Raw genomic sequence first — 72089 nt, forward strand, 5'->3', positions numbered from 1 at the left:
AATCTGTAGGGTCTGATGATAACAGCATTTCTTTGGCAGGGGATAAGGAAGAAAGGAAGCCAATAACTTTCTTTGTCATGGTGGGAGTAATTACTTAGACAAGGGCCAAATGTGAGAAGCAACTGTTCTGGGAGGTTTGTGATCTGATCAAATGAATCTATCTGGAAGCCCCCTGGAGTATGCATGGAATTAGAAAATATCATCACTGATATGGAGGAGCAGGATGAGAAACAAATACTAAGGAAAAGAACAAAATTTAGGGAGAAGTTGACTACTTAAAAAGAAAAACCACAGAGACTCATGGAAAAAAAAGATTGTATAATATAAAACAGAAATAATACAGAGGAACCAAAAAAAAAAACAAACCCACTCTTTTGTCTTAGAGGTCTTGAATTTGGGTACTTAAAGAACCCACTGGTTATCAGTAGATGAATAAACACAGATAAATGCCTAGAAATGCAAGTAAAATTCTTTTATTATTACTACTACTAACTACATATATACGTGTATATTTCTAAACACACATGTCAGTACCTGACCTTGGTACCAGACCCAGGTCTTTAAACTAGGAAGTGTTCCAGGATTTTCTCTTTTGTCTTCTTAAGAAGCCACATTGTTTTCTTGGCTTTCATGGAAGGTGTTTCATATCAGTCCTCAGTGTCCTTTTAAAACTTGATTCCATCTGTAAGACATCTAGTAGAAATTCTTGGAATTTTCCATCTCTTGGGAGGCACTCTTCTCTAACTTACAAAACTGAGGCAAGTTTTATGTTGTTAATGATGATGATTTTACTTTTCCCTCATTGTAAAATTTCTTTGGGAATTGATTTATTTTGGAATTGGAAAGGAAAGGGTCAAATATTTCCTCTCACATCATACAGTTTGCAAACATCTATTTGATCATTGCACGATTTTTCCTTTAAACTCCTCTGATATTAGGGAAAAAATGACCCCAAGACATCTGAAAGCAGACTAGTCTGAAGTTTGCTCTTTTTGTGGTATCTTCCTCACAACTGATTGGGAAAGATCACTGCCCATTTATAAAGAATTATTCTGTGATGACAGGTGGCCATTGGTTATTTGGCTTAAGTTTTGCCAAGGCTGTGCTTCTGACCATAGGGGCTTACAAATAAGAAACCCCTGTTCTCTGGCCCATTTCAAATGGTAGATTTCAAATTTTCCCAAGGTGTCAGTGGCAATTTCAGTTTACACAATGTTTCTGGCCTTCTTTTAAAAGCTCTGCAAAATTTTGCTTTGCTTTGTTTTAGTGACACCACAGAGGTTAATGGAATATTCTTAGGAATTAAAAACAGAACTTGACTTCAAGGCCAAAAGCTGAAATTCTGATAGCTGAAGTCCACTAGAATACCAGACCTCTTTAAAATAGTGAAGGATTCTTGTAAACATCTAGATTCCAAAAAGGTCTGAAAATATCTGACGTTCAGAAGAGAGAATGCATTGTTAGAATATTATTTTTTATGTACAAAAGCTAAATTTAAATTTAGCTTTACATTTTAAATTGAAATATAAGAAAAAAATTCTAGAGTTTTCAGCTATTGATATAAGATTGACTAACTAAGGTTATATGTTTATAGAAATTTCAGTATACCAAAGGGTCAAAAGCCTAGTTTTGAGGAACATACTCATAAATTATTCCCTATGTGAAATTTTACAAAATAGGTAATATTGTTATGCCTCAGTTTACTCATTTGAACAATAAAATAATTTTATCTGCTTTGTCTTCTTCACGGGGTAGTTCTGGGAATCAGATATAATAATGCAAATTAAGATCTTCTGTAAATACTAAGAAGCACTATACAAATGAGTAGTCTTATTTTGCTTCTATTAATGTACTGTCCTAGCATCTTCCCAAGATTTACCCTGTGCCCTGAGCAAATTTTAGCTTGTGAACTTAAACTCAATTCTGCAATTTCCTGAAATGGTGGTTTACCTCCATCCAAATTTGCTTTGATCTCACAAATCATAAATTATATTTAAAAAATAGCCCTATGGTTGGTTAAGAAATGGTATTAGAGTCTGTAGTGCATCAAAAAGTCCTAGAAATAGTAATTAAATGAGATTTTGGAAGTAAAAAGGCCAATGGCTTAAACATTTTAGATGTAAAAAGTTTATACAAGTGAAATTCACTCAGAGGTCCCCACCATGTGAGACAGATAGTGGTAAGTGGCTCGACTGGAGCGAGCAGCCCATCTTGGTTTTCAGCTCCTGTGAAAGAGCTCAGCTTGGAAGCTACTGATCTTCAAAGTACATTATTTGGCCTTGGGATCCCTGTGCAAGATACGCCTTGCATAGAGTATAGTATCAATAATATCTGATGGGAGCCTTTGCTCTGTGGAAGCAGTGGGGGTGTGGGATCCATTTCTCCTGTGCTGCTCAGTTTTGGTAGCACCCTGAGAGCAGGGATTCTATGGAAGCTAGCCTGTGAACCTTTCTTTGATCTATTCACTTTTCCACCCCATCCAGGAATCCCTTCTACAGTACCTTCACCTGTCCATCTTGTATTATCTACTGCTTCCTTTCATTGCTTAAAAAGCGGTGTGCTCTGATAGCCAGTGGTTCTGGTTTTGGGAAAATGGATCCCTAGGTGGGGCTGAGAATTCAATCCATGCGGTGTAGACCTTCTGTTGCTAGTTGTGTAATTTGGAGCCCCTCAAACCCATGTTTCCCTCTCTTGTCCATGATTGTTTCCTTCTAGGTGTAGACAGCTATCATGCCTTTGATATCTCCTCTCCAAGGCAAGCATTTCTAGTTTCCTCAATTTTTTCCAACCTCCTCATTATGCCAGCTACCTCTCATAAGATTAATCATTATTTGTCAATCTCTTGCTTGAAACTGGGGACCCACACTTGAACCCAACACACCTGATTTGGTCTCCTCAGCATATGTTCTGTAGAAGCATTGCTTCCCCAAAACTGGACCTTATACATCACCTACTCAGGCAACTTCCTTTAGTTTCGAGTCAGTTGCTAGGATTAAAGTGGTTCAATAAGTAATACACTGAGCTAAGATTTGTTACTAAGTACAGTAAAACTGATATATTAGGGCATGTTACCAAGAAATGATGCTACAGAAGTTCTTACCTGTCCATTTTGATTTTTTCCCTGGGTTTTCTCAATAGTTTTTATTCTTTCCATTTTAGTTACTCCTGAACTACCTATTTGCATTCCTAAAGACTATAAAGGAAGCCTTTATACCTTACAAAATGTTGACAGTCTTCACTTTTGGTAATGAGGTAAGGTCTAGATTTTATCACTAAATTTTTCACTGACCACTGGGGCTTGCCTCAGCCCAAACACTGGGTAATCAAACTAGCATTGTGGAAAAGGCTTGAACCTGTTTAAAGACACTTTATCTCCTTCACAATTATGAGCTCTATCAAAAATAAGTAAATCAGTATATTTTAGAATTTTCAAAGTGGGCATTTTTGGCTTTCACACCATCACCATGCAGTGTCCTTCTGGCACCCCAGATGGGGATATTTTGAACTAATCAAATACTGTATTCGGTTAAACAGTTGAGAAGCATCTATGAGTGCAGTAGCAGTGGAACAGGGTATTATTGCTTTTTTTTTCTCCCAAGCTCCACATGTGTAAAAATATTTACTCTCATTTTAAGCATTTTTTCTTGAGTCTCTATGGAATTGGTGAGTTTCGAGACACAAAAGAAGGAAAAGAGGAGTAAATAGTTTCTACAGCATGTCGCAGCCAGCTGTCCTGGAACCTTATTTCCCCGAGGGTGACAACTGAAGTCTTGTCCTGAGAACCTGTGGTGGGTGGGACAGCAGTTAAACCATCTCATTCTTGCAATTTTCTCCTATTTCCGGGATCATGCACTGTGGAAATTTCCATGTGAATGGAAAAGCTGCCATGGTTGAGGTCATGCTGTCATCCCTCCAAGCAGCACCTTCAGATTCCCATCTTTTCATAATTCTGAATCAACAACCATGCGAGTGACAGAACTAGATAAGATGTCCCCAAATAATGAAATCTGAGAGAGGAATGCCTTTCTGCAAGTTGGCAAATGCCAGAGTCATCTTCTTGTTGATCCAGACAGCTGCCCTTCCATCCCTCCCCCTCCTGCCAGCACAGGAACTTGCCCATTGAAGCAGAAGTTACTTCGTGACAAAGGGACACAATGGTTTATCTATAATGAGTAACAGAATGTGAACATTTAAAATGCACATGTAGTTTTCAGTATGTCAAATCCAGAACTTCTCACCATAGCATTACAGTACGTCAGAAGGAACAAAATCAGTGAGAAACAAATTTGGGGGATAAAAATATTGAAAACGTTTCTGAAGTTATGTTGAAACATTTTTGACTTGGTTGGTTATCAACAGAAGGCTGCGTATGTTGAGTAATTTAACCCAAGCCAAACTGTACTTGTATAAAATATTACTATTTCCTGTGTTTGTGTCCAAATAGATGACCTTGAGTTCTGCTGTTTAGTTTTGCTTTGTACAGAATCAATTCTCTCCTCTCATCCTCAGACTTCCTTTTTTGGGAGCCAATGCAGTTGATCCTCCTTCTGGATGAACTGGTAGCAAAGAGAAAGAAAAAAAAGAAACCAAAAATGCTTTGGTAGAAAGGATTTTTAAGTGGTACGGCGTAAGGGACACTTGTGAAGGTACAGAAATGTAACTCTTGAAGTGGAAACACATTGTGGAGAAGGTACCACGTTTTCTTTACTCATTTCCCTGCCTTATTTAACCCTGATCTTTCCCGAACGATCCTGGTGCAAGGCTGCCAGACCATCCTAGGAGAAACTAAAGAACCACAGAGTTTTCAGGGCTGGGAATGAACTACTGGTTTGACGAAATAAATAACCAGTGACACTGGTTAAATGATGATTATGTTGCAGCCTCTGGTTTGAGTTCTGACATGAAACACATGATGTTATTACTGAAAGACAGCACAGTATCCTAGATAAGCCCGCAAGTCCTAGAGAGGGACTGCCTCTAATGAGGTGTTATTTCCCTCCTCAATGACACAGATTCTTTCTCTGTGAAAGTGTCCACCCTCATTCTTTATCCTCAATTTACAGACAAGGCAGCAGATGTTGAAGACCTTGCTCGCAGTCACAAGATGAGTTAGTGCGAAGATTTGAGCCCAGGCAGCCAAAATCTGCACATTTGAGCTCACTCCGCCCGCCCTCTGGCAGCTACTTTTATAAAATGCTGTTTTCTCCTTTTTAATTTTCTCCTGAAATGGTATCTATAACTATGTTTCCAACACTAGATTATAATCAGAAGTTTCAAGCAGAAAGCAGCAGCTGTCTTTACATTTGGGTTCGTGGTTCCTAAGGTTTTCCAGACGTCAGGCCCCTTCCCAGAATAGGTCCCTGACATAGATTCATGGGGTGTGAAAGGCATGTTGATCAGATTGGGGTGCTGTATTTGTTAGCCAATGTGCCCAAATAAATTACCCCCCAAATTAGTGATCTAAAACAGCAATAACTACTACTACCTTACACAACATCTGAGCACCAGAGATCTACAAAGAGCTCAGCTGGGTGGTTCTGGCTCAGGGTCTCACAAAGTTGCAGGCAGGATGCTGGCCAGGCCACTGTCCTCTGAAGGTCTGAGTGGGGCTTACTTCAAAGATGGCTCCCTCAGGCGGTCATTGCAGGAGCCTTCAAGTCCTTGCCGGGTGCAGCTCTCTTTAGGGCTACATGAGCATCTTCAAGACATGGCAGCTAACGTTTCCAGAGCAAGGGACAAAAGAGTGAGAGACAAAGAGGTAGAAACAAAGAGACAGAGCAACGCAGAAGCCTCAGGATCACATATTAATACTTCTGCTATTTATCAGATGAACCCTGCTATTGTGAGGTAGTGGTAGAGGGATCTATACCCGGCAACACACAGGAGGCAGGGATTATCAGGGGCCATCTTGAAAACCGGCTACCACAGCCATTGTTTCATCCATTGTTTCATCCTTGAGGAACTAGTCGTCTATTGCTGGTGACAGAAATTTAGCCTATACAACCACATATTTGCTTACATTTATTATGGTATTTAAGGGTACATATTCTGGGTCAGTTTTATTCCCATAAGGTGAGAGTATATAATTTAGACAGGTGTCTTCTCTTTATTCTTCCTCAGAGATCCTCTCCTCCTCAGACTAAAAAGATCAATAAAGAGGTAGGTTAAACTATCTTAGGTAACATGTAAAAGAATGACAAGCAAAGGAAATGGAGGAGAGCATCAGGGAGAGGGACAACATATACACTTTAAAGAGAAATAAAGAATGACATGCTTGAGGGGAGTCCTAGTGTTTCAGTTAGAGAATGGGGAGACACATTGGAAAAATGTAATCCAGAATCCAAATTAGGCAATGAGAGGGAAGATTTCAAGTAAGTTGGTGATACAACAGTTATATGCCAAGGATATCCCTCTGGTGGAGGGTGGCCCAAGAAGTTAAGGCCAGAGGCCCAGACCACTTGGAAGGTCATTGCAACGGTAGGCAGATATGAGGGTTCCAGAAAGGGTAGAGCTAGCAGTGATGGAGAGGTGGGGATGGGTTTACGCAGTGATTAGGAGAAAAAACCAACAAGATTTGGTGACTGGGTGGGTCAGGACCACAAAGACAATGGGAACATGAAGAAAATCTCAAAATTTTGGTTTCTTCAATGGGAAAATTATTTATAATATCTTTCAGTGTTCTCAGAAAAATCAGAGAATATATGTGAGATTTCTAGTACACTGCCCGGCATGACAGGGACACAGTGCATTGTAGCCATAAGTAAATATAAAGAAAGAAACCAAACAGTAAATAAAAATTATTAAAAAGAAGGACACTGTGTGTGTGCGCACACATGCGCGCGTGTGTGTGTATGTGTAGACCAATGAAAAATACCACAAATAAAGGATTCATCCTTAAAACTAAAAGATTTATTTTAACAATGCTAATGTCATCTCTGAACAATACAGAGGAGCTTCGTTCCAAAAAAGCACTGTGCTTGGCAAAATCACAAATGCCAAAGTTGAAGTCAAATACAAAATAGAAATTTAGAATAGAAATAATAAAAATCGTATTAGGTATACAAGGTTTCCCTAAAGTTTGGAATTATAGATGAGCATGTGTAATGTTGTCAAAGACATTTAATTTTTCAAAAAATAACTGTTACCAGTCTTTCTGGGCATCCTGCCTGTATGCGTGCATGCATGTGTGTGCGTGTGTGTGTCTACATGGATATAGTGTGTATATATACGCGCACACACACACACACACATATTATATACACTCACATTTTTAGAGGGAATTAAGTTTGAGAAGAAATTTACTCTTAAAGCAAACAAAATATGTTGGTGCTGAAATGTTACTCCAATAGCCAATCCTCAAAAATCAAGTCTTCATTTTTTAGAAAATCCCCCTGCATTGACACAGAAGTTGGTTAGGAAGATTCCCCTCCATAAGTTTTCATTATTTAGCCTTCATCTCATTGTAAGTTTTGGAATTAGCTTCGACTGCTTGAAATCTAATGTGTTTTAGACTTGAATTCCCCTTGTTTCATTCTTGCTTGTCTTGGAAAAGTGGGTTGCCTTTAGGCGAGTTTTGTCTCTGGCCTTTTCAAAAATGATCTCCATAGTTAAAGGCCCATTTTTCTGAGTTTAATCTTCTCTGCAGGAGCTGAGAGGGTGGAGCCAGCCCTGCTTTCTTCTCCCTATTCTACACCCTCCATCTGTCCAGATGTATGCTATAGTGGTTGTGGTGGGGGGGGGGCATACTGATGGCTCTTTTTGGTTGAGGGGACTGGACTACCCACATATAAAACTGCTAGACCACAGACTGCTAGGGAAAACCACTCTTGGTGGAGGATGGCCATAATGTAATACAAGAGAAATAGCTCGTTGCTGCCCAGGGTCTTAATGTTATATGGTAGGAATCTCTAGGACAAAAACCTGGCAAATCCAGCAGAGGCTATTATCTCCTGTAGAACGTGTAGAACTTCTTGAACTTTTCATTCTGGTTTTGTAAACCTTGATCTCTTAATATTTCTGTATCAGATGCGCCTTTTAAAAATGAGTCATTAAGAGTATAAAACATAACCAGCTGTTTGGAATGTAATAACATGGATTATTACATTATAATGAACTCCAAAATGCAGAGAGGCAAATTGTAGGTGTGTAGTTTCATTTCAAATCTGGGTTATTTGGGCCTTTCTTTCCTTCTTCCTGTTTCCTGTTTCTCTTCCTAACACTAACTCAATTATGTACCAGACCCAAACTAAATTTTTTTCTTTCTTAGCCCATATTACCTCTAAGGTAGAATGTCTGTTTCTCTTAATCTGTAGATTTAATTTCCCTTCCAACTCTCCTTTTAGAAGCTTCTGGACACATTGGGCAGCAAGGTCCTGTGGCATTTTTGAACCATAAATTTCTCTAACAGCCTGTGTGACTTGTTCTCCTAGGACAATTTCAACTTATGTGTGCTGTTATGATGTAATTATAAACAGTGGCCCCTTTCTGTTTCAAAAATATTCTGGTTTTGGTGATAAGTTAGTAATTACTTTATTCATAAGGTTTATTTTATTTTATTTTATTTTATTTTATTTTATTTATTTTAGAGAAAGAGAGCAAGCAAGCATGGAAGAGAGGCAGAGGAGGAGAGAGAAAGAGAATATTAAGTAGATTCCAAGCATGATGTGGGGCTTGATCCCACAACCCTGGGATAATGACATGAGCTGAAATCAAGTGTTGGACGCTCAACTCATTGAGCCACCCATGTGCCCAGATAGGACATCTTTCTTACAAGCTTTTAAAACTTTGCAGGAAAGGAGTGGTGGGACATACTGAGTTTCTACTTCCTGGCAGAGTAGGACATGATGTCATATGTAATACCTCATGTAAAATTCATATCAGTCCATGTTTTGAGGTTAATATTATTTCCATTTTTCTAACCAGGAAGCAAAAACTCAGAGAGGTAAAGTAACTTGCCTAAAGACACCCAGACAGCTAACAGGAGAGCTGGTTTACTGGACCCATGCCATCCTTACTTATAAGACTATTCCTTCCATAAGCCTTGTCATCCTAGTAACTATGGGCCTACATCCAGAACTATCCTGTCTCTGTGGCATCCTATTTTTTAGCTTTTTGTTACTCTTACTTTTGTTGTTCCTCCAACCCCTGGAGTCAACCTTTGAGTTACTCCACTTTCCCCCTTAATTTCTGTAACCTTTGGTATACAGGATGCTGTTATACTATAAAATTCCGTCTGTCTGCCAAGATCTGGAGACGGTGCTTGGAAACAAGGTTGCCGAATACCCCCTTTGCTCTGCTGAACTAGGAAGGTTTAGGAAGGGAATTTGAAATCAGAACCCTCAGCGATCTCAACCATAGTCATTTGCAACAAGAGTGGGCAAGGACCTGTAACAGGTGGGCACACCATTTTGAGTAGTGGGAAAGTAACTACAGCCATGTTTCCTTTACTTCCTCACCTGGGAACCAGGAGTAAGAACTGCATTAGCTAGTAGGACTATAGACTTCTACAATGTGCCCAACACTGTCTCGTACAAAGGAGGACTTCATGAAATGCTGATTGCATTTGCACCTTCTTGAAATGGTTATTATTGCATTTCCATTTGTCTTGAAATGTTTTGGTAAAATGAGAGAAATAAATTTGAATTGCAGAATTTGCAAACAAAATTAGAGTGTGCTAGCCTGCCAGTTAGGGACTGTGGGGAGCCATCTCCTTTTCTCAAGGCCTCACAGAGACTAGGAGAAAGTGCATGAGGTAAAATCTCTCCATATGTGGGCCAAAACTAGGCAGAGTGGGTGGCAAAGCATGGAAGAAGTATGAAGACAGCCATAGACAGAAAGGCCTTCTCCAGTCTTTTGGGCTTTCCATTCCCTATTTGGCTCCTGGAAGCCGGAAGGGTCAAACAACGCGAGACTTAAGAGACAATGAACTTCATTTGTCAGCGTTACTCTAAGGTGTTATTCTGTTAAGAGAAAACTCTTTGGTGTGAATTCATGGTAGAAGGTAGGATCCGGAGGCTGGTTTTGTATCTGTCGGAAGTAATGACACTTTTGCGAGGATTAATTGAGGTAATCTGTGTAAAGTGCTTGGAAGGGTGCGGGGACTGCCATGCAAGCCTTTGAGGTTTCTTGCTGTTGTTTACGTATTATTATTATCATCATTCTTAGCTACTGACTGATGCCCAGGTTTCTGAGTTTCTTCTTCTAACTTTTCTACTGCTAATATGAGAATGCCTTCCCCTTTCTTGTTTTCTTTTACTTTATTGACATAGAATTGACATATAACACTATATAAGTTTAAGGAGTTCAACATGATGATTTGATACATGTACACACTGTGAAATGATTACAGCAATAAAATTACTTAAGGCATTCATCACTTCACATAATTACATTTTCTGTGTGTATATGGTGAGAACATTCAAGACCCACTCTCTTAGTAACCTTCAGGTATGCAATACAGCCTGACCAACTGTAGTCACCATGCTGTACATTACATGCTCAGAACTCACATATTTTTTTTAGTTTTTTTAATGTTTATTTATCTTTGAGAGAGACAGTGTGAGAGCAAGGGAGGGCAGAAAGAGAGAGAGAGAGAGAGAGAGAGAGAGAGAGAGAGAGAGAGAGAGAGAATCTGAAGCAGGGTCCAGGTTCTGAACTATTAGCATAGAGCCTAATACAGGGCTCAAACCACGAACCATGAGATCATGACTTGAACTAAAGTTGGATGCTTAACCAGTTGAGCCACCTGGGTGACCCAGAACTCACATATCTTGTAACTGGATGTCTGGACCACTTGACCAGCATCTCCCCATCTCTCCCACACCCCAGCCGCTGGCAACCACCATACTATTCTCTGCTTCATGAATAGTTTGGCTTTTTAAAATTCCATGTGTAAATGGGGCACTGGGGTGGCTCAGTTGGTTAAGTGTCTGACTGTTGATTTCCACTCAGGTCATGATCTCACAGTTTGCAAGATGTAGCCTCATGTTGGCTCTGTGGTGACAGCAAGAAGCCTACTTGGGATTCTCTCTCTCTGTCTCTCTCTCTCTCTCTGTCTCTCTCTCTCTCTCTGTCTCTCCCCTGTTTGCTCTTTCTCTTTTTCTCAAGATAAATAAACTTCAAAAAGTTCCATGTATAAGTGATTCCATGTATGCAATATCTGTTTTTCTAATTTATTTCACTCCTTTCCTTTGTTTAAATTAATTTAAGCTATACAAAGTTTATGAACAATATCCTTGTAAAATTTTAAAATATCATAGATAAGACAGAAGTCCTTACTACCCCTATGTCTTGTATCACTTCTTTCCCCACAGAAGTAACCATGGTTTTTAATTTTTGTATATATTTCCAAAAACTATTCCCATAAAAGTATAATTGTATTCCTATAAAGAAAGAAAGAATGCTATATCTCCTACTCTGTTCTCAATCTCTCCCTCACATATGTACGTCTGTGTGTTTATATATGTGTGTGTGTATGTGTGTGTATCAAAAATACTAGTATTGTTACTTGTCTGTGTATATTTTTAATAAACAGTAAGTACTAAGCCCTCATTCTGTAACCTGCTTTCCACACCACAATACATTTGAAGGATATTTCTATATTAATAAAAGTAGATTCATTCATTCTTTTTAAGCGTTATGAAGCAGGCCACAGAACGAATGTATACAACTTAAGTAGGCTTCCATCACTGAAGGAAGTTCAAGTTACTTCAGCTTTTCCCCCTGATTACAGGTTTTACTACCATAAATTATATATCCTTGTTCACATGAGTGAATGTTTCTTTAGGAAACTTTTGTATAACACAGGACACTTTGAATTGGTTGAAATATAAATGAGCAGCAGAGAAGAAATATTTACAATGTATATAACAAGCTGCAACATGTTCTGAATTATTATCCAAAATTATTTATTAAAGACAACAACAGCAACAAGAACAAATGCCTCCTACATATCAATAGGGGAAAGGCAAAAAGGATAGGAGAGGAAAAAAAAGAATACATGGACAGAAGGTATAAGCAGACAGATCAGAGAAGAAATAAAAATGGTTGCTAAATATATAGAAAAATATTCTTCCTTTCCAGCAAACAAGGAATACAAAGTCAAACAGCAAGAGAACATCCTTCCGATGCTAATTTGACAGAGATGAAAACACCTGAAGATGTCAAGTGTGAGTAGGAGGAAGTGAGTTTTCTCAAATCCTGCTGGTGGGGCCACAGGTGGATAACGCACTACACTTCAAAACAGGACCCCCCTAAAGATAAATATCATATGATTTCACGCATATGTGGAATTTAAGAAACACAACAGATGAACATAGGGAAACATAAGATAAAAACAGAGAGGGAGGCAAACCATAAGAGACTCTTATATACAGAGAACAAACTGAGGATTGCTGGAGGGGAGTGGGTGGGGAGATAGGCTAAAAGGCTGATGGGCATTAAGGAGGGCACCTGTTGGGATGGGCACTGGAGGTTCTGTGTAAGTGATGAATCACTAAATTCTATTCCTGAAACTATTATTATGCTATATGTTAACTAACTTGGATTTAAATACAATTTTTTAAAAAATTTAAATAAATGAAACAGGACCCTCAGTGGCCCAACAATCCAGCTTCCTGGCCACACCCTCTGCCAATCTAGTCTGTACCATGGGGTTCAGGGAAGGTGAGCTGGATCAGCGTGGAGGCAAATACCAAATACCCAAAGACCAACTGGAATGTCCTCCCAACCTTAGACCCTGTGGCTGGCTAATCACCCCTCATTCCTTCCCCCCAGGATAGAATTGTCCTCCAGATTTCAGGGTCCATTAAAATTTGGCTTCTTTCAGCCCCTCTATGATTCCACTCCTTCTCTGACCTTTGAGACAGCAATACAGGAGCTTTAGATCATGACTGCTTGAGTTCAAGTACCACCACGTGACTTTGGGCACAGCTTCTAATTTGCCTCTGTTTCCTCTCTGACCTCCCTCCCTACCTAATGTGGTGTACTCACAGGGGGGTGGTGATTACATGATGGAATGCATCATTAAAGCTTTAGAAGTGGGCCCAGTGGGAGTAAGATGCAACAAATTAAAAATTATTTTATTATTAATTATCTAAAAAGTCTATCTGTGGACAGGATTTAAATTATTTTCCAGGGAACTCCTGAACCCCTGGGCCCTGCTGTTTCTCCACCCAAAAAAGCAAGTAAGGCAGGATGTTGTGGGATCTGGGGATGGGGTGAGAACAACAGGAGGGGATCCCAAATCTATTTCCACCCAACTGAAGCTTAGCATCTCTTGCTGCTTACTCCTATGAAATCACACCTTTCTTTGGGACATTATGACCAATTCTGTGTCTGTATTGGAGCAAAAATCACAAAATAAGACTTGTGAATCATATGTTCAGCACTTTATAAAGGTAAGGTATTTGTTGAATGTACCGCACAATGAGTAGATATTTGGAAGAGGAGAAATTGGCATGCAAAACCTTTATTAAGAGAAAACGTTGGTTTGGTAGAGGGCATGTGGACAGTGAGAGGAGGAGGAAAACTTGTAAGGAATGAGAGGTAACAAAGTCATGCTTCCAGGTGCAGTGATTGATAGTAAACGGGATAAAACTGGTATTTTCTGAGCATTTGCTGAGCTTATATACGTGACATCTGAGGTCATTATTGCCAAACTCATCATTTTTAAATGTTTATTTAGTTATTATTTTTGAAAGAGAGAGATAGAGAGGAAGGGAGGAAGGACAGGGAGAGAGGGAGACAGAATTCCAAGCAGACTTCGTGCTGTTACCGCAAAGCCTGATGTGGGGCTTGAACCCACTGATCATGAGATCATGACCTGAGCCAAGCTTAACTGACTGAGTCACTCAGGCACCCCCAAACCCACCACTGTTTACATTTGCCTTTTGTTTTTGTTTCTATAAAGGAACAGGCTTGAAGATCCATGCTGTTAAATTAAGTAACGAGGCCATTACTAAGACTTTAATGTCTTAGTAATCTATGTAAGCAAACTAAATCCTATGCCTGAAATGCTTCAAAGTTAAGACATCAAAACCTAAGGAAAACTGACCACAAATAGCCAATGGGGCTTTCCCCAGTAAGTCAACCACCTAAATTATGGCCCAATCAAGTAATTTCCTTCCTTTGCCCCTGCCTCTCCTCTTTAAAAGTCTTTCTCTTAGCTCTTGCTGGTGGAAGGCTCCTAACCACTTCCGTGTTGTTCAATTTAAGTCAGTTTTGCTCAAACAATTACAATTTTAACATGCCTCTGGTGATCTTTTAGCAGTTCTAGTGTCAAAAGAGGGATCTGAAGGAGACCCCAGCGGTCCCCTAGGAGCAAAAGCAGTGAGCAAGCACATGTACCCACTTAACCCTTGGTGCTCACTAATTTTCTCTGCATCTGGAAGTCCAGGTAAGTCCCGCTCAGGTAACCCAACTCCATAGCTTTTGCATCATGAGCTCTCAGACTTTTTTTGAGCATTTTTTTTTTACCAGACTGGGTCCAGAAGCAGACTGGGTGCAACTTAAAACCGACGGGGTCCAATGGGAGGCCTAGCCTCAGGTAAAGTTTTGTGTTTTCGTTTTCCTTAAAAAAAAGGAGAAAGGAAATCAGTTCCTTCAAATGCAAAGATTCTGGGACTCATCCATGTGGGCCTAACATCTCTAATTTTATGTCTAAAATTTATAGGCCCAGACCTGTGTTTGAATAAAAGGATAATCTTACCAAACATAAGCTTGAGTTACTGTTGCCACAGTGGAAAACTTTTAACCCGGATAAGCTTATCCATTTATCAAATGGCCTGAAGAAAAAGGGTTCTCAGCCAAGAACTCATAAATGTAGAGAGAAAATTATTTTTCTTCCCCTACAGTTTCTGGCAGTGCAGATGGGACCACAGAGATACACCACTCACTCTGGAAGGTGCAAATGGGAGTCTGGGAAAATTAGCAGAAACCAATGGAATGGTGAGAAGTTTTAATAAAGCCAGCCTCCTTGATCTCTATCCGTAAGGCCCAGTCAAGAGAAGGAGGTAAGACGGCACATTGTCTCTTCTGTTCCAAATTAAGACTGATGTGAATTTGGTTTGGGGGTGCCCATTGATTGCCAGTCCTTTCCTTCCCAAGGACAGCCATCGCTTTCTTGTTTGTCTCATTTTGTGTCCTGAGAACTGACTTGGCTTTCTGTCTGCCTGGGGCACGGAAGTTATTGGTTTTTGCACGTGAAGGCTGGTCACCCATCATATGGAGGATCCTGAGAATTTGATTTTCAGTTTAGCGTCCTACTGACTGCTGGCAGTTCTCATGGGAATTGCCTAAGTCTTTCTTTTGGTATCTTTACAAGAGGTTCTGGATCTTGATAGGGCTCTGTCTTTTGCACCCAAACTGGGGACACCTCTCTGTCTGTAGTTAAGCAGTAAAAGACTTATTGGTTTTGATTGCAATTCACTTCATAAGTATTTTTTTGGTTTAAAAGAAAAAGGAAAGAATTCAAGAATCCTAGGAATATTTACTGTTTGTCCAGGTTAATAAAATATCTGAAAGGATTTTTTTAGATGAGTACTATGTTTAGAGGTTGGTCAAACTGGAAGTCGATATTCACCTAAGATAAAATGAAATAGAAATTTTCTGATTTCCATCTTAGTTGGAAATTTTATCTCTGGTATGAAGAAGCAAATGGAAGATACTATAGTTAGATGGATGGATGAGCCCTTCTATATCATTTTCATTGCAACCCCATTTTTTTTTTAGGAATTAAAAACAACTACAGTGGTCTTACAAATCTAGTCTTGTTCAAAGCCCTCCCTTGTTATTTATATTAATCCCCAAGCCCTACCTTTTCACATCAAAGTACTTGGAGATATTGTAAAAGATCAAGACACTGGAAACAATATTTCTTGGGGAAAACATGTCTTTTCTCTGTGCCTTTGAGATGTAAATGTTCTACCTGGTTTTCTGTAGGACCAGAGTGATGTCATTGGGTGAAATGCAAACTTCCAGGAGATCAGTTTAATTTGGAAAAAAAGCTATTCAGAAACTAAGTGAATGAAAAATCTTTAAGGGCTTCTCCACAACTATTAGTAAAAAGTCTAAGCCATCTAAGCAAGAAAGCTTAACTCATCCCCTCTGCCCAACTCTTCTTTTGTAAACCAGTATGTTTTATATTTATCATATCGGTTTCATGGTTAAATTTTTAAAATAAAAGCTAAAAACCTCTCTTTTTTAATCTGTCTATATGGTTATGTATGCCATAGATATATTACTATCGAATTGCCAAATGCAATCACCAGACTTCAGTTGTGAAAGAGCTCTAATTAATTGGTAAAGAAAATTAAGTGCTCACATAAATTAAGTGTTCTCTCGGAATTATGGAAACTAACCCAAATGTTTTTCAAGTGGACAGCATCTAGGGAAGTCTTCAGTAAATAAAAGCTAGTGTAAGTTTGTTGGTTTACTTAAAACAGGAACATCTTCAGAATTGTCAACATTAAATATAATGCACACATACAAATTTTATTCTCTCTGGGTTTCCAAAAAGTCTCATATGCTTATATTATCTGTTATAAAATTTGTCAGTAAAGAAAAACATTAAGATGATGGTTAGCTGTTTAATGTATAGTGAAATTTTCACGAGTTAGCTAAGTTATAATAGTTACTAACAGGTAAATTAACACTAAGAAACAAAGCAAACAATCCAGTTAAAAAATAGGCAGAGAACTTGAATAGACATTTTCCCAAAGAAGACCTACAGAAGGCCAACAAGCACATGAAAAGACGTTCAGCATCACCACTTGTCAGGGAAATGCAAATTAAAACCATAATAAGATATAACTTACACATGTCAAAATGGCTAAAATAAAAAATACAAGAAATAAAAAGTATTAGCAAGAACTTGGAGAAAAAGGAACCCTCTTGCACTGTTGGTGGGAATGTAAAATGGTCCAGCCACTGTGGAAAATGGTATGGAGGTCCCTCAAAACATTAAAAATAAAATTACCCTATGATCCAATAATCCACTACTGGGTATTTACCTAAAGAAAATGAGAACACTACGTTGAAAAGATATGTGCATCCCTGTATATTTTGCCACATTATTTATATTAACCAAGATACGGAAGCAATCCAGGTTCCATTGGTAGATGAATAGGTAAGAAAGTTTTACACATATACACATATACACATACATATATATATATATATATATATATACACATATATGTGTGTATGCATGTGTGTGTGTGCATGTAGCCATGAAAAACGAAAAGATGAGATCATGCCATATGCAGCAACATGGATGTACATAGAGAGTATTATGCTAAGAGAAATAAGTCAGACTGAGAAAGCCAAATACCATATGATTTCATTCATATGTGGAATCTAAGAAAAAAGGCAAACAAATTAACAAACAAAAAGCAGAATCAGGCTTATAAATACAGAGAACAAACTGATAAACTTAACCCTACCCCTAACCGTACCCCTGACTGGTTACCAGAGGGGTCAGGGAAAAGGGATGTGCAAAATGGATTAAAGGGAGTGGGAGATACAAGCTACCAGTTATGGAATGAATATGTTACATGAATAAAAAGTGAAGCATAAAAAATAAATACATTCTATGGAAATTTTTTAATTTTTTAATTAAAAAAAATTTTTTTAAATGTTTTTTATTTATTTTTGAGAGACAGAGAGAGACAGCGTGAGCAGGGGAGGGTCAGAGGGAGAGAGAGATACAGAATCCGAAGCAGGCTGCAGGCTCTGAGCTAGCTGTCAGCACAGAACCTGACATGGGGCTCGAACCCACGAACCGTGAGATCATAACCTGAGCCAAAGCCGGATGCTCTACTGACTGAGCCACCCAGGCACCCCTATGGAAAATTTTTTAAAAAAGAACAGATAAATGTATGTAATCAAGATAAAAGCTTATAAATGAATTTTTCAACAATAATTGTGTTTATGTTATGCCACCTTCAAATCAGTTTCCAAATTTCTTTGGTAACTTGAACTCTTAAAGTTACACTGTTAGGTTGGATGATGGATATTGACTGAGTATCTGGATCATTTTTAAATATGATAAAGCACTAAAACATTAATCACTAAAAACATTAATCACTAAACATAGGTTTATCTACTTTTGGCTTTTTAATATGGAGAAACTGAAGATATTTGGGTCAGTTAGTAAACATATCTTGTACCACATTGAAACATTGAATAAGAGCATACTTTCAGAAATTATGCGATGTACTGATAAATTTGCCAACCCACAGAATGCTGGTGAAACACAATTGTTCATTTCTTGGTTTTCACTAGAAATTTAAGTTTCTAACGGTTAAGAATTCTAATCAATAGGGGCACCAGGGTGGCTCAGTCAGTTAAGCATCTGACTTCAGCTCAGGTCATGATCTCACGATTCGTGAATTCGAGACCCACATCAGGCTCTAAGCTGACAGCTTTGCGCCTGGAGCCTGCTTTGGATTCTGTGTCTTCCTCTCTCTTTGCCCTTTCCCCACTCATACTCTGTATCTCTCAAAAATAAATAAACATTGAAATTATTTTTAAAAAATTTGAATCAATATATGTAATTCAAACTACTAGAAATAATTAGAGTGAAAGGTAACAACTGTGTATGAAAAAGGGGTAAGGTAAGTAAGGTGTGTTTTTTTGAATAAGGAAATATATGGAAGTTATGTTTTTGTTGAGGGAAAAAGGAAGTAATTTTGACCTAAATTAGAATGGTTTTTCTGGAATGAGAAAGGGAAAATTTTAGCACAAAACCTGAATAGATACAAAAAGTTGTACAGGGTTTCTGGAAAAGAATCACTGGATAAGAAATTTGATGTGTGAGAAGAATGGATTTATTTAAGTTTGTAAGAGTGAGCTTAAATGTCCAAAGTACACTGGTACAAAATTAAAATTTGGTTTTTCTTTCTGTTAAAAATAGAGAGATTTCTCAGTCTATTGTTCTCTCTTGATAAGGTATCATGAAAAGTTTTTCTTTACATTTTGGGTAATCTGCCTGGAAAGCAAAGACTTTGTGTCTTACCAAAATGATTTCCTGTGCCTCATTTGTTTTTAACAGGTCTTTGAGTACTTGGGAAAACTAGTCTTCTCAGTATTAAAAAAAATTAAGTTTATTTATTCTGAGAGCAAGAGAGCACATGCATGCACACAAGAGGTGGAGGGGAGGGGCTGAGAAAGAGGGAGAGGCAGAATCCCAAGCAGTCTCTGTGCTGTCAGTGCAGAGCCCGACAGGAGACTTGAACTCACAAACCATGAGATCATGACTTGAGCTGAGACCAAGAGTGGGATGCTTAACCAACTGCGCCTCTCAGGCACCCTGTTGGTCTTCTCTGTGTTAAAAAAGCTCAGTTTTGTTCACAACCATGTAATCTTTATTTGCCTTTACAATCTTCTATTGTCACTTCAGTTAAATAGATAATTAAGCATTATCGCACAATGATCTGTGATCTTATTTAATCAAATGTTCAAACTTTTTGACATTTTGATAACTTTCTAAAACTAAAAGTCTAATTGGAGCTCTTTGACCTCAAACTAACTTTGAGGTTTGTCAAAGGTCCCTGGAAAATCTCAACAGATTTGTCTTTCACCTTGTAAAGGAGATGTTAAACTAATTAGGTGTGTTTGTCATGTTAAATTACATGAGAAACCTTGTCAAATAAGAAGTGGTGATAAACCTTCTGGAACAGTATGTGCTTGGACATTTGTTACCAATAAAGGTTTTCCAGAAATTGAAGATCATAGTAACTTGGCGGTACCCTCGATGTCTATTACCTTAAATTGTTGTATGCCACAGAATCACTAAATTTTTTTTACCAAATGAACTCTCATTAGATCTTCAACCATGGCCATTTACTTAAGTCTTTTTGTTCTCTATAGACAGTTATTGTTTTACTTTGCAAAAGTTCTTTGTCTTCAGAGAGATTCATGGAAAGATCCTGACAAGTACTCTAGAATACAGATTTTGGATGACTTTGAGATTATACCACTGAACAACTAGGTTAAGAATTTCCAGAACTCAAGGTGCCTGGGTGGCTCAGTTGGTTAAGCGTCTGACTTTGGCTCAGGTCATAATCTCATGTTCATGAGTTCGAGCCCTGCATTGGGCTCTGTCCTGACAGTTCAGAGCCTGAAGACTGCTTCCGATTCTGTGTCTCCCCCTCTCTCTCTGCTCCTCCCTGCTCATGCTCTGTCTCTCTCTGTCTCAAAAATAAATAAAACATTAAAAAAATTTCCATAACTCTAATGGAAATGCTGTATTCAAGCAGAACAAGAACTAATAACATGAGATTGAATGAACTGATGAAGATGATTATAATTTTTAATGACTCTTAGTTTGAAACATTGCTGGTTCTTTAATATTTTGACTTTGAAGGTTTAAGGAAACCCCTTTCTCTTTTCTCTTAAGCCATCTATGATTTACAGCAGTTTGGTACAATATACCTTTGAAACAAAATCTAAATACTTACTTTTTCTCCCTATCTGATCCCTCCAGAAACTTATTGAGTATTCTTATTTTCATAGCAATATGGTTATGTGCATATGTTCAGTGGATTCTGTTCTCCTTATAACAGGACATAGAGATATTGATTATATTACTAAGGCTTTGACTCGAATGCCATCTTTAAGAATGGTGCACATATAATCAGATATGCCCAGACAGTTTTAAGGAACTAAGGTTGACTTTAGGGAACCAATAAAGCCTCTTAAGAAAACCTCATGGTTTCTTGCTTACATTATTTCAAGCTTTATCAGGTGAGTAATAAAGGTCACTTCCTGGCAAGCTCAGGGGACCTGAGAGAGAGAATAATTCACCCAAAATTATAGATATTCTAGGAAAAATTTGATGGCTTGACTTCTTAGCCTTGAGATGGCCTTTAAAAGTCCAATCTTGAATTCCTTATGAAAAGTTCCAGCAAAATTACCTTTAAAAAAGCCTATGTGGTCAAGTCACACTATTCTTGCTTTTTTTATGTAAATAGGCCAAATTTAATGAAATGAGACTTAATTTGCAAGCATATTTAGACTTGCTTTGATTAATCTTGATAGAAATGTGTGTAACTGCAGAGAGAAAAATTGTATGTCAATGTGAAACTATACAGCACACCCTTGTGGGTATTAAATTCTAGTCCTGTTCCCTGTCATTGAGGTCTTGTTATATACTTGTGAAATGGACTGGATTTTGAATTCTTCTAGTTTTCTCAAATACCTGGGTGTGACTCCCCAAAATAGTATTTCCCATTTTTGCCTACCTTTCTGACTTGGAGCCACCAAGAACAAAGACTGCCCTTGAAACTTGTAGGAAAGGACCAAACCTGGGATGCTACCCAGCTGGCAAACTCCAAGGCCAAACTCCATGGCTTTGACACTTGGGTCCACATCTCCCAATTAAAACAGCTTCTCTCGACTCTTGGAACTACACACCAGCTGGAGATCTAAAATTAAAATTGACTACGGAGGTTTCTCCCCAGAAGCAGACAACATTTTGAAGCAGATAGCCCTCCCAAGATCACAGATCAAGTTATTCATCTCCAATATAAAACCTTTATTCCTTTTGCTCTTTCGTTATTTGCTTTTTCTCCCTGCTAATGCATGGAAAGACATTGTTCCTTAACCCGGCAACTACTGCTGACTAAAAGCAGTCCCTAGGCTTTCTTATGCAGGTGGTTTTAGATCATAGAATTGTTTTAGATTATTTATTATTATTATTATTATTATTATTATTATTATTATTATTATTATTAGATTGAACAAGGAGGAGACTGTGCCATAGAAAATACCTCCTGCTTTACCTGGACCAACATCTCTGGTATTATAGCAAGTATAAGACATTGGAAAACAGTTCACAAGTGGTCAAAATAGGTTGATGCTTCTTTGGGTACATTCTTTGATGTTATTTGACACCAACTGGTTTGACTTATGGGGGCCATGACTAAGGCACATACTTTAGTCTCTTGTCTTTATTTTCCTGAGAGTCATCACTATAATCTCCCTGGTGTGTTGTGTTCTCTCAGGGGTCTTAAGTACATGGCCATGGCCATCAGCAATAAATCAGATGGTCTCACTGTGCTTGAAGAAAGATGAACAGTAAGATGAACAGAAATAAATAATTCTTTCATGGACCTGACATCATAACCTACAACTTTCATGATGAGACAAGAACAACTTCATCCTGATGGTGACCAAGAACGTCACTAATACCAAATCTGTGGTCAATCTCTCACGTGTGAGAGGATGACCAAATTGGGGGCGGGGGATTGTTAAATTAATCAGAGAAGGAGGCCATTAGACTAAGGTGGCTCTGATGACCTAGGAATGTATGAAACAAACTAAAATTTAAGCCTGAAATGCCTGAAGGTTAAGAAATCAAAATCTAAGGACAGTCAGTCACAAATAGCCAACTAACCTTTCGCAAATAAGACAGATACTTGTGCTATAGTCAATCAAATAGTTTTCTTCCTTTGCCTCTTCTCTAGAAAAGTCTTTCCATCAGCTCCTGTTGGTGAAAGGCTCTTAATTTCTTCTAGTCTGGTGCTGTCCAATTTTAATCCATTTTTGCTAAAATAAACTCTTAAAAATTGTAATATGCTTCATTTTTATTTTTAACAAGACTCATCTCTGACTGATCCCAAGCCCCCTGCACCTGTTTTCTAAGTGCCTCATTTTGGAATCTTTTTTGTGAACTCTTGGTGGATGTCTAGATCATAAGATTGCAAAAGAATCAACCATAAGAATCAAACAAAGAATTAAGCTGAATAAATTGCTGGCATGAAGAAAGCAGTTTTTGCCCCAGTGATTAGTAGATGGCTTATTTGACTTCCTTGGAAGGCAGACACACTGGCGATTTTTGTTAGATGAGGAAAGTGGGCAGGTTAACAGAGAGAAGCAATGAGGGAAAGGTGGTTTACTCAGAAATTTGCAGGAGCGAGAGAAGAAATGCAAAATGCCCCCAAACAGTTTCAAGCAGGCTGAAAGCAGTTCCTAAAGAGAGCCAAGAAAATGAAGGGTATGTGGGAAAGAAAATGATCAAGTGCACAGGAGGAAAATGAGGATAGGCAGCCACGGGTTTGACTCAGGGACACCTCTAAGTATCTACTTGGTAGCTTTACTCTTAATGAGTATAGCTCAAAGTTTATGTTCATTAGAGCAGCTAGATGGTTTCACAGACACAATTGCATTGACAGAGGGTGTTATTTCAGTAGAGCCATTACATCATTTTCCAAAAACAACAGTCCAGTACAATGCTGAGAAATGAAGTTTTCCAGAAGACCCTGTTTTTCAGCAGGACTGCGTCCCTAGTACTGTAGTAAGCTGAGCAATGTAATCTTTGACTGGAATTACATGGACCACATATTGTGACTACCTTGAAAAGAAATGATGCTGACAGCACGAAAAGTGCCTCTGTTTCCCCCTCTTGAGCACTTACATCTCCTCCAGCTTTAATGCTGTAAAGAAGAAATCACTAATACCCACCGGCATTGTGAAATTTTCTTAGCCTCTAAATTGGTTCTCTTTACTTTTCCTGTTAAAACTCCACATAGTCACCTTCCAAAGTCCACATTGCTGGGAATTATTTGGAGGACAAAAGTTCCCAGGACAAAGTTTCACGCTTTATGTCAACAAAACCTCATTTCTATTATTTTCGATTTAGCCACGAGCAATTAAGCTGGAAACACAAATGTGACATATATTTGTGATGACTTTGCATGTCCTCTGACACAAACTTCATTCTCTCTGGGATCAGCAGAGCCCTTACGAGCAGTCACAGATATCTCTGTCACACCCCTCTATTCTTGCACGATCAATTCATTTATCAACTTAATAAAATGCAACTTTTGACAGCAGAAGGCTGGGGTCTTGATCCTAAATTAATTTTATTGTCTAAACACAGATTTCTAAAGGATAATTGTTGGTGTAAGGGATATTGCCTGCTCTTTGCCACGTCCTCTTGGGGGTTATTGCTATACATGTGGGTGAGAATGGGCTTAAGCAAGGGCAGAGTTTTCCTTCTTACTTCTGGCTTAAAGATGCCCGGTAGAGAACTGCGACCTTTGTGCCACTTGAGATTTGGAAGAAGAAGGATGTCAAGGTGTTGTGAAAAGAGAACGAAAGAGACAAAAATGTAAAAAGACTCCAGAGAGGTTCATTTTCATTGGCAGTACTGGAGGATATCTACAAATCTTCTTGCAGGAACTTAGATATAACTGGAAATCAGCTACCTTCAGACAAAAAGAAACAGAATGGTTCAGAGATTATAGGAATATCTTAAAGAAAAAGAGATAGCCTTGGCCTCGTGCTCATTAACTGTTTACCCGACCCCTGACATTAATATGACTAAACAGAAAACAAGTCTATTCAGAGCAGACAATGAGGGAATTGACCAGCAAAGACAGAATGAGTAACCAAAAAACAGCTCATTGGAGGAATGAGTGGAGAGACAGAATAGCAGTCAAGGGACTGCAAAGATTCCAGACCCATTGTCGAGATTCCCCTGCATGTGGGGAGAGAGAGATGGAGTGTATTAGATACCCTGCATGTAGGGAGAGATGGAGTGTATTAGATACCCTGCATGTAGGGAGAGATGGAGTGTATTAGAACCAATGGAGCTCAGGGATTGCTGTACTTTTGGCAGGTCCAACCCTATGGCGGAATGGATTAGGTTGATCCTTTCAAACATTTCTTTTAAATTATTCTTCTTTGTTTGATTCCATGTTCAGCCAAAATCTCGCTCTGATTATGCCCTTTCTTCCTGTGAGACTCAGCCTACGGAGTCACTGTGCACTGACCCCACAGGCGTGGAGCACGGTAATGCTTTTAAAGTCACTTGCAGTGTAAATCAGTAGGTGGGCACTCCCTTCATATTGCTGTTATTACAGGGAGATAAATAATACATATATAAAGTCCTATAGATTACATGATACCTCTGCCTGTAACATTCTGGTATATACATCCATCTCATCAGCTTGCTTAAGGTGACTCTGCCCTAGAGACGTGGATACCTCATGAAAGTGTTTACAAAGTCACGGTGGTTTGGGCTTCATCCAGAACCATGGAAAATTCCCTGAGATAATAAATGCTTCCTTGCTCAATTTCTTAGGAGACAGCCTGCTGACATCCCAGTCTCTGAAAGCAGAGAGTTAAGTTGTGCTTACAGAAGGGATAAAGCACTGTTTCTGCTAATCAGTGAAGGGACTGGACTCCCCAAGTGTGTAGGGCACCATGTAGCCACAGTCCCTGGATTTAGCAGGAAAGCATCCATTCTTCTCCACCATTATGACTAAGTATATATGATGGTAGCTTATATCTAAAGAGCATTTGTCATGTGCCAAACACTGCATGAAGATCTTTGTGTGTGTGATTTCATAGATTCCTTACAACAGTTCTAAGAGAAGATCATTCCCCATTTTACAAATGAGGAAATTGGGACCCAGAGAGGTTGAGAGCTTCCTCTAAGTCACACAGTGCTAAGGCTGGGAACTAAACACACCAGACTGCCTTTCTCCAAAGCCCATGTGCTCACTGACTCTCTTATTCCAAAGGCTAATTTTTTTCTTTCTTTTTGAAAAATATGTCTTTAGTTACAGAATGGCATCATTGAAGCCAGTGGCTTGTGGTCAACCTAACAGGTTAAACCACTCCATACCAAAGGGATGCTGTGGCCCCTGGTCTTTGGGTGTAACTGCATTGCTGTTCCATAGTGCCTGCCATGGCTCACTGGGGCTGAGACTATGCTGCCAGGGAAATAGAGCGAGGCTGCTCTATTTGCTGTGCACATTAGGTGTGGGTCAGAATGCAAAGAGCAATACCACTTTATACTAGGGCCATGGCTCTGTCATGTTCACCTCAACTTGAGCCCATAATTTAATCACCATCATGTTTGTTTTTTTAACCCCTACTTTGAATATAACTGCTCTCCGGTGGAATTCTGATCCTGCTGCTCTTCAATAAACATTTATCCTCACTTAATATTCTCCCAAACTCCTGTGCCCCTTATAGACAACTCTACCCTCATCTTCATATGACTCAGAACGCTGCTACACTCTTTTTATATATCCAAACTGGCCGGGACCTCTAAGTTTATACTATATTATGCAAATATAATCCCAGGGCCTGATGTGTTTTGTGCACCTCCAAATGAATGGATAAGTTTCCAAAAATTGTGTTGCTATGACACAACTCCAAAGCAGACATCTCTCAGACATGAATAACTAAGGCCAGAGAGCCTGCCTCTTCCCAGAAACAGAAGTTGGATGGTAGGAAGGATTTTATAGGTAAGGAAACAGATCCACAGAAACCATTCAATTTGGACCCCTCATTAGCTAGTGTATAGCTGAGTACATAGAGTGTATTTTTTATTTTATTTTATTTTATTTTTATTTTATTTACTCTTTTATTTATTTTATTATTTTTTTATTTTTTCTTTTTTTTTTTCAATACATATTTTTTAAATGGACAGAGAGACAGAGAGTGAGGCAGAGAGAGAGGGAGAGACAGAATCCTAAGCAAGCTCCATGCTGACAGCAGAGTCCGATGTGGGGCCCCGTCCCACAAACCAGGAGATCATGACCTGAGTCAAAACTAAGTCTGACACTTAACCAACTGAACCAGGCACCCCTAAATACATGTTTACTGAATGAATAAGTGAATGAAAGAATGAGCAATAAATGCATGGCCGACCACTGTCTCTATCTTCTGCTTCTAATATATAACCCAGGTAGTATCTCTTCCTGTGCACAACTGTCCAATGGCTCAATGGCTTCCCATTATTCTTGGTATCAAATGGAAACGCCCTACCACAGCCTGCCTTTGTGACCCCGACCTGCCCTTGAGACCCAGCCCCCTTCCCTTGTCTTCCTTAATCATCTCGCCAGCTCTGCCCGCCCTGCTGTTCCTCAGAGAGGCCAGCACATTCCCATCACTGGCTCCTTGTTCATGTCAGTCCTTCTGCCTGGAGATACCTTTCTCAGAGCCTTATGAGACTCACTATTTTACTTCCTCAGGTCTCTCCTCAGTAGTACTCCTCCACTCAAGTGTAATGTCTGTCGGTCTCCACTTCTCAAATCAAAGCTTTCAGATATGGCCTCTCGATAGATACATCTCTAACACCTGTACGTGTACCCAGGACATGGGACACCATGAATGCTTAAGCCATATCTGTTGCATAAATTAAGAAAACCACATTGTCTCCACAATAAAGTATTATGTAAACTTCTGAGGCCGTGGACATTTCAATTAACAAATAAGTATAAAATAGAACAAAACAAAGTGAGTTCATCAGATACCAAACACAGAAATGTGACCACTTATAATTATTGGCTTTTTGGATAAGGCATCTCTTCAGTTGGAGCTATCACTAGATTTACAACTTGAAAATGCATATATTTCTACAATTGCATATGTCATGTTGTAGAATACCACACATTACATGTAGAGAGCGATGACCAGTAAATTTAGAACCTACCTGCCATTATAAAAGAAATGCCATAAGAATATTTAAAATGAGATGTACCCACTTAACAAAGTTTTAGATACATGGTACTAAAAATTATCTCTGGGTGCCACGTTGTAAGCAGATCTCCAGAACTTATTTATCTTGTAAAACTGAAACTTTATACCAGTTGAAAAGCAACCCCCATTTCTCCTCTCCCCCTGCCCATCCTCAGGAAAGCATCATTCTACTCTCTGCTTCTATGAATTTGACTATTCTAGATATTGCTTGTAAGTGGAAACATGCAATATGTGTCCTTCTGTGACTGGCTTATTCCATTTAGCATAATGTCCTCTGGGCTCATTCACGTTGTCCTATATATCAGGATTTCCTCTTATTTTTAAAGCTGGATAATATTCTATTCTCTCTGTCTCTGTCACTCTCTCTTTCAGAAAGACAGACAGACAGACACACACACACAACACACAACACACACAACACAAACACACCATATCTTCTTTATCCACTCATTTATTGATGCACAGTTAGGTTGTTTCCATGTCTTGGCTGTTGTGTGTAATGATACTATAAACATGAGGGTGCACATATCTTTTTGAGATGGGGATTTTGTTTCCTTCAGGTGTACACCAAGAAGTAGGATTGCTGGATCATATGGTAATTCTATTTTTAATATTTTGGGGCATCATGTTTCATGGTTGCACTAATTTCTATTCCCGCCAACAGTGCAGAGGGGTTCCAACTTCTCCACATCCTCACCAACACTTGTTATTTCTTGTCTTTTTTTTCTTCTTTTTGGTTAGAATGAGAAAGAGAGAGAGGGAGAGAGAGCACAAGTGGGGAGAGGGCAGGAGAGAGAAAGAGACAGAGAATATTATGCAGGCTCATGTCAATCCCATGACTCCAGGATCATGACTTGAACCAAATCCAAGAGTCAGATGCTCAACCAACTGAGCCACCTGCAGACCCTATGTTATCTCTTGTCTTATTAATACTAGTCATTCTAACAGGTGTGAGATGACAACTCACTGGAGTTTTGATTTTCACTTTCCTGATGATTACTGATGTTGAGTATCTTTGCATGTACTATTTGGTTATTATCCTTGGCTTTCACAGTTTTCCACTGGTGATAAAAGAAATCCAATTTCAGTTTCTTAAAGTCACAGAACTTTTCTCATCTAGTTGGCCTTGGCCCCTGACATTTGGGAACATTTGCTCAGAATGAATTCATTTAACTGGTGTTTATTCAAACGTCGATGCAGAGCTAGCATCCTCCTGTGCATTCTGCTAATCACTCCTGGGTTCTGCGATGAGGAAGGCACAACCTGCGTCTAGAAGGAACGAGGCGAGGAATGAGAGCAGGATGCGGAACAGCACACACATGGCAAGTGGAGCTTTCCTTTACCGCCTCAGTCCTCTTATTTCCTTGCCATGCATTGAACCCATCCCAAGACAACACTCTTCAGAAAAGGAACGAGCCAGAGAACAAGGCTGGACATTCTCCTGGAGACTTTGTCCCTTACTTATTTTTAAAGCATTCCTCCCCCCACCCCTCTTCGGAGGCTTGGCAGGAACCCACACCCTCCTGGTTCCCATGTCAGGTGGGGAACTCCCAACCCCGCAGGGCAGCTTTGGGGTCTGAGTATCCGCTGCCCTGCATCCTCCCGAGGACCCCTGCAGCTGCAACTGGTTATTTTTTGGCCTGGGGCCGGGACCTACCCAGGGCATAGCCAGTGCCCTCCCTGAAACCATGGAGATGTTCTGATCCCAGATTTGTTTTTCTTCTTCTTGTGGCTTTTCAGAAGAAGGAAACCTAAGGTTAGTTAGGCCTTCTGGATTTAAGAAACAAACAAAAAATGTCATTTCCTGATTCCCTAGGTTACATCTTAAGAGGTGGAGGAACAGGGTAGCTCTCCAGCATGAGGAAGGAAGGTACATGTGCCCGTCAGGGCCATCCCAGGAAGGGGGACTGTGGGCGTGTGGTGTCCCTCTGACTGCTCTGCTTGGTACAGGACTCAGGGGTCTGCTACACCTGGGTTCCTGGCCTGGCGCCGCCTTCTCCAGCTGCCTGACCCTGGGCATCCCTCTCTTCTGTGGTGTACAATTGAAAGAAAGCTTTTCTCACAGTGGATTCAATGAATTCATGCCTATAAAGTGCCCAGAACAGCAATGGGCACACAGCCTGCGCTCTGTGACTATTAATTATTGACATTATATGGTTTGGGCCATTCCTGTGGTTTCCAGAAACAAAACTCCAAAGATTCAGTAGCTCAAAAACTAGCATATAAGTTACTCATAATTTCCAGGACAAAAATAAATCCTGGGTTATCCCTGTTTTAGAGAAGAATAGATGTTGGAAGACAGCTTCAGATTCAAGCTGTTTCCTTCCTATTCCTGTCCAAAAATAGGTGGTCATCTAGAGACCGAAGTGTGACCATTTATTTGCTCATTAAGCTCCTTCCTTATTGGTATTTCACTCAAAATGGAATGGGCAAGGAGGAGTTAAAAAATGAACAACACTTGAATATTTGGAACCTAGTCTTTCCTCTAGTGGGTAGTTTTATTTGTACTTTGAGATCCTCACAGTCATTTATTGACAAAGAGAAAATAAGAAAGAGAGAAAGAAAAAAGACAAAGGAAAAAGATGGAGGGAGGAAAGAAAAGAAGGAAAGAGTGAGGGAAGTAGGGAGAGATCTCAAGGAAAGAATGTCTCCCAGAACCCGGTATTTAGCTTAACTGAAATTCAGGGTCTCACTCATATCTCTCTTCAATAAATATTTTGGGATATGAAGTACACAGAAAAGGACAAAAATAAGAAAGCAAATATTCATATCACCACCTCCACAGTTAACTGTTAATGCTTTGTCTTATTTGCTTCTAAGCATACAAACGTTGTCTTAACAAGCTGTGTCCAGTGCTGGCCATGCACCGGTCCCCGTCACCTCTGATATGTCTACACGTGGTCCAGTGCAGAAGCCCTACCATGTACTAACTTTCAGACACACATATTAACTTTCAGACACATGTATTAACACGCATACCCATAAACAATTTAGAGTATTTTTGTGTTTATTTTTAAGCTTCATGAATACATGAATAATATTATGTTGTTAACTTTTTTTTTCACTGAACATCATGGGTTGATCTAGCCTTGTTGATATAAACAGCTTAAATTTATTTCTTTCAGCTGCTGTGTATTAATCCACGTGACTACATCACATTTTGTCTTCTTATTTCCATCCAGATGAACATTATTATAAATCATGCCTCAGTGAATATCACTTTACACATCTTGTGCTCATATTTGAGAATTTCTTTAGGTTATGCAGTTAGGAGTTGAAATGTTGTAGATACTCATTTTTACCGGATGACCAAAAAATTTTCTCCAAATCGCCTATGCCAATTTAAATGAGATACATTGCAGATGACTTGCAAAATGGAACACCTGTGACAAAAGGAGAATTGTCAATTGTTACCAAAAGCACAAAGGCACTCACTTTTCGCCCCAGGGATCCCACTTCTGAGAATTAGTCCTCCAGGTATCCCTGCACTCACTTCGTGGTGTGTGAGTAAGATTATTAACCACAACATTGAGAATGACATCAACAGACTTGATGGGTAATCTGCCCAGCGATCCATCAATCAGAGACAGGATAAACGAATTTGGTATATTTACAAAGTTGAATACCATACAGCTATAAAGCCAGAGTATTTTTCGTGTACTCACATTGAAAATTGTCTCTAGGATACACTAAGGCAAAGTGCAGAAATATCTTATGTTAGTTTTGGGTTGGGAAAAAGGAAAATAAGAGCATGTCATCATATTTACCAATTTCTGCATACAGAATTTAAAAAAATTAACATTTATTTATTTTTGAGAGACAGAGGGACAGAGTATGAGTGGGGGAGGGGCAGAGAGAGAGAGGGAAACAAAGAATCCAAAGCAGGTTCACGGAGCCTGACTCTGGGCTTGAACCTACCAACTGTGAGATCATGACCTGAGCTAAAGTCAGAATCTTAATCTACTGAGGCTCACCCAAATTTTTTAAATAACTAGACTAGTAAAAGTGGCTAGCTGACTTTGGGAATGGAGTATGAAATAAGCCAGGGGTCAGAGACAGAGCAAGATTACTATATTATATTTATATTATACTAAATTATATTATATTATACTAATTTATATTATATTATATTATATTATATTATATTATATTATAAGTTTACTTGAAAGAGAGAGGGTGCAAGGAAGGGAGAGGGCAGAGAGAGGAAAAAGAGAATCCCTAGCCAGTTCCATACCCAGCACAGAGCGCGATGTGGGGCTCAATCTTACAACTGTGAGATCATGACCTGAGTCAAAATCAAGAGCTGGTGGTTGAAATGACTGAGGTACCTAGGAGCCCTTCAGTTATATTTTATATTGTTTGACTTTTATGCCATATGAAAGTACTACTCGTTAAAAAACCTGCATGAGTGTATATTTTCCTCCATAATCACCACCATTCATATTGTTTCATTGTCAAACTTTTGCCTTTTCTCCATTGATCTGCATTAATTTCTCAGCATTATTCTTTAGTAATAATACCAACCCTAAAAATAATAATCATGCTGCTGCTGCGTACTGACACAGCACCCTAGCACAACACACCAGCACTCTTGTAACCATTTTAGATGTATTAACTCCCTCAACCATTACACCACAGTAGCTTTGAAGTAGTGCCTATTATTATCTCCATCTTACACATGGGAAAACTAAGAAACGTGCCCAAAGTGATTGTTTCAGCCTAACTTCCCTTTCAAATTCTATTAATGTTGCTTATATTATTATTAATAATATTATATTAACACTGCTATAATGACTTTTTGAGGGATAAGTATTTATCTGAGATATATTTTTTTGTATCCATGTTTAACCATTTTCTATTTTTGAAGGAATAACTTATAAACACAACTGGACTTTTAAAGAGCCCTCTGTCTTCTAATTGAGACCCCAGTTACACTCACTATGCTTGTTGATATTTATTGTTGCAGTCATATTTTGCACTTTATGTTTAAGATTTTGTCCTTGTTTTACTTTTTGCATTTGTCTAACTGCTGTTGGATTGATTGCACTTTAATTAAATTTTCTATACTCTTCCAATCTCCATTTCCTCCACTTAGGAAATCATGCATTTTCCTTACCATTTACCAATTTCCTTCTAAAGTCTTGTTCTTTGTAAATAGTAAACTATTTTAGGTTTGAAACATTTTTAGTTTTTACTCCTCTATGACTGATGTTTGTATATTACATAATGTAAATTGTAATTGTATTTTCCCTCAATGCCTTGAAGCTTGTATTCTATTGCCTTACGTTATATATTGCTACTGTTGAGAATCATCAATCAATTGTTGTTTCTTTGTAAATAATCTTTTCTATTAGCTTTTAGGATTTTTTTCTTCATCCCAAGATTATGTCTTTTCACTACATTGATTCTATGGATAGTTTGGAGTTTTTGTCCTGTTTTGTTGTTTTATTCCCCTAAGTTTCCTGACCATCCAGGAACAGAAGACATTGGGGATTATTTTCAGTCCTTGGAAGACTCTGAGCAGTTATTTATTTGAGCACTGTCTCTCAACTGTTCTCTCTATCCTTCCTTTCTGAATCCTTACAAGGCTGGAACTGCTTGATCTCTCCTCTGTGTCTCACCTTCTATCCATGTTTCCAAAACTTCATCATTCTGTAAAGCTTTCTGTGATCTTCTTTATTTTGTGTTCCACCTTAAAAATTCTGTCTTCATCCCTGTTCACTGATCAGTTTAATTTACTTCCTGTCCTTGTGTTTTGTGTTAGTTTCAGCCTATCAATAGTGATGACAGAGATGCTATTGGCTGGAAATGCCTGGGGCACTTACCTGGGTCCTGTTCTTTCAGAACCATTGCTGTGGATGGACTGGCCCGTGTGGGTTTTATCATGACTACAAGGTTATTACTCACAAATCCTGTAATGTACAGGGGCTACCCAGGACCACAGGGTAGGTGCTGCCTGGGGTTCTGCCTTTATTGGGGTTGAGGGTGGGGAGTCTAGTGGTCCCATGGGTTCACCCTATTAGTACATTTAAAACATAAGGACAGGGAATAAAACTCAGAAAACGAAAAGCAAGTGGCCAAATGGTCAGGAAACTTGAGGAGTGGGGCAGCCTGGCTCTTCCTCTGGACCTGTGGCTGGCACTGCCTTTATTTGAGATGAATGGTTTTGAAGTCGATGCCTTGCCAACCCAACGCTTCCCATCAGATACTTACATTATAGTCAAAAAAGCTAACTGCCAGGTACTTACACTTCACCTTTCTCTTTAAATGGATATTATTTCACCTTTCATTTTGTTGAGAACATCATATTTATTCTATGAAACGGAAAATTTCCCATGACATCTATTTTTACATGGGAAATTCTGTTTGATGGATCTGCTGATCTTTTTGTAAGGTTAGAATTCCTCTCTTGCTTTCTAATTCTCATTTCCGTGTCCATCTGTGGGAGTCTTTCCCAGTTCATGGGATGGCTTTAATTCTACTTCCGCCTTAGCTCTATAAGGCATGTAGCTTGAAACTGGATTTTAGACTCTCCTGCCACCAGGATGACAGAAATTCAAGCATCTTGTTACACACAGAGGGTCTTAGCTTTAAGTGGCAGATCTGCTTGTATTCCTGGATACAGGAACTCCTTCGGGCCTCGCTCATAACAGGCAGCTTGCTCCCCGTGCCTGGCTTCACGCAGTGTCTGTCACATACTGGGTGTTCAGCCCCTTTTCCCCCTGCCTGTTAGACTCCAGCACCAAGAGCAATGCTTTGGTATGAGTTCCTCCTGACCTTTAATCCTTACTTTTTTTTTAAGTTTATTTATTTATTTATTTTGAGAGATCACATGAGAGAGAGAGAGAGAGAGAGAGAGAGGCAAAGTGAGAAGGAGACAGAATCCCAAGCAGGCTCTGCACCTTTAGTGTGGAGCTGGATGTGGGGCTTGAACTCATGAACTGTTATCAGGACTTGAGCCAAAGTTGGATGCTTAATTGACTGAGACATCCAGGTGACCCCTTTAATCACTGCTTCTTTTGTAAAATAGATTTTTAAATGTTTATTTATTTTTGAGAAAGACAGAGGGGGGGGGAGGGTCAGAGAGAGAGACAGACACAGAATTCAAAGCAGGCTCCAGGCACTGAGCTGCCAGTACAGAGTCCAATACAGTTCTCGAACCCACAAACAGAGATCATGAGCTGAGCCAAAGTTGGATGCTTAACCGACTGAGCCACCCAGGTGCTCCGATCCCTACTTCTTGATTTGAGCTCAGTCTCTGGTCCTGGTCCACAGTGTATCTTTTAAGGCATTTAGTCAATTATTTGTGTTTGTATTGAAAGCGTTATGTTCCAATGAACGTTTCATCTGCCATCTTGAATTTTCTTTTCATCATGTTCCCAGTGTTTTCTTCTAGAAGGAGAAAACTATCTTAGAAGAAGGATCATAATGAAGGATCATCATGGTCACAGTTTGGAGCTGGGACCAAAAAGCATGACTGCAGTTCTCACTCTGGTCTATCCTAGGTTTGTACAAATAGAAATCTCCAGTGTGCCTAGTTAGTGGTAGAAGGGACAATGTATGTCTTTTTTTTTTTTTTTTTAATCTCAGCCCACATTGCTCTTTGACCTATTTACCTTATGGTAAAGACATGATTTTCTGTAGCCATGTCTTTAGCAAAAGTCAAAAAAGGAACCCAAAACATTCTCAAGAATATATTTCAAAAAAACAAAAAAAAGTGAGAGCACTTTTCTATATGGAAACAAGGAGGATGTGTGTGTGTTCCATTTACAGAGACACGTGTGCCTGCATCCAAAGAATCACGCCTACCACTTGGTCCATTGCGGTTGGTGGGTCACCTTTGCAGGATTTGGTGTTTGCCACCCCCCTTCCAGACTTTGCCTCAGAGGCACCAAGTTGCCAATCAATTCTCAGAGACTCTGTTCCTGGTGGGAGAGACTCTTAGGTTTGAGAAAAAATTCATTTTAATTTTTTTTATCATAACCTGAAAATTGGATTTTCATGTGAACATATGTATAAAAACAGTTGATAGGTCTTCTCACCCGTTAACAGTCTGTGGTACACATTACTTTGGGAGTGGGACTGATTTCATGCTTTTAATCTTCTTCCCATTAGTGTCTTGATTTTTTTACTTCAAGTCTAGTTGAGGCTAATTGAGGCCAGTGCATGGTAAGTAGCCAGGAAATACTACTAAGCAGGGAGAGGGGGAAACAAAAATGCCCAGGTGACGAAACATCCGAGTAACTGAGTTCATTTTTTCCTGTTTATGCACCTCTAGCAGCCCCCTTAAAGGCAATATTGACTGATAAGCGCAAAAACTCGATGGGAATTTTCTCTGGGAGCTTGAAGAACTTTGCTAGAAGGCAGATAAATGGAAGCCACTCACTGGCTGTGCCTCCTCAAGGCCATGAGATGGGAGAGGGTATTCCACCTTTTTAAGGTCCTGTTATCGACTGCATAATGAAAACACTGAGATCAGCCATATTGTGTGCAGAGTGCCTGACACCCAGTGGGTGCTCAATGTTGTCGCAGTCATTTGGGGGCACAGCATGATTCGACTTGGCCCAATTTAACGGTAACGCAGCTATTCAAAATGGACAATAATATGGGTGCCCAGGTGGCTCAGTCAGTTGAGCATCCTGCTCTGGATTTCAGCTCAGGTCCTGATCTCACAGTTTGGGAGTTTGAACCCTACGCTGGGCTCTGTGCTCACAGTCCAGAGCCTGCTTCAGATTCTCTGTCTTCTCTCTGCCCCTCCTCCACTCATCCTCTCTCTCTCTCTCTCTCTCAAAATAAACATTAAAATTTTTTAAAAATGGACAATAATATAAATAAATATGGTATTTTAAATTATACAGTGTGTTCTCCAAGGCATGTTTCTTGATTCTTCTCCACTTGCACAGAGTAGAATGAAGAATTAGACTCTGAGGCGAAGGGGTTTACTACACACAGTGTCGTAATGATTTCATAACCTATACATATATCAAGTAATGTATGATGTCCGCCTTAAGTTTGTGTGTTTGTGTAAGTGCATATATCAAGTGTTTTATGTCAATTACATTGCAATAGAAGTGTAAACAAAGGAATTATACTCTGACAGCAAGAAAAGAAAATCCTAAAGTACTGTAAGAAGTATGTACTTCTGTAAGTACATACTGTATGTACATACTGTAAGAAGTATGGCCCATGACAACAAAAGGAGGTAGACTTCTCTTTCCTGAAAATCTCTAGAAAGGTTCTAATATTACAGGGACACATTGGGGCCTATACTTGCTCCCTGAATTCAATTCTTTAACCTGACCCCTTCCTATTTCTTCAACTATATCATTGTTTTCAGAGCCAAACTCTCTCTTCCATTAACACTGATTCTTTATTTCATTCCAAGTGTTTGCTTATACTGGTACTTTTATTCCACTGTCTCTCTTCACTTTCCTTCCACCCATCTAATATTAAAAAATAATAGTGGTAATAATAGCAACAATAATCATAATAAAAGCAATTGAACAGCTATTATGGGATGTTTACTGTGCACTTAACATGTAATTTCTGCAATATATCAGCCACGGAGCCATCAGATGTGGACATGTTGTAACAGAAGCTTAGGTTGACCAAGTAACTTGTCCACTGCCATGTAGCAGCTGGTAGTAGAACTGGGATTTAAACCTACATTCTTGCTCTAGATATAAAACTAGTGCCTCTCATAAAATAAAATAAGAACATCCACTTATTAAGTACATTCTCTTCTTTGTTGATTCTTTTCTCCTTTCTACAGATCAGGAAATTCAGCTCATGCAAGTCAAATACTTATTAACTGGCAGAGTTAAGACTTATCCCACCAGTTCTGCTTTGATTATAATGCTATATATTTTTTCACTGTATTGGACCTTAACCATCTTTGGAGGTCTAGTCTTTTCCAAGAAGCCATCTCAATATTAGACTTTCTTTTTCAGAAATATTTTAGTCTTGTATTAACCATTTCTGCTATTGAAAATAATGATTTGGAATTTTCTTTGATATTTCTCTTATGTTCCATAATTTGCAGAGTTTTAAAGAGTCCTTATTGGGACTAGAAATACCTTGAAGCACAGACAAAGGGTCCTTTTTGTGTTACATGGAGGGTCACTGGGCACAGGGCTAAGAACTCAATTTATTATTCTGTAAACCGATTAGTTCATTGATTTATTAGTGCCAAATTCCAGCAAAATTGATGAAGCCTTCCTCCTAAAGGTTTTTGGATATATCAAGTGTATTTCTAGATTAATGCATTTAGATATAACAACTATAATTCTGGATGAAAGGGTGTTGTATACAAGTATATATCTCACTAACCTGAAGAAAGGAAGGAAGCTGCTTTCATACATGAACCAGAGGGGAAACTTCAAGGGGTCTCACTCCTGGTGGGGCAGAGGTCTATGAAATACCAGCTGGTGTCTGGGTCAGGACCTCAGTTATACACACGATAAGGGCAAGCATTGTTTTTTAACCAACCTCAATTTGTATAAGCCTCAGTCCTTTGTAAGAATCATATCTTTTTTCCCCCCATATCAAAGCTTTTACATGCCTGTAACCAAAGCTATCATTGGTCAAGGGACTTCCTTAAATTTACAAGGCAGGATTTGATTCTTGACTCAGCTGACTCCAGAATCAACTAGAGTCACCTGAACTTGGGGGGTAGCCACCAGAGAGGGGTCGGCTTGGTGCTTTGTCTGGACTGTGTCCGAGAAGCAAGGAGAATGTGTATAGGGCAGGTCAGATGGGGAGCAGGTTGATGAGCCCACTCTCAGAAAGAGGTGTGAAGGGCCCAGGCTCTGTAACCTGGAGTTGGGCAGAGGACCATGGCATACTCACACAGACCACAACTCACATCTGTAAGGCCTCTGCAAAGCCTCCGAGTTTCCATGTCATCTTCTGGGCCTTTCAACTTCTGCATTCCAGCTTCCCTGGGGCTCTGGGCCTTTGTACCTGTGTTTCTTCTTCCGGAAGCCCTGTCCATATCACCGGCACCTCAGATGCGCCCATTCGCACGCATGCGCGCGCGCTCTTTGCCTAGTTAGCACCTCATCTCTTAGACTACAGATCAAGGTCCCATCTTCGATGAAGCCTTCCCTGGTGACCACCCATTCAGCCCTCACCCCATCCAGTAAAGGTCATGTTCATCTGCTACCCGGCCTTCCAGGAAAGGGTTGTGTCCTTCAGAGAGGGCCCTAAATTTGCAGTTGAACAGTTGTCCATGTGAGTGTTAAATTAATGCTTCTTTCTTCACCGACTAGAATGCAAGCCCTTTGAGAATAAGACATTAATGTTTCTGCTCTTTCCTCTATGTCTGCCACTTGGCAGTGTAGAATTGTAGGTGTTCCATAGCTATTTGTCCAACGAATGAATACATAAACTGATGAAATGTTCTACTGACACATGTGTGGATTTAAGCATGTTCCTCTCTGAGCTGTACTTTCTAGTGTTCAGAATGGAAATAATACTTTCAAAAGTGCCTGGTAAATAAATATGCTTTGTAGACATTCTTCTTACTGTTACTATTTCCCTCTTCAGAATTACCTGGTAGCAGAATTCACACTTCTGGTGAGATCTGCATGGCTTTTTTCCCCCAGTTTCTCTCCCTGTTTCTGTATCTTATCCTCCTTAATCCTCTCCCTTAGCCCACTGATCTTCCCCCTGTTTTCAGTAGGGTGGGAGATGAGTTAACAAGACGAAGTGATGGGAGACCGTTCCAGGGTTACGTGGAATGGCGTAGAGTTCTGAGTTCTGTGATTTGCTGGCCCACGATTTCAGACTCTTATGCAGGAATCATTATCAAGGCCGACACTTTTCCATGTCCCAGACCCCAGAGCCTTCTGTGACTGATTTTAAGACTGCTTTTATATTTGAGACAGGAGGAAAAACCATAGAGGGGCATCATTTTTATTGGCATCTGTGAATTCTTTTGAAACTTTACAGTCGAATTTAAAGCTTCTGTCTGGGCAAGGTGAGGTAGCCACATATTAAGGCCTGGTCTTCTTGTCTTCTCTTCCTTACTCTCATCCCTTCCTCCTTCCCCCAGTCCCTTACACACACACACACACACACACACACACACACACGGTTCCTGGCTATTTCTCCTTCATGAATATTTGACTGTTCTCTGTCAGTTCTAATCTTGAAGGTCAAGAAATACCATCCTCAGCTCTCAAACCTCGCTCCACACCTGCCATCTTGGTTCAAGACCTCTGGGACAGGATGTCATAACCCAACAAAACTGTCATGGGGTCTGAGCAAAGCTGTAAAAGACTATGGACCTAACAATCTAAATAAATGCTGGTCCTTTTTTTGGCATTTTTTGGACATAAACACAAATCTTAGAATCAAGGAATTTTAAGTTAGGGAATGGAAAGGTAAGGAAAACAGATTTTTTTTCATTTCTTAACACAGCAAACGATCTTCAAGTAAATTTCAAATGTGCATTTGAGATACTTTATTATTATTGCTTTTCCATGCTCTAACATGGTACGTTTGGGGGGATGCCTTTTTAAAAATTTTTTAATGTTTATTTATATTTGAGAAACAGAGAGAAAACAAGAGAGCAGGAGAGGGGCAGAGAGCCAGAGACAGAATCCGAAGCAGGCTCCAGGCTGTGAGCTGCGAGTTGACAGCACAGAACCTAACACGGGGCTCAGACTCATGAGAAGTGGGCTCATGACCTGAGCTGAGATCAGATGCTTAACCGACTGAGCCACCCAGGGGACACCTTGTTTAAAAACCTTTCTATACCCCCTTCTGCACCTTTTTAATATTCTATTCTTGTTAAAGTTTCCTCAAAGTGATCCCAGATATACGGATCTGACAGAATGCTAAAAAATTGAGAGGAATACCATAACCCTAGTGAGATTGTAAATTCAGGTCCAACTAGGGCTTCATACCAAAATAAAAATTCCCACTTGATACATTCTGTTTATTTTCCCATTCTCCCATGCCTGTTTCTAAAGACGAGAGAGAGAGAGAGAGAGAGAGAGAGAGAGAGAGAGAGAGAGAGAAAGGAGAAAGGAAAGGAAAGGAAGAAAGAAAGAAAGAAAGAAAGAAAGAAAGAAAGAAAGAAAGAAAGAAAGAAAGAAAGAAAGAAAAGAAGGAAGGAGGGAAGGAAGGAAGGAAGGAAGGAAGGAAGGAAGGAAGGAAGGAAGGAAGGAAGAAGGAAAGAAAAGAGAGAAAAAGCAAAAAAAAGTTATTTCTGGCTGTGGCTTCATTTCCATTGCTGCCCTGGAAGGTCTGTGGCCACTGGGTCGGCTCTGCTGACCGGACGTTTCTGAAATAGTACCGCTATCAGGTAGATGGGATTGTTGGCAGAACCACTGGCACCAAAGAGACCCAACAAATACATTTCATCACACTGACCCTGTCCTCACAGCAAGTTGATGCGGATAACCTCATGAGAATGGAAGTTGGGAAAGAGCTATTTCAAGGCTTCAAGGGCCTAATCTCTGCTCTGTTCAAAATGCAAGCATGCTGCTTTTTTATGCTCACAGCAGTAAAACAAATCTGGGGGATTTTATAATCCCCAGCAAGGAAAGGTAGAGAAGAAGGTGTGCAAGGGAAATTCCACAAAAATGATCTACAGGTACAATAGAGAGAAGAAAATTAATAAACACCATTTAAAAAAAGAAAGGAAGGTAGAAAGGAAGAAGGACAGGAAGAAAGAAAGAAAAAGAAAAGGAGAAATGCACAGGAATTTACCCAACCTCAATTACAGGAGGGCAAAAAGTAACTTTCATTTGAAGCACCAACACTCACGTCTTTGTTAAAGAAAACTAGAGCAAAGCCCTGCAGCCTTGAAGCCTCCTAAGTTATCAGGAACTGTTTCCTGGGAATATGCTCTCCATGTCCCTGCAGCCTGCTTAATAACGGCAGAATGAGCAGTGCAAATAAATTCTGTGAAACAGATGAGTGTCCCATGCTTTGTTCTAACAACTATGATATTGATGTCATGGAAATTTCAGGAGCGGTCTGATGAGCTCTGCCCAAACTGTGCTGGGTGCCTTCCAGGGCGGACCCTGACAGTCCTTTCCAAAGCAGAGGGATCTCCTGGCCCTCAAGGCCTTTGTGAATTAACCGACCTGTCGGGACGACAGCCCTCTGTGGACTCTTCCTCCACCGGGCTGCGGCATAGCGTATCGCCGGGAGATAGGGGGGCACAGTCCAGCTGCAAGGACAGGAGGACTGAGACTTGCTTATCTTGACACTGGCTCTCCAGGGGGATGACAACTGGATGGAGTTCATGGCCTTGGTCTCCCGGCTATCTGCTGCGAGTCTGTCTACGACCCTGGGCTCCTTCTGTCCCTTGCCCTCCATCCTCATAACTGGGTGGGGGAGGAGGGTGAATCAGAAGAGAATGGGACTCCAAGTGGTTTACAGAATGTTCCCCTTTCTCTGTTAGTCATTACCAAATGGTTCTCAACGGGCGATTAAATAGTGTGGTAGCTTTGTTATGACTATATAGAGTGATTCCAAACCTATTGAACAATTTTTTATTGTGATTTATTTGTGTTCCTTAATTGAAACAGAATGGTACAGCATTCTATAATAATGGTCCCAAGCCCTACAGCTCATAATAATGTGCAATGCTACTTTTTTTCTTTTATGGGGTCTGGCTATTTAAGTTTGTCCTAACTACTTGTATGTCAGAGTGTGACATTCCAGATTGGATCCCACTGAGAGAGCCCTGCGATGCTCATTTCTAAATCCAATCCTCACAGCCTTGTTATCTTTGTCAGAACAACCTAGTAACTGCTTCCTCAATGTTTTAATTTAGATTTCTGAGATACACGAGGAATTTAGACGTTATCCCCCCACCCGCCCCACCTTAAAAATGTAGCAGTGCCTCACTGTTTCTAGGACAAGCTAAAAAGAAACAGATCAAGCAGCAGCGAAGCCCTGAAATGTTATTCTAAGTAGTTTTCAGATTTCAGTCCTTCTGTACAGTAGTTGGGGCTCACTCAGGGATATATTGCTCGAGAAAAAGCCCCAGCTTAGCCGAAGGATTATGATGATGCTCATATAATGATAAACAGGAGGCAGCTAATTATTTCAATTGTCCCAATCCTGCCGTCTTGGGCAGGGGGGAGGGGGGGCGGGGCTGAAAAGAAAAAAATGAGAACAACTCCTATTTCTTTTACTATATATCTTGAATGCAAACTTTTTTTCAAGGCCAGGCACAATACAATACATCTTTTCATAAGTATTTTTGGAACATCTCTTGCTGTATGCATTTCAGTTAAAGAGTCCTTTGGGTGGGATTGAATGGGGAGACCGACTTATCATACGGGGAAGCTTGAAGCTCTCTGGATGGAGAATCTCTAGTCCTTGCTTGGCCAGATTTCTATGACAAAAGTCAACATGGCAATTCCACTCGATCATGCTTGGACTCTAAAACACCTTTGCTTCCCCCTCCCCTTCGTTTTGTCCTTGAGCAAGTCAGGTGTCCATGGTTAGTGTGTCTGGACACTAAACCAGATACCCAATCCAAATTCGGGAAAGACAAGGGCCTATTGTGATGAGATAAATGCTTTCTTTTCAGGCAGCATTTCCAGTTTCACTCTCTTTGTTTGTCAGTCCCCTGCTTTGGTGAGGTCGCTAGCAGCTGACAAACAGAGCCTAAAATTTAAGACAGTCTGCAAAGGTCAAGTCCGCTTTCCTTGCACTTTTTGCGAAAGAAGAGCCCAGGCATCTTGCCTTGGAAAAGTTGCAAAACAAAACAAAAGAGCCTTAAGCATTTATCCAGTGGAATTCTTTCGCGTCCTCGACAACATCCTTGTACGTCTCGGTGCCTTTGTCCCATCAGTGAGCTAGACTGTCCGTAGAATCTTCCACAGAGTTTTGGATTCTGAGACCTTGAGATATGATAAAGTAGTGTGTTTGATATCTTCAAGAAGCAAAAGAAGGCAAAAGTGGAGAGTCAAACAAGGGAGCGGGCACAGAGAGTGGGCTAACAAAAACCAAAACATGATACTTGCTCACTATCCGACTTCTAAGTGTAGAGCTCCAAGTTAATTTCAGAAGATAATTGCAAGTGTAACTACTGTGATCTCTGTAGGGAAATCCAATAAAGCTATCAGAGGGCTTCAGGATTAAGTGCTTTGTGGTTGAGGAGATATCAATTTGTTTGCGTTTGGATTCTTTTCTGCCTTCAGTCTTCAGGTGCCCTCTTTAAGTTGGCTGTTTTGCATAAATATAGCCTTTTTCTCATTATTTAAGAAAAGAAATAGTTATAGTTTCTACACCTTTGGGCAGATAGGATCTGCAGAGAAGTGTATACCCATTATCTTCCTTTAATTTTCTCCTCAGTCTGTAACGGTATCCTTTTAACTTCCCTCAAGAAGTATTTCAGGCTGAGGGCACAGCACTCAGTGTATGCGTGTCGGGGGGGGGTGCACGTGCAGGCATGGAGAGTGATGGATACTTCTTACAATAAGGTTCTCTTCCATCCCTAATTTGGTTCTCACTCTGCAAGTAGAATATGTTTGCCTAGAGTTGTAGCAGCCACACCAAAATGGGGATAGGTGCCAAGTCAGAATAGCAGGAATCAACTCCCATGATGCCAACAAGCAGAGAAAGAAGAAGTCTCAAAATAATTAAGCCTTTATTTGGGGCTAACGTTAAGGATTGTGTAAAGAGAAGGGAGTCCTTTTGGGAAAGCACTTTTCTTTTTTCTTTCTACTATGAAGAAAAGGAGATGTGCCATATCTTTCCATGTTCATGGAACATGTGGCTGCAGGTGCTGGCTGCTCGGAGAGGACAGAACACAGGGTCTCTTGACATTCTTATTCCAGGCCAGCATCCCATTTGTCTTTCTTTAGGGGCTTTCAAAATTGTTAAAGAGGAAAAAATGAAATTCTGTTTTTCTATATTATTTATGTCAATTTCTATATGGACTCTACTGTTAAGTCCATATAGAACTTAAAGGGACACACCCTTCAAACACTGCCTCCAAAAATCCTCATTATATATGTCCTATGTGATCATTATACACTGTATATCTAGTCAGCTGTTGAACAGCAAACAAATGTTTTTTCCCTAGTGTATGAGATAGACCAGTGTTAGTTCATATACTTAAACACTGTGTATGAGACTTACGTTTTACTAGAAGGTGGAAATCACAGCCACTGGGATTAGACTATCCAGCCCAATGTCACAAGTAGCCAGACACTGATTATAATGTTGGTGAATGAGTGCCCAGGATATGTAAAATGATTTTGATTTAAATTTAAACTTTTAGAAATGAAACACCAATACTTTAAGGAAAAGCAATATTCAAGTACATTTCAAAAAGAAACTCCTTTACTTTTCATCATTTGGTGGTTTCTTGGTTCCCACTCTAATGGAAATCTCTTGTCCACTTGCCCAGTATCCATTATGCTTCTTTTGGTAACACCCCCACTTCCTTGGGGGATATCTGCCCCTACAATCCTCCCACCACCACTTTTCTCCACAGCCCTTCCCACCCCTAGCCACTGTGTGGTTTGAGGGAAACGGCCTCCCCCTCTGGCTGCCAAGATGGGCTTGTGACCCAAGAATGAGCAAAAAGAGTGTTTATCCCACTGGCCATAGTCAATGGTTCATGAATGAACATAAAAACCCAGTCAAAGCAAGTCAGTCCCAGCACAGGGCTCTGCAGGAAAGACTAAAGTATGCCGAGAGAACTGACCATAGAAGAAGCTTTGAGCTTTTGGAAGCCATCTTGCCATCAAGAAAGTAGAAGGAGTGGAAAGAAGTGGAAAGTTTCAGGATACTTTTTGGAGGTAGAGCCAGCAAAACTTGCTGAGTTGACAGGATATTCTTGAGACTTGGATATAGGTGATGAGAGGAGGGAGGACTCTTGAAAACGTCCTAGATGTTTGGCTGAAAAATTGGGTAGATGGTGTTGCCATTTACTGAGTTGAGAAAAGATTGAATAAGACACAAGACCGGGGGGGGGGGGCAGAATCAAGTGTTCTACTGTTGTCAAGTTAAGTTTGAAACATCTTTTAGACGTTCCAATAGAGATGCCAATCTGGAAATCTGGGCAAGAGGCAGGTTTGAATAGTTTTGGGAGCCGTCAGCACTTGGTCAGCATTTAAAGCCATGGACTTGGAATCAGAGAGCTAGACTGAGCTCTCTGATTGCCCACATTCATGTCCAGGATGAGAAGGAGGATCTGACAGACAGACCGAGACGTGGTTCCTGCTGAAATACTTTAATGGCTCCTGCTGGCTCTCAGAATAAAATGCAAACTTCTTTACATTTTAAACAATTCATGATCTGTTCCTTGGTATCTTTCCAACCTCTTATCCTCGCTACTGCCTCCCTGTACCGTACTTCCACACGCTTCAACTCCTTGTAAACCCTGGACTCACTGGCTCAGGTTTTCCCAGGGTGCTGGATTACTCACCTTGTCTGCTTCGAGTGTCCTCTCATTTCACACAACGCACCCTCGGGTTTTCAAAGCTTAACTTAGAAGTCACACCCCTTTTCATGGCTCTCCCTGCGAATTTGGATTGGGTCCCACTTAGGTGTTCCTCTTGCTGGTGTGTTATTACTGTCAGTCTACTTGTCTATCTCTTCCACGAGATTGTAAACTCATTGGGATCAAGGGCTCTGATTTGTTTGCCCTTACGTCCCTGATACCCATAAGGATAGCTATCTCCTAGTTAAGTGTTTGAACAATATGTACTAGTCTGGTGCATAACTGACCGTTGATTTTACTGCCAGACTGATTTGTTTCACCTGAGGCAGCCCGGTGCTATGGAAGAGACGTGTGTGGTTCTCAAACATTAGCATACTTCAGAATTATTTGGAAGATTTGTTAAAATGCAGGCAGCTGCACTGCACACCTAGAGTTTCCTTTTTTTTAAGTTTATTTATTTGAGAAGAATATATATACATATATACATATATATATGTATATATATATGTGTGTGTATATATATATATATATATATATATATAGAGAGAGAGAGAGAGAGAGAGAGAGAGAGAGAGAGAGAGAGCATAAGCAAAGGATGGCAGAGAGAAAAAGAAGGACTCCCAAGCAGGATCCACTTTCTCAGTGCAGAGCCCAGTCCGGGACTCAAACCCATGAACTGTGGGGCCATGACCTGAGCTGAAACCAAGAGTAGGACGCTCAATTGACTGAACCATCCAGGCACTCCACCCCTAGAGTTTCTGATTCTGTAGGTCTGAGGCAGGAACTGATAATTTGCATTTTTTTAATGTTTATTTATTTTTGAGAGAGCGAGAGAAAGAATTGAGTGGGGGAGGGCCAAAGAGAAGGAGACACAGAATCCGAAGCAGGCTCCAGGTTCTGAGTTGTCAGCACAGAGCCTGACCCGGGGCTTGAACCCACGACCTGAGCTGAAGTCTGATGCCGAACCAAATGAGCCACCCAGGTGCTCAGAGAATTTGCATTTTTAACAAGTTCTCAAGTAGGTGCTGAACCTGCCAGTCCAAGAACCACACTGAGAATCACAGCCCTAGGAATTTTCTCCAGTAAACCATTCTCATTGTCAGCTCCCCTCTGACTTATGTCTATTAGGTCAGTCCTAAAACCTGGAAATGCTTCAAATCTGAACTGAATGAAGCTGTGCAAACATGGCTGATCTCACAGTGTGACCTCAAATATCCATATAGTAGGGCTCTTCTGTTGCCAAAGTGACACAGAGATATGCCTAAGTAAAATTTACCCCCTTTCTGCAAAAGCCCCTTAAACCTCCCCCGTGTGAAACTGCACTAGAGCATTCCTTTGGCCAAGTCTGGATAAATACACAATTTTCCTATGAGGTACCCAGTGCTAAACCTTGGGTTGGTTGAATTAGTAAGGGAATCCTGGTCACCATACGAATCAGAGACTTCCAAAGACTAGTTCTCAGTGAATAAATGACCATGTCCTAGCTGGAATTATTACTTGCTTGGAACTGAATGAGTATCAGATACCTCATGTATGCACTTCAACCTTCTCAGCCCCACTGCTGGCCAGCCACTGCTGCACTGACCATTTTGTGCGTTTTGTGCAGGCTTTAACCAGTATTGTGCAGATGCAATCTGACCGGGCCAAATCTCTATTGTTCTGGAGCCTTGCTGACCCTATGGTGGGGGCACCTGCAGGATGGGATTCTGTACTCCTGCCCGGACAATCCTGAAGTTCAGAGATCCAATGGATAAACATGTTCCCCTATTGTCCTGGGACACACATTTCCTCAGGCTCTTTAGAAGTTCCCCTGAGACTGAGTACCAGCCGCAGGAGATGGCCAGCTTGCTCTTGCATCCCTGACTTGACTTTCCCTCCTTCCATTATCCTTCCTGGACCTTCATCCTGTTCTCTGAGATCACATCCTCAAGTAAAATACTGTCAAAGGAACTAGTTGTCTCATTGTTCAGGGGGAATCCTGGCTAAGTTATAACTTAAAGCAAAAAGTTGGATTAAGAAGGGGTGCCTGGGTGGCTAAGTTGGTTAAGCGTCCAACTCTTGATGTTGGCTCAGGTCATGATCTCACCATTAGATTAGTGAGCTTGAGCCTGGCATTGACAGCACAGAGCCTGCTTGGAAGAGACTCTCTCTCTCTCTTTCTGCCCCTTTCCTGCTGACTTATGCTCTCTCTCTCTCTCTTTCTCTCTCTCTCTCTCCCTCTACATAAGTAAATAAACTAGGTGGCACAGTCAGTCAGCTGAGTGTCCAACTTTGGCTCAAGACATGATCTCACTGTTCCTAATTTTGAGCCCCACTTTGGGCCCCATGCTGACAGCTCAGAGCCTGGAGCCTGTTTCGGATTCTGTGTCTCCTCCTGTCTCTCTGCCCCTCCCCCATTCACACTCTGTCTCTCTCTCTCTCTCAAAAATAAATAAACATTAAGTCACTTTTAAAAAATGAATGAATCAATGAATGAATGAATTAAAGGTTGTATTAAGAAATGAAGGTTTTGCTACACGAAGTCTCTGTGCACTGCAAAGCTGAACCACAGCTAAATGAAAGACGGAAATAGACGTGACTGTGTTTTACCTAACTACACAATTGGTATTCTCTGATATAAGTAGTTTAAAAGCTTTGCAAGTAATTCTCTATACAACTTTAGAGTTCTGTTCAGGAATTCTGTCTTGGTTTGAGAGGACGTGTGACTAATTTTCTGGATAGAGAGAAAAGAAAATGATTCTTTTGTGAAATTGGGAAATTTGGGAAAACAAAAAGTATCCATATCTAGGAAATGTGGGTATTTTTAATGATAATAAAATTAATATTACTTAGCACTATGTGTTTTGGCTGAAGCTTGAAGAATTTTCTCACTAAATTATAACAGTAATAATTATTATTTCTTTCATTCACATAACAATCTGTACAACTCCAAACTTTCCAAAGTATGCTGAAGTTTTGGTTGACTTTCTCAGCCAGCTTAGGAGTTGGACACACCACGTATTAGTTTTATAATCTAGAAAATGAAGTACATTAAATCTGAACTACCTTAACCACTCCAAGACACCCCTCCTAACAAGGTTCCTTACACTTTCTTTTTTAATGTTTTATTTATTTTTGATACAGAGAGAGACAGAGCCTGAGAGGGGGAGGGTCAGAGAGAGAAGGAGACACAGAACCGGAAGCAGGCTCCAGGCTCTGAGCTAGCTGTCAGCACAGAGCCTGAGGCGGGGCTCGAACCCACAAACATGAGATCTGACCTGAGCCGAAGTCGGAGGCTTAACCGACTGAGCCACCCAGGCACCCCACCTTACATTTTATAAAATTTTATGATTTTTTAAAAAATGTTTTTAATGTTTATTTTTAGACAGAGACAGAGTGAGAGTGGGGGAGGGGCAAAGAGAGAGGGAGACACAGTATCTGAAGCTGGTCCAGGCTCTGAGCTGTCAGCACAGAGCCCGACGTGGGGCTCGAACTCACAAACCACGAGATCCTGACCTGAACTGAAGTCAGATATTTAACTGTCTGAGCCACTCAGGCACCCCTAAAATTCTATGATTTTAAGAGTAAGGAAATTGGGAAGTTAAGAGCTTACTTAAAATCTCAGAGCCAGTTAATGTGGAGAAGAACGAGACCTGGTCTTCTGTCTCCCAGGTTAGCAATCTTTTAAAACTACCACTCCAGGCAATAGGTTGACAACAGACACATTGCCCTTGGGCCACTGCCCAACAGTGAGGATTCCTGGGGCTCACCGCTTTCTCCAGGGCTTCAGGGCCATGTGTCTGGCCTCCACAAAATGTTGCTGCAGTAATTGTAAATCAACACAACAGATCACCCAAGACTGCTAGATTAAATACCACTACTAGTAATAAAGCAAGGAAGAAACATCCAAAAGTTTAGGTTAAATGTTTGCCTGCCTTGAAAATTATTTTATATAGAAGGAAGATTATTTATTTGGCTGTAATTACTTTCTAAAGCAAACACAGCCTGCGAACGAGATTTATCACAATGCTCTTTTCTAATTGGCTTTATTTCCACGGCAGCCAGCTCTCCCACGCGTAGGACGTGCCCTCCTGCTCACACTGGAGGGCACGCAGAATACGGTTCCCACATGGGGCGACCAGATGTCCTGGATTAACCAGAACGACACAGAGGCTAGAGCTACTGTCTGCTGGGTTGTGCGCACACATTCTGGAGGGGAGTGTCCTGCAGAGCAAGGTTCTTGGAACCCTTTGAAGGGGAGACACTCATGCCTTTCACCATGCTGGTCTCAAGAGGATGAGGAATGAATCTCTCCGGCCCAGCCCTGGGGAGTACTTGATTGCTTTTGTTTGAAAGGAAATGTTTCCAGGTCTATAAAGAGCTTTCCTTTATTCCTAAGAAGAAAGGAATGATACAAGCTTACACATTTTGTAAGACTCCTAAAGGGGGCATTCCTGAAAGTTTGCCACTTGGGATAGATTACTGAGAGATTCCAGGGGAAGGAGGAGAGAGGGGGGCAGGGACAATAGGAGCCGGCCCACAGGAGATATTGTCTTGCGCACATTAACGCAGGACAGAGTTCTCAGAAAGCAGGAGGGGAGATTTGGGACTGGGGCAGAAATTCCAGCATATGGCTAGAGTGCCATCTACTTACACTTCTGCAAGGACTCAGAAGGTGCTCTCGAAGTCTCATTAATCACTGCTTCTCTTTCCGAAGAACAAATGTGTTTTCTATAAGCCAGTACTTATGAATAGGGCTGATTACAAAGCTGTAAAAGTCAGACATGAATTAGTGTACAGAGTCCCCACAGCCCCTGAATGCCACACAAGGCAGGGCTTTTAAGTGCAATTATAACTTCTGGAACCAGCATAACACGATGTTCTGCATTTGAAAATCTGGGAAAGTATCTGCATGAATTTCTTATTCCATTTGCTATTTGCATACTTGTAAAATGTAAAAACCTGCTTTGGCATATGTCAGAAAAACTATAAAATCCCTTTCAGAATAATGGGAGTAAAAAAAAAAACACGTAAAAGACAGTGTAAATATTTGTGTCAAAGCCTTGATCAGGGCAGTGACACATTTGGTTTTCCTTTTTATAATAGTTTCTTGCTCTTCTCTGGACAGTCATTTCAACGGACAGGCATTTGGGAGAGAAAGTGTCAATTACCTTAACTTATTGGGGTGATTCGGTCCTCATTAAATGGTAAGGACAAGACTTTGCATTAGCCAATCAGATCTGAGCTCTGGTTAAACTCGCATGGGATTGCAGTGCATGAGGCCTTATTCCTCAACTGAAAATCGAATCCTTCAACTGCCCGAGCACCCACTCCCTACCGAAGACCCCAGCCCCTTTACCCAGCAGCCTCTCAATTGCGGTGGGTTAATTTCTTCTAGGTTTCTGTTACTGAAGGATAACAGACCCCTTTGCTTTTTTTTTTTTTTACTTCGAGGTCTCAGTGTTAGAGATTTGTCTACAACCTGTGACGGGAGTGCTTAAAGCATAGTTGGATAGTAAGTGCGGTTGGTTGGATTTTGATCTTTGTGCTCCCTTTTGAATGAAATTTCCAGATATATCCACAGTAAACTCCCTGAGAACAAAGTCCAGGACCTTTCTATACACCTAGGAACGAGCACCAAGCAATAGCATTCGAATGACTACCACTGGATGAATGACGTGGAGGACTGGGAAGTCCACCTTGAGAAAGGCCTCCTGGGACTTTCGCAGATGGCTCTTTACTGAGTGGATGAGTCTCACGATGCCTCCTATGTGCCGGGCCCTGCATTGAACATGGTGCATAAGAAGGCGAATCGAGCACGGATCCTGAATTTGAGAAGCTAAGTACCTCTTGAGGGCAAAAGACACAACGTGGTTCCAATGCTGGACGTCGGGGACCTTAATGGAAGGATGGGTAAGAGCTACAGGACAGTTCCTCGGGGTCCCAGCTTAGCACTGAGCAGTCTATCAGCAAGGAGGTTGGCTTCCAGCAGTAGGGCTCTGGCTTCTGTTCTTAGGAAATGCTGGCCTGTTCTAGGGACAGAGGACTGACTTGTGAAGCTCCTGAATCCAGGACTTTCATAATAGGCAGGGTCATCATCTCCCCACACTATTTTTAAAATAACCTATTTTTAAAATAACCTTTCCCTTAATTACAAATGTAATGGTTCATGGCAGAGAACTTGAGGTCGCCTAGCTAGCACCACCTGACCGTGCTACTCCCACTAGTGCGCTAATAAGCTTTAGCGATTGTTACTCACAGTGCTGATTGGACAGAGCGTGTGCCCCATCTATGGACCAAGCCTTGTCCCATGAGGTCTAGTGCCAAAGCTCAGCCCAGTTAGAGATGGTGATGATTAACTGGGAAGGAATTTGACCCGTAGAGGTTGACTGGGAACAGCAAGAGCAGAGGCTGAGAGACACACAGGGAGAAGCAGAGGCCAGAGATTAGTTAAGCCAGTATAATGGGAGAGCATAAAAACAGGAATGAATAACATTTAGAAGAGCAGAAATGTATTGAATGTTTATTATATTATATGCCAGGTACCACTCTAAGTGCACTTGATGTCAATTATCACACTTAAATCTCACAACAAATCTAGGTTGGAATTATTTTCTCCATTTTCCAGATGAAGACATGGAAGCACAGAGAGGTAATTAACTTGCCCAAAGTGACATGGATGGGAAGTCGCAGAGCTGAGCTATAAACCCAAATAGTCTGGCTCCAGAGGCTACGCTCTTACCATACACAGTGCCCTGCAGCAGAGCACATGTATAGGTATGTATGTATGCACATGTATGTGTGCATATATGTGTGTGTGAATGCATATGCATGTATAGCCATTGATATAGCACCAGTGGACACTGTCTGTGGAGAGGGTGACCAGTTGATCTCAATCAGAAGATCCAGAAAACTCTTCAGGTTCCTCAGTCACATCTCCTGGTCTGGGTGGCAGCTACTGTTTTGACCCACGTTTTGAGTAGAGATGTCCAAGCATCCTGGTTGTTCTGGACGTTTCCAGTTTCACCACTGAATATCCCCTATTTGGTTGGATTCTGGGCTTCCTCACTTCTCTTCACCCTCACAGTAAGGTCTTGCTAATTGGACCACCCTGACTGTCTTCCTTCTTTGTAACCTTAAAACACCCGATTAGCATTTGTGCTTCTAGTTGCTGGACTCCCTTTGCAAATCCTCTCTCCTCAGAATGTCACCCTGTCTTCTGATGGTACTGGTCAGGTAAAAATGAGAGTCCTCACTCTGCACCTTCTCGCTCTCTGAAGGATTCCCTCAGACTTTGTCCCCCACCCCCCACTTGGTGGCAACAATGACCGCACAGTGGCAAAACTCTTCTTGGGTCGCCTCACTCATCCCCTTTGAGTCACTGAGGAAAGCAGAAGGGGAGTGGGCCCCACTTGGAGAATAAACCTCAGGATGTGTTGATTTTTCCTTCCCACTCTAAGCAGAAATTCCCTCATCTTCTACTTCTCGCTCCCAGCCCCTATTATGTTGAATTGTTCTTTGTATTTTCCACAGCTTTAATTTTTAGAAAGTTCTCCCTTCTGTTAATGTGAAATACGACAAATCCCAGTTTTGCTTTAGAAAGCCACTGAGAATAAAGCTTGCACCAGTCGAATAAGGGTCTCCTCCAAGGAAGCAGAGATCATATATTGGGACTTACGATGAAGCTAGTGGCCCACGTGACCCACAGATGGATATGTAGAAATGGAGGATGTGGTTGTCAGAAGCAAGGTGGGAGCCTCAGAGAAAGCTATAGACAGCGGGGAAACACCTGAGAGGTCAACACACTCAGTTTTGTACGTGAGCTGTCTAAGGTCCAGGGAAAGAACAAGAATAACATCTAGCTCATGATGGCCCTCATGGAGCACAGTGTTCACATGGCATGGAATGTGGGTAATGGATAAAGTGAGTTGGAGATTGAGGTCAGTTCGAACAATCAAAAAGAATTGTTGGAAGATGCTCGTGACCAGAAGGCAGCACAACTGGGGGCAAATTCCAGCCTTTATCGAACCAGCAGCAAGGCACCCAGGGGATGGGACAGCACACACTGGGGTGTGCCCTGTGGAAGAAATGGGGACATTGAAATTGTTCACAGACTCCTTAAGCCTGCTTTGCAAAGATTACAATGGAGTAACGATTTCTAAAGTTAATTTTTCAATTCACAAAAAAAGACATTTATTTTCAAATGGATAATGTTGTCCTCTTGTCTCTTCATCCTCAATGTTTGCTTGAGTCATTGTTTAAGTTTATTTATTTATTTTGAGAGAGAGAGAGAGAGAGAGGAGAAGGATCCGAGAGAGAGGAGAGAGAGAATCCCAAGCAGGCTCCCCACTGTCAGCACAGAGCCTGACATGGGGCTTGAAGTCATGAACCGTGAGATCATGACCTGAGCCAAAATCAAGAGTGGGACACTCACCCGAGCTACCCAGGCACCACCCCATCTGTTTTTATTTTTATTTTTTTAATTCTTCCACATAACCAGGTTCTTTCCTGCTCAGGTCCCTCTCCTTTGTACTTTAGAGTTTTTCTCCTGTAAATTTGTACAATGGATAATAGTGTTAAGTTGGATAGAAAGCATGGAGAATTAAAAAAAAAGATAGCTGAAATTCAGATTGAAGAGATTTATTTCTGTGTAAAGTTATTTAAATCTCTGTATTATATAAAAGGCAAAAATTCTATGTACTTGATGTGAATATGCGAATACTGCTATAATAAAGATTGAGTGGAAAAAAACTTGTTTACTTTTAAAAAGAAAAAGTATATTTGTTCATTATTGTTTTGGTGTTTAAAAAGTTTGAAAAATATTAAAATGTTAAAAGAAAAGTTACATTGTCTATCCATTAACATTTCATTTAAAAGAGTCCAAATCTCTTTCGTGCCTTGCATATTGTTTTAAAGTTGAGGTCATACTGCATATGCAAGTTTTTGCCTTATTTTTTATACTATACTTTTTATAGTATTTTTATACTATACAACATCATAGTATTTGAATTCCTTCACATCACTGAAAACTCTTCACAAACAATGTTAACCATGAGGATAGTATTGCATTATCTGAATAATCCACAAGTCACTCATCATTCCTTGATTAACATTTGTGTTGTTTCCAGTAATTAACGTGATGACACTGAGATTAAAATAATTATACATTGATCTTTATTTGCTGTTTGTGAACAATTTCCTTGGTATATGTTCTAAAAATAGGATTACGTGGTCAGAAAATGTGGTTAAGTTTTTTTTATTCTTTCTAAAATCGCAAAAAAAAAAAAAACCCTTCAGAAAGATTATAAAAATTAACACTTCCATGGCACTGCATGCATCCCTTTGGACTTTCACTTACAAACGGTATTATTAGAGGGGTGCCTGGGGGGCTCAGTCCTTTAAATGTCTGACTTTAGCTCAACTCAAGATCTCAAGGCTCATGAGATCGAGCCCCGTGTCAGGCTCTGTATTGACAGCTCAGAGCCTGGAGCCTGCTTTGGATTCTGTGTATCCCTCTCCCTCTGTCCCTCCCCGGCTCATGCCCTGTCTCTCTTTATGTCTCTCAAAAATAAATAAATATGAAAAAATAAATAAATAAAATAAACAAACATTAAAAATTTTAAAAAGACATTATCATTAAAAATATGCTAAATTTGTAGATGTGGTTTTTGTTGTAATGTTCAGTTCATTGATTATTAATGAAGTTGGAAATCACAATATGTAAAAACCAGTGTCATGGGAGAAGTAGAAAGCCTAAGACAACAATCACATAAACACGAGTTTGAAATCTTCCTAACTACTCAATTTCTCTTTCTGTTCTCAAAAGACTCTGTGTACCCATTATACAGAAGGATAGGCAGGTTCTTTTAAATGTTCAGGAGAAAGATATTCTAATGCTTTGTTAATTGTGTAAGAGCACAATATTTAAGGGAAGAATCACATTATAACTCATTTTTTATACCAGCAGAGAGAGATATGATACAAACAACTGAAAAATGTACCATGCACCAAAAGAGGAGAACAGAAGGTAATTTTACTTCTGAACACAGACACTATGTGTATTATTAAAAAAAATCCAAGTTTAGCAACATTGTTTTTAATACATTTTAAAGGTAAAATGCTCCTAAATCAAATGGGATTTATGCAAGAAGGCAAGGGAAATTAGTAACAAGAATGTGGTTAATTTAATTAATTGTATTACTCAGCCAATAGAGAGGAGTCATATGATTATCTGAACTGATACTGAGAAGGCATTTGGTCAAGTTTAACATCAATTTTTTCAATCGTCAATTAGAAACATAATACATTGATAGTATGACAAAGAATATGTATGTCAAACCCACATCCAATTAAAAAATTAGTGGTGAACGGAGCTCACTTTGGATCCTCTGTCTCCCGCTCTCTGCCCCTCCCTCACACACTCTCAATCTCTCAAAAATAAATAAACATTAAGAAAATTAGTGACAAAATATTCAAAACACTACCAGAAAGGGGAAAATAGAAATTGTTCACTTATGACCTTTAATTTGATGACAAATGCAAATAACATTACAAGTTCTAGAAAGAAGGCCACAAATGTATTACAATTCTGAGCAGCATGGTGATCGACATAAAAAAGCTTAATGGAATAATGTGAAAACCAACGAACCAGCCATTAACATGAGCAAGATAAGTAAATGAAATGGCCAGTTATTTTGCCTGTCAAGTTTCTTGGGGACCAGGAAGAGTGTCAGGTTGCCTGGACTCTGGGTTCTGTGAAGCTGTATCAGTGTGTATTGAAGAGTAGCTAGGCCTCACCACCATGTCACTTTTTCCGAGGCTGCCACACTAGTTTAGTGGCTCAATAGCCACACTACTGACTCATTGGGTCTTCCAGTACTTACCTTTTCCCAGTCTGCAACTATATAGATTTGGAGTCCATACAGATTTCACTCCAATTCCATGACCAGTGAATAGCATAGTGGGGAGGAAACAGTCCTATTTACAACAGTAACAAAACACATAGAACACCAAAGCCTAAATTTCAAGTATAGAAGGGATGTATACATTTGAAACTTTAGTTAATATAGAAAGCTATGGTTTGTTGTTGTTGTTGTTGTTGTTGTTGTTGTTGTTGTTGTTATGTACAGGGACCTTTTTCATTTGACAAAAACAAATGGTAAGAATATGTAGAAAATATTCTGAATATGACAATGGAAATGACAGAATTCTCCAGAGCTGAAATCATTGTCTTTTAAGTAGGAGATCTTAACGATGAAACATACAATGGAATTTCCAGTTCTGAAAATGGTATTAAGTTCACACGATTGCCAAGTCAGCAATGGCCACACTGCAAAGCCATGTGGGTGGTAAGGAGAGGGTAGATATGCTTCAGTGTGGGCAAAGGGAAAGACATGTATTTAGAAGAAAGTCATCTAAATTTGACTCATAAAATAATAAATACCAAACTATCAACTATAAACCAGAGAAAGAATGTAAGAAGAATGGGCTTCTTCCTAAATTCAATGACTTCTGTACTGAAGCCACACACAAAGGTCAGGGCAATTCTGGGCATCCTGGGAAAGATGTAAGAAAATAAGTGGAAAGCACACATTCACTGCACAGACATTCAGCAAACATCCAGTGAACGTCTACACTATGCTAGGTCAACCTCTATAAAAACAGGCCACTGGAGTGAGAAACTATAATAAAAGAATCAAATCAAAGAATAACCTTGGTTATCAGGAGAGACCAAAACAAATTAGGACTCATGGAGGAGAAAGTCAGTACATAAAACAAGTATGCTATATGCTTTATCATAAGCTATTCAGTGCTTAGAAGAAAAGTAGAGTAAAGAAAGGGAAGTAAGTCAGGGGAAGGGAAGGCTGCAAAGAGGCTGGATTCTAAGAATATTTTAAAAAGTGGAGTACTACATGGCAATGAGGAAGAATGAAATATGGCCATTTGTAGCAAAGTGGATGGACCTCGAGGGTGTCATGCTAAGTGAAATAAGTCAGGCAGAGAAGGATAGATACCATATGTTTGCACTCATAGGTCTAACAGGAGAAACCTAACAGAGGACCAGGGGGAGAGGAAGGGGGAAAGAGAGCTGGGGAGAGTGAGGGACACAAATCATGAGAGACTATTGAATACTAAAAATGAACCGTGGACTGAAGGGGGAGGGGGAGGGAAGGAAGGGGGTGATAGTCATGGTGGGGGGCACTTGCGGGGAGAAACACTGGGTGTTATATGGAAACCAATTTGAAAATAAACTATTAAAAATAAATAAAAAGTGAAATCAAAGGGATGTGCTGATGTTTTGATGTAGGGAGTGAAAGAAGAGAGGGATCAAAGATTATTAAACTTTCTGGTCTTGGCAACTAAGAACGGAGGTGGCTGTTATTGAGATGGAGAAGTCTAAGGAGGAAACAGGTTTCAGAGCAGATCAGGAGTTCTCTTTGGGGCATGTTGAGTTTGAAATGTTATTGAAAAACCAAAGGAGATATCAAGTTGTCAGTTGCATATATGAACTGGGGAAGTCTGGGCTGAAGATTGAATGTTGGAGTAACTGGCCCCAGAGTAGATTTCCAGAAGAAGGTGCAAAGGCCTGGGTGCTCCAACATGAAGATATCAGAAGACATGGAGGAATCAACAAGAGACTGGGAAGAAGGGATGTGGAAGGAGGAGGGAAAGCAAGCAAATACACATTCTGGAAGCCAAACAAAGACAGTTTCAAGGAGGAGATGGTCATTCATCCACTCTGTCAAATTCTGCTTATCGGTCACCTAAGATAAGATGATAGAGGACAGTTGATTGTATTTAACTAACCAGAAGTCATCTGATGAGAGAAGTTTCAGAGGAGTGGTTGGGGTGAGAGCCTAACTGGACTCGGTGTAAGAGAGAAAGAGAGGAGAGAAATTGGACCCACCAACAGACAACTCTTTCAAGGACTCTACATGAAAGGAAGGCCAGAAGTAGGGCAACAAATGGAAGGTGAAGTGGGGTCAAGGAGCATTTTCTTTAAGCTAGAGAAATAAGAGGCAGTTTGTATGTTCTGGAATTGCCTGAGAGAGGAAGTCTGCTGAGACAGGAGAGGCAGAAGAAAAGCCTAGAAAGATGTCTTCGAATAAGTAAGGGAAGAGAAGATGGCATCCAGTGCACCAGTGGAGAGGGTGGTTTAATCCAGGGAATGAACAGTCCACCTCTGCATAGAGAAGGACAGGCAGAGCAAAGCTTCAAATAGTGTCGGGGAGCAGACGCAGAAGAGCTTGTAGAAATTCTCTCTCCATCGGATCCATTTTCCCAGTAGAATAGAAAGCAATATTCTCAGTGCAGAGTGAACATGGAGGAGGGTGCTAGAAGTATGAGGAAAGGAGGAAATACAAAATAGAGGTCTAGTAAGTGGGAGAAGAAGTGTACTTGGAAGCAAGGTGTGACAGAGAGAGTTGGGTTTCACATGAGGTTCATGGTCATGAATTACAAAAGATATGTTACATGGAGGTGTGTACTCGTGCTCAGAGCACTCTGGTGACTCCACTGTCTTCAGAAAACTATTAAAAGTCCATAATACAACTGACCTGGGTCTTTAAGACCTAGCTGGGCATTATCCTTTAGGACACCATCTCTCCATACTCTCCAGGTCACACTATATTTTTGTAGCTCTTTTCCCAAGTGCTACTATTCAGTACTTGGATCACCCTCTCTTCAACTATTTCTCATTCAAGATTTATTCCTCCATCTCCACAGTGAGGCTTCTCTAGAAATCTTTTGATGGGTTAGGTATCACTCATGAAATCTAATCACTGTTCCATCTTTAACATTTATCATGTGACAGCCTTGTGGGCTCGGTATTATCACCATCATCTTCATTTATGAATGAGGAAGAGGAGGTACAGAAAAATTGGATAGCTTGATGGTCTCCTGCAAGTAGGAGAAGTCAAGGCTGGGAACTGAATGGCAACAGAACAAATTCTGAGTTCATGGTCCTAACCACAGACCATGCTATCACTTTTGTTTTAGGTCACGGCAACAAAGGAAGACTGAGGCAGCTGAATCCATAATATGTAGCAAATGCAGATCGTCTACAAAGATGTATTGAATCTTATGTTATGAGAATCAACAAACCACCAGTGAGTTTGGTGTTCTTCTTTCATGTTTCTTTGGAGATTGTGAGTGTTATGTTCACTGGAGGTGATTGAACCCATGAGATTTTAATGTGCTTTGATGTCATTCTATTCACAAGTAAGAATTCACTTGTTGATATTCTCTTGTAAGGTTATTGCAGAATGTATACTCTGCCTACATGTTTTGATTAAGAAATGAGTATTCAAATTGTGTATTCTGAGTCCTTCCCCAGGAAAATTCCTGAGGATGGATGTTCCAGACTTCTTCTGGCAGCAGCTACGTAATTTTCTAAGCGTAAGTAGAAAGAAAGATTTAAGGACAAATAATATTCTCTTATAGTTAGTTAAAATCACAGCGGCATATAAAAGAGCCCGCATACTTGACACCAATACTTTCAGGATTTACTTCTTGGAAAGGAGTAAGCTTTTCTTAAAAGCTTTATCCAAAAGCATGTCTGACAATAGTGAATATAAACTATTTGGCTTCCTCCGGCAACTTTTTCTTAACATAATGTCTAATGGCATTCCACTCTGTCTGCCCAGCCCCAGTGTTTTCAGCACAGCAAAAGCTGCATGTAGCAGTGGCTTGCTGTTCACAGCTGTGTCCTATTAGTAAGTTCACCTACAAAACTGCCATGCCTCCCCACAAGCTGCAAGCCTGCCAGTGAGTATGTGACTCTAAAGTCATTGGAATCTCTAGGATGTATAACCAATGAAAGCACTGGATTTTAGTTGAAGCCACTAGAAAGAAAAGAGCAAGATGTTTGAATCAATATGCTTTTTGTGTGGGATAGAAGGGCACTGGGCCAATGTTGTTGGTATTTTAGGTACCATTTGCCATTTACTCTGTACCTTCTATTGGGTACAGCACTTTACATGTATTATTCCGTCCTAGTTTCACACAGCATTAAACTTCAGTGATACTGTTTAAGATTTTGCTTTGTACATATCAAGAACAAATATATTCCAATGCATTGCTCCGCTCCATAGTGGCGATCCCTCAGCAAAAAGTGATCCCTGGCTTCATAAAGTTGTCAATCTAGAAAGCGTAGAGACCCTTTCACTGCATAACATCTAATAGAGAGAAGTTCTTGAAGAACCAGAACTGGTGTGGGGAGTAGAGACACTTTTAAGAATCCTGAAAAGTGGCTCTCTAGGGAGAAAATAAGTCAAGTTTGTCAATGACATCTGGGGGGGGAAAGTTATAAAGAAGAAAAGGAGAGGAAGCAATACCCAACAAAATAAATAAGGTTTTGATGATGTGAAGCCCAAGTCGAAAGACAGTCCGGTTCCCAAAAGGCAGCCATGCTGAACATCATGAACAACTCCTCTGCTCTGTGTGGTTGGATCCAAGGTTTTCCACCCTCTGGATGCTGAATCTTAGGACTCATTCTAGAAATGAGTGAGTAATCCACCTGAATGTGTGTCCAAATAGGTCTTGGAGAGAATGAAAGTTCTGAAGTGGATGGAGTCCCACAGAACACTGGTTCTTGGATTTCTTTTTTTGTGCATGCATGCCATGGTGTAAGTCCTGAAGGGTTTTAGCTGTTGCTGTTCTTTGTTTTGGTTTAGTTTGGGGGGTGGGGTGGGTTGTAAGGGCTGACTTAAGCTTTGATTGGCAAGGCCTCCATTTCAAAAAGGTGTCCACCTCAAAAATGGCTATCTGCCTCTCCCATTGAGGTCCCTTGTTTTAGAGAGGTTGGTTAATTTTGATAACTGACCATTTGGGCCACTTGTCCTTTCCTGTGCTTTAAGTTCCCACTGTCATGTTTTAAATTCAGCAATAGATAGCCTGCAAGACCCTAAGCACCCCATCCTTGACTTGAATAAAAGCAGAACCCCAGGCCCTTGATCAAGCACGTGTACGCTCTCTCTCTACCTGCAGTCTCGCTGTGTGGCCCCAGGTGTGCTGTGCAATTTCCAGGCCTTGAAAGTAATAAACCTTTATATTTTCAGAGGTTCCTGATGGTTGTTGCTGAAGGGAGTCTTGCAATCATAATAAGAACCACAAGGGTTGGTCCAGTCATAACATTGGTTTGGAAAGGGGAGATGTCCGTGGGAAGCTCACTGGGGCCCAGGTGAGTGCCCCCAGGCATTTCTAGCAGATAATAATTCTATCTAGACTGAGGCCAGCACAAAACAATGGGCACCTCTTCTCGAGTTGTTAGTGGAAGAGAAACTTATCCCACATTTCAGAAATTTCCAGATAAGCTGGGAAAGGAGAACAAGTCCCCCAGAGATATTACTTTAACACAAGATTTATTCAGAGAAATTTATGGAGCAAACATGCTGATTCGGTTGTTACAGATGATGAGACAACTAGTGAAATAATTTTTTTTATAAGGATAAGTGTGAAAGTCTCCCAGGAGAGAACAAAAGGCAGACACTGTAGAGAGAATTGCAGGAGAATGTTAAATTGGAGGAAATAATAAAGGCCTTACAGATGAGGTATCTTTTCAAGGAGGTCCAAAAGGGTGGCTAAACTTTTGACTAGTAGAAATGAGGGACGACTTTCTTGTTATTCTAAGAGTAGAAGCAAAGGTGCACCAGCAGGCAAGGCTGCATTCAGTGTAAATACAAGTAGGAAAACAATGAAATCAAGGCTGCAGATTTAGGTTGGGATTGGCCAGAAAGAGGCCTGAAAGCCAGGGCAATGGTTTTAGTCTGAATTCCACTGGCTGCTCTCATAGGAAGAGAAGGGGAGAAACATGATAGGCCTTTGGGAAGACTCATTTGGCCAATGTCATCATTGGAAAAGAGTTGGAGAAAGGTACTCCTGACAAGGCTATGAATTGTTTAGATGGGGAAGTTGAGGGCTTGAATTAGATTAGTGGCAATGAGAATGGAGAGGAGGGAATGGGGTGATGATATTGCAGTGGTCTTGGAACTTGCCTGGCTATGAGGAAAGACTGAAAATTTCAACCTGTATAGAGAACTCTAAGTTAGACCAGAGATAAAGCAGTATGCTGTGAGCTCTGGCAATGGCCTTGACTGAGAACCGGAAGTATATAGTCTGCCTAGAAGATTCAAACAGTGATAGCCTCTGTCCAGGAATAAATATGGCATTTACCGAGATGGTCTCCAAGGCAAGCGTTGAAATCATTTCATCCTCAGGAAAACTGATTCAACATGTTTGAATATGAATGGGAGAAATGGAAAGAACCAAATGTTATTTGTGGATTGTATCAGTGGTTCTCAAGCTTTGTGCTCATTTGGATTGCTCAAGGAGCTAGAAACAATCCTAGACAATCAGAAACAACCTTTCAAGGTTCTGATTCAGTAGATCCTGGATGGATCCCAGGAATCAACAATGATCTGACCTATGTCCAATGATTATGAACTAGGTGATCAGAAAAAGTAACACTGAGAAACACTGGGCTATGTGTATACAATAGTATTTTATGCACACATAGAATGTCAGGTAATCACCATGCATTTTGTCTACCTGATAGGGCCACAAATCTTCCCAAGAGGAGTAAAAAATTTCCTCCATAGACAGCTTGAGGGTAAGTGTCTGACTTATCCTAATCTTTGTTCTATTTTTTAAAACCATATTTAAACCATCCTCTACTTGCATTCCACTTGTTTATTAACTTTGGGAGCTTTTATTCCCTTGAATGCTCTGTCTATAAGAATGTTGGCTGTAGGAACTCCTTAGACGCCATTTATGTACGGTTCAATCCATCTTAAAATAAACAATATATAAGACATTGTGACTTTGCTGCTGCTACCACTGGCAATAATGGGACCATGGGAAAGTGACCTAACCTCACTGAGTTCACATATTCTCGTCTTTAAAATGAGGAGATCTGACCAGACCATTTTTATGATCCCCTCTCTGATTCTTTAGTCTCATGAGCAATAATCTGGATGCATATCCATTTCAGGGTTGGAAGGGGTCTTAAGTGAGCTCTTGCCAGTCCATCCTTCCAAATGTCAAATACGTCATGCCTCCTGTGTCTCTTTCAGTGTGGGGACCCTGGTGTCCCTCACCACCCATTCTTGGGGAGGCACAGGTTCACTTAGGCAAAGCTGGAATGTGTCTGTGTTGATTCTCACATTTCAGAGTTGCCCACTTGAGGTATTCTTTTTTGATCTTCATAGTTTTATAATCTCAGCAAGCTCTTCCCTATAGATTTATAAAATAATACCTTCTGGGCACATGCTAGGAAAACAGTCCCTGAGGGAGCAACAGACTCTTTTTCTGAGGGAGAGGTGTTCCTCTCTTCGGTGGTGAACCTCATGAACAGAAAACAGTCATCAATGGACCATGTCTTCATTTTATTAACAAAAGGAGTGAGTTAAGAATATTAGTGTTCTGGTTCTGAATAGAGAATCGGGAGATGTATAAACATATTTCTTTTTTCCTTTTGTAACATCTTTTATAACATACCAATTTTATGAGATGAATTTATATACTTATTTTTTTAATTTTAAAAATTTCTACTGTAGAGAAAGATAGAGTGAGTGTGCACTCATACGAGCAGGGGAGGGGCAGAGGGAGAGAGAGAATCTCAAACAGGTTCTATGCTCAAAGCAGGTCCCTATGCGTGGCTCCATCCCACGAACTGTGAGATCATGGCCTGAGCTGAAATCAAGAGTCAGATGCTCAACCAACTGAGCCACCCACGTGCCCCTTATATACTTATTTTTTATTATAAGATAATAAAAGTTCAATGTAGAAACATCAGAAAACTATAATTATTAAATAATATTCATTAAAAGGAATAAAATTCCACCTATATCCTTTAAAATCTGGAATAACTACTTAGATGTGTATCCTTGTCTTTTCTCTCTTTGCCTCTGCCTATTTGTGTGTGAGTGTCTGTGACTTTCTTTGAAAAATGGCCAATCCCAGAGATGATAACCTGATTTTTCCCCCCAGGCCTTTTTTTATTTTAACTTGAATTCCATCTTATAAATATATCACAATCCATTCATCCCATACTCTTGATATCAGTGGAGTTCATTTTAGGTGACACAAATAATATAATAACTAATCTTTGCCTTCAATGTCAGTTATTTGACCAAACCTGCCAGCAAAGGTGCTCTGGCCACAGCAGAGCAGTGGTCGGCCATTACCGACCTTGCCCACTTGAATCAGACAATGAGCTTCCTCGTGTATTGCTGAATTATCTCAGTGGGGCACCAGTGGGCCCACAGACCTCATGTGAGATGCCTGGGCTCACATATGCCTTTCCCCTGTGGACTGAACAAGCATCACGCCAGCTGAGTTTAATAACAAAATCTGTAGCTTTACTGAAACAGCCACTGTCCCCGGAGAAGCAGCTTTCCTCTCATTATCCAATCCCAGGACACTTGGGCTATAGCAGTTTTGGGGGCTCCTAACCATAAAGAGACTTGGTCCAAACTGAGAACTTACACCTTCCTTTTAGTTTTTGTGAGCCTTACTAGCACATATTTAAAACTGCTGGAAGAAACCTCTGCACGAACAGTTCCAGTTGGAGCAAGGGAAGTCGAGTTCTTTTAATGCCAATAAACCATTGGCAGGCTCCTCTGCATATACATTTGTGCCTCCTGCCTCGTCCAACTGAGCCAGAGATTCTAGATCTTTACCGCCTTGCATGCTATGAACATGTCATGACAGCGTGAGGCTCCAGAGACAGAGACTGTCTTTGCTTTTATCCTTCATACAGGCGTGCTTATAAACCTTTCCATTACGGCCAGGCCACATTTGTTGACATCTCCCTATGGAGTATGTACCTGGCTGAAAACCACTTGCAATAACTTTTCGCTAAAGTGTAAAAATATATACATTGGCCAGCCGTAAGAACCGTACCCTGCGGAAAAAGACTGAGGCCAGACAGAGCCGTCTTGGTACCAGGCTGGACCAAACACAAAGAAGCAGGTGTGTCCTACCCACTGTCCTCCAGGCCAGGACAGCCGCCAGACCTGTGATTTCTTCCTCTAACAACATCTTAAACTCATTCGAGTCTGTTCATCTCCACTGCTGGAATCCAGCCCAGTTCCTACCTTATCTTGTCTATAATATTTTGGAGCTCTCTTTATTGATCTCTCACAATTTCCTTGTTGCCGTCCTCTCTCCCCCTGGCACAAGAGCCAGAGCACTGTGCCTTTTCCAGGGGACCAGAACAGCTGAATAGGAGCCAACAGGCCTTCCCTGATCTGGCCTCTGTCAAATCTCTACAGCCTCACAGCATGTCCCAATGTCAGATACCGAGAAGGCTCTCTCTCCTGATTTTAGGTTTCTTTCAAGTGTCACCTATTCAGTGAGGCATTCCCTAGATGTCTCAGCTGAAGTCCAATGTCCCTTCCTCCTCTTCTTGCTCACTTCCTGTCTCTCTCCTGTTCAGTTCCTTTAGGCATATTTCACCTTCTAACATACTTCCCATTTTATTTTATTTTTTTGTCTTCTTCATTTACAGACTCCCCACCCTGGATGTTAGCTCCATGGGGGTTTTGTCTGTTTTGGTGATGGTATCATCTCTAGGACCTAGAACAATCCCTGCCAAGTAGGAGATTTTAAACATATTTGAGGAGGGGCACCTCAGTGGCTCAGTCTGTTAAGCATCTGATTTTGGCTCAGTCATGACCTCGCAATTCATGAGTTCAAGTCCCGCATCAGGCTCTGTACTGTCATTTCAGTGCCTACTTTGGATCCTCAGTGCTCCCTCCCTCTCTCTACCACCCCTGCTCTCTCTCTCTCGCTCTCAAAACTAAATGAACATTAAAAGAATATTTGTTGAATGAACTTTCTGCTTTGTAACCTATACCCAATGATACATATTTATAAGGTGTATTTCTATAGCATTCCTGAAAAGCAGGTGGATTCATTACCAAAAGTTTTGTAAGTTATAGTGGAGGAGGAGGAGGGCAGGGGTAAATATTTTTATCTATTCCCTTCTACCATATCTCCTAAATTCAGTCACACTGCTTAAAATTCTTATATTATGCTGCACTTCCTTTTTGGACCTTTTATCACACTTCTAATTTTAAAATATTTTTGTGTATTTTGTGATTATTATCTATTTTCCTAATAGATGAGAAACAGCATGGGGCAGAGACCATGTTTGTTTTGCTCAGACCCAATGAATAAATGAATGACTAATGCACGCCTTTTCCAGCCACCATAGATAAGGGGGCTGGGAAATTTACCCTTTAGGCAGAAAAAAATCAGTTGTTAAGGAAAATCTAAAAATGGTCTTCTTGCCTAAAATGCATTTGATCCTTGGCTTCTGAGAGAAACAACAGAATTTTCTGTCTTTTGGTCCTCCCCTCCCCCATTTTTGCTAGATTCCCATGTCTCAGGTCTTGCTCAAATGAAAAAAGAGGCAACCTTGCAGGATGGATCCTTGGCTTTCAGTAGCTGTTCTTTAGGGGGTAAGAAACTTGTATTTTATCAACATCTTCAGACTTTACCGAACAACACTTAACAACCTGATTTAAGAAGTAATATCAGAAACTGCTGTGAAATCACGGCAGTATACCCTTTGCATGAATATCAGACTTAATCCTTTGGAGGATTTTCTGATCGATCTGGTGGGAGAGGGAGGTTTTCTTCTCTAATTATTCAATTATTTTTTTTTGCTCAAAAAACTGTTTTCATCCTACTGTGCTGAATGCCAGATGGTAGAAACTTATGAAGAAGAATGTATTTGCGAATAATCGTGCAGCCTTTTGATTGCCAGCTTTGATAGTCATCAACTCAACTTCTTGCTTCCTTCTCCACCTACCACAACATGGCTGATAGTGTGAGTGGAAGGGTAGCTGCAAATGAACTCAGCTTTGGAAATCTCCCTCCAGGGAAATGTGCCCAGACCAGGATGGGCTCCAAAATAACATGCAGGATACTTTTCAGGCGCTTAAAAATGCAAAATAAAGGGGCACGATGCCTATCCAATGTTCTCGGCAAGGATCTGCCACAAAATCCTCAAGCGCTTTTAGCTGGAGTGGATCATGCTGACATTTTTCTTTTCACTGTTTTCATGAGCTTTGAATATTGAGACAGATTTTGCTGGAGATAGTGGAAAGCAAACTTGGGAAACACTTTTCTTTTAAAAATCTCAGTCAGACCTAGCTTTTGCTGGAAGACCAACAATGGGGATATAATGGAGCAGGCAAGAGGGATTATACAAGTCGGTTTTGTTGATAGTATCTGAAAACATTTTTACATCAGGCCATTTCCTTAAATATAGGATTTGCCTTTTAAAGATATACTTTCTGCCAAATGTTTCCAAGTAAGAAGTTTACCCATTATTTACATTATAGTTGCATTTTGATTTTCTGGTCATTTGAAGAATGCTCCATGACATCTATCAGGCAGTGATCTTTCTTATTCCAACTGGAACAAAAAGAACAAGAGTCACTGGAATGATGGCCAAACCTCAATGAAAAAGCGTGCTCAGTTTGTTTAAACCAAAGAAATAGCCAGCTGCAATAGGTCCACGACGGGCCAGATATTCCTCCGAGCACCCGATATCCATCAACCAACTTAACAGGAACATTACCTTGGAAACAGGACAGTATTATGATTCCCATTTTAAAGATTTGGTAACTGAGGTTCAATGGTTAAGTAACAGTCCCGAGGTTATGTGGCCACCAAGAAGAATGGCAGGAGGTGAAGCAGGCAGAATTCACACCCTGAACCACAGTCTTGTAGGACCAAGAATACACACCAGAAAAATGGTTTTCCAAAGAGAGATCATGAAAGGGGGCGTGATTTCCTTGCTTCATTGCATTTCTTGGATGCTTACCTGAGAACCAGGACAACGCTGTAAGTTGGGTGAACGCATGAAATGTAAATGCCTCCATCTTCTCCTTTATGAAATGAAGTCATCGCCGTAATAACTTCCGGGATCCCTTCCAGTTCTGCAATCCACCCCCGGTCCCCCGATCCAGTGTGCGAGGGCCCTGGGTGTGAGTAGGTGTGGCCGAGAGTGCGCGCTGCTCGAGGGAGGTGGGCGTGGGCAGAAGGGGGTGCGTGAGGATGAATATAGTTTTCAAAGAAAGAGGAATGGGATTAAATAACTCATTTAAATGACCGCGATAGCATATTTATGTCCCTTGTGAGTGGTGGGGCCTTCATAACGGACTCAAAGCTTCATCACTTGGAAGTTTTATGCCATGTATTTACTAGTGGGAATTAAGTATTCCACCCCTGGCCATTTGCAAGTGGTTCAGATCCATAAATGTTTTTTTTCACCTCGTCAGACCTACACATGGAAGTAATTAGGTTCTTCCAGTTACAAGGAAATCCTGTTTGATATCATCACCTAACGTTTTCCCCAAGACAATCAGCAGAGGCTAACCTGCCTTCTATGGAAATAAAGGTACCTTGAGGAATGCAGTTATCCACTCTCCTTGGGGATGTTTAGAAATTCTTTTCACATGATTTGTAGGATTCATAAATAACAACAACAATTACAGTGCTATTGGTGGGTGCCTGATGAACACATAAATCAGTATAATGACCCCAATAGCCATCCAAAGATAAAATTATTAGCCACAATTAGTAGATTGGAAACATGGATAGCACTGGACCAGAAATAGCAGAAATAAGATTCGCCCCCTGGACTATGTGGGCTTCAACTACACAGCATGCAACACAAAATCACTCCAAGAACATATAACAAACCGCTTAGAAAAACAAACTGCTGTCTTTTTTTTTTTTTTTAGTAACACTGAGATTTTCATCCTCTGATCCTCTCAAACTTTTCTCCCTTTCCATTGTCACCATTAATTTAAGAGCATTCCTAAGTCTTTGTTTTCTTTTAATTTTTTAAATGTTTATTTATATTTGAGAGAGAGAGTGTGCAAGCTGGAGAGGGGCAGAAAGAAAGGGAGACACAGAATCTGAAGCAGGCTCCAGGCTCCTAGCTGTCAGCACAGAGCCCAATGTGATGCTCTAACTCACAGACCATGAGATCATGACCCCAGCCAAAGTTGGATGCTTAACTGACTGCACCACCCAGGCTCCCCAAGCATTCCTAACTCTTGACTAGTGTCTGCAACATTGGCCTAATATTAACAACTCCGTGTGTAGATGGCCCTGCAGTGATAGGCCTTACATGGGAGGCTTCTTAGAAATGCAGATTCCTGGCCCTGCCAGCCCCACTCACTCAGAATCTGCATTTTAACAGGATGTCCAGGTGATCTCTCCATGGTTTGACTGGTTCACCCAAAGGCTGAGAATCAGTAGAGCTCTTTAGGGTTAGCCTGCTTCAGAATCCAGCCATGTCTGCCCTTCCAACCCAGCCTCAGCTGGGCACTTTCCATGGAGTAAGCCTCTGCTCCCACTTACGTCCGCTTTTGCATAAATGACTTTTCACATGCTCTTCCACCCTTCCTGATGTTCCCTGCTCTTCTTTGCCGCTTAATCAAATCCTGCTTTTCCAGGACTGCTATCATGATTTGAAAGGAATCCCAGCCCTGTATTTCTTCTGATAAGTGTTGCCTAAACCACACCATGAAGACATTTGTTTGGTTTTACTCTCTAGTGACCTCCCTTGTGCAAATTTGGCATCACAAATAAAATGGCCAGTTCACCAAGGAGAGTGTAAGTGTGGCCTCAACCACAGAGAATCACATTTTTAAAACTACTGGATGAGTTTACTTCCACTGGTCCTTCTACGTTTTACAGTCTGGGATCTACTTTTGAAAACCACACACCCTTTCACTGGATGGCTGTGTTGCATTAATCAGTATCCTCAAGGTCCTGTGCCTTATTGGCTGTAGAAAACGATCAGATTACATTTGTGTGTCATGCAGTTTATCATTTGATCAAAGGAAACCCTAACTAAATGAATTTTGATTTCCATTTTCCCCAAATCTGTACCAGTATTTTGAATGACTCTGTCTTAACTGAGGGTCAACAAGGAAGTCGAGAAGCAGATCTTAAAAAGTCAGGGCATTTGGAAATGTGGCTTAGAGCAAGACATAAAAGAAGACAGGAGGGATTAAGTCATGTTCATTAAAAACTGTTCAACTCATTTCTATTGTTTGTTTACAAGTTATAGCTGCCCGATTCAGATTCAGGAAAGAGTAGAGGAGTGCCTGGGTGGCTTAGTCAATTGAGCATCTGACTTCAGTTCAGTTCATGATCCCACGGTTTGTGGGTTCAAGCCCCGCATGGGGATTTGTGCTGACAGCTCAGAGCTTGGAGCCTGCTTCCGATTCTGTGTCTCCCTCTCTCTCTGCCCCTCCCTTGCTCGTGTGCTATCAAAAATGAGTAAACATTAGTAAAAAAAAAGGGGGGGAAAGAGTAGAAGAGAGGGATCCAAGAACTTTTCTTTGTTATAGTAATTCACAATTTTCTTTTATTTAAGAAAGATAAAACTAGCAATTGAACACATGCAAATGAGGAAAGGGTTAACACACACACAGAATCTTCCACTGTTTATTTGACTTATTTTTAATTCCCAAGAAATCCTACAAGGCTGTTAACTACAAAAGGTAAAATTGGCAAGTGTTGCCCCTGAATGAACAGTTTCATAGCAAGTGTGTTCTAATGTGTTTCATACCAGCCCAAGAAATTCTGAAATCATAGTTTATGTGTTGTATTTAGTTGCAATTCAACTAATTCATGATTCAACTAATCACAGCCTAAAAGATAAGGGATTAGTTATTTTGCTTGGCGAGATGTCTGGAGGAAGTTTGTTTCCAGAGTTGATAAATTTAGAAACTCAAGAATGTCGGGGTTCCATGTCAGCTTCTCTGCAGCTCCCCTGTCCTTCATATCCTGATTTCTCGATGGCTATGGCAGGTCCAGGGACCACATCCTCTTAGACCACATGGCAAGGCAGGAAGAGTCCGATCATGTTTAAGAGTAGGAAAATGTAAAAGCAACTTCAATTAAACATAACCACCCCCACCACCATAAAAAGAAGAGGAAAAAAAAAAGTAAAGAAAATAATAAGGGAAAAACCCGAGACACACTCCCTAGGGGGGGAAAAAAAACCAGCATGTAATTTCTGTCCTTGACAGAATGTATTAAATAAGCAAACACCACCAACAAGCAAAACAAGTACTACAATGTAAAAATATTAAAAAAAATGATAACCCTCTCACATGCATAAATGAAAGGTCGCACACAAAGAACTCACATT

Source organism: Suricata suricatta, chromosome 2 (genome assembly GCF_006229205.1).
Source record: "Suricata suricatta isolate VVHF042 chromosome 2, meerkat_22Aug2017_6uvM2_HiC, whole genome shotgun sequence".
Lineage (NCBI taxonomy): Eukaryota > Metazoa > Chordata > Mammalia > Carnivora > Herpestidae > Suricata > Suricata suricatta.